Source organism: Salvelinus namaycush, unplaced genomic scaffold, assembly GCF_016432855.1.
Source record: "Salvelinus namaycush isolate Seneca unplaced genomic scaffold, SaNama_1.0 Scaffold410, whole genome shotgun sequence".
Classification (NCBI taxonomy): domain Eukaryota; kingdom Metazoa; phylum Chordata; class Actinopteri; order Salmoniformes; family Salmonidae; genus Salvelinus; species Salvelinus namaycush.
Genome location: NW_024061099.1, coordinates 19079 through 91167, shown reverse-complemented (window position 1 = coordinate 91167; position 72089 = coordinate 19079). Strand labels below are relative to the sequence as shown.

The following is a 72089-nucleotide window of genomic DNA, read 5'->3' as shown; positions in this document are numbered from 1 at the left end:
AAGTTTCATTTGTTTTTTAATGTTTTGTCGAGGTTGCTTGTAGTGTTCAGCTCTTATTTATAATGCGGCTACCCCTAATAATCCCGGACATTCCTGTTTCATAGACAACAGCCCTATAACAGGTCACTATAACAGGGGGTGCCATACTCTTTGAAATGTTCAAACACATCCCCCAGTTCAACGAGGTCCCTACACATCAATCATCATGACAGCTTCAAGGGAGCAGATGCACTATCTGGTTAGATAAACACTCACTCTAAAGCGTGAGAACGGAAGCACAGGATGCCCATATATGGGCACTCCCTAGAGCACGTGACCCATAAAAATAGGGTCATAAATCACACGTTTGACGTTTGCCGTCTACTGTATTCTCTCTGTCACTCACTACGGTACAGTGGACAGTAGACCTGGTCTGGTTCTACACATAGACGGTGATGCTGAATCATATCAAATTGTGGAGAAGCCAACTTGATGAGTTTCTCCTGACCCAGCCCAACAACCCTATCAGTGCCCTCTGACCTCTCCCCTGTCCTTAATGTTGAGGACGTGGTACCTGCTCCTACATTTCTCTCTGCTCAACATGGCTCCCGCCATGACGCTCAACAGTTTTCTGTATGTATCAAGAATGTTCCACCACCCAAAGGACATCCAGCCAACTTGACACAACTGTGGGAAGCACTGGAGTCAACATCACCCAGCATCCCTGTGGAATGCTTTCAACACCTTGTAGAGTCCATGTCCCAACGAATTGAGGCTGTTCTGAGGGAGGTGTTCCTAATGTTTTACTCAGTGTGTGTGTGTGAGAGAGAGGCAACACACCCAGACAGCACAGAGACCTCTGTCCAACAGATGTACATTATATGTTACCCTTTCTATGAGCTTATAATATAAACTACAACACAAAAGGTACTGTTTACTTGACCTTTATATATGTTACTCTTTCTATGAGCTTATAATATAAACTACAACACGAAAGGTACTGTTTACTTGACCTTTAATCATGTCAGCACATGTAACAGCAGTTTACAGCACTTTTTGTTCATTTTTCTCCCTTATCCCAGTTCAGTTAAACTATATATTTCTTTATTTCCCATGGGGCTTCACATGAGTGCCCCCTAGTGGCTGGAATACAGGTGTTTTAAGACCCTTACATATACAGTACATGATCAGGAAGATGCACTTTAAACAATGTTTTCTAATTGGCTAATTGTCTCACAGATGTGTTATAGAATTGCGACATTCTACAGTTCTACATGGTTTCTATGTTGAACTGGAATCAACATTCTATTCTGTGGTCAAGGAGACGTCTTTCCAATGGGCAAACTCTCTCCACACTACATTTTGATATGTCAGACAGAGGTGTTTGTATTTCCTGGGAAGGGAGGTCTTTATAGCAACAAAAGAGCTGTGGATTTAGTGTGTACTGGCAGTGGCAACGTCCCTGAATAATGTGGTTATAATGGAGGTGGTAGTAACAACCAATCCCACATTCCATGTGACAACCATCCTAATGCTAATTAATACTCGTTACCTTGTGGTCCTCTACTCCTGTCTATCCAGGCTGTTTCACATCCGGCTGTGATCGGGAGTCCCATAAGGCCACGCACAATTGACCCAGCGTCGTTCAGGTTTGGCCGGGGTAGGCCGTCATTGTAAATAATAATTTGTTCTTAACTGACTTGCCTAGTTAAATAAAGGTAAAAAAAACGTTTTATAATTCAATATGGTTAGAACGAGCATTTCAGAAATAGGTTTGGAATATAGATATCCCTTATTTTCAACAAACATAACTGTTCATGTACACTCCCATAATTCTAACTTTTATAAAGACTCACCTATGAAAAACAAGTTAATTCCCCTCACCATAGGCTAGGAGTAAAATGAATTAAATGAGCAAAGATTCTGTAATTAGTCTACTCCTGTCTATACAGAAGTTAATAAAATCATTCAAATTACAACACCAGAGAACATGATTTAGGACAAATCCATTTGAATTGAATCACTTTTTAACTCCCCCCTATTGATTTGAATGGAACCATCCAAACATACTTTCCCATTGTAATGTAGAAGTGCTCAGAAAGGGACCTTTTTGGAGCTGAACGCCAAAACATTAGAGAAAAGTGCTCAAAGTTGACCCCTTTTACCTCCTCCACCATATCATGACTCATTCATGTCATCCTTACTGGAAAATATAAATTGTTGAGATTGACATCAAGCGTACAAACAAGGTTGTCAAACTATTTGATAATTTCCCGATTTTTTAAAATTAATTTTTTAAAGAAATCATGTCTTGAATATAGGGTGGGTATCATGTTTTGTCTGATAATTGTACTAAAATGTGAATAATATTGACATCTCAACTTTCAAATGGAACCACAAAGATGGTTGGGGGTTCAGAAATCAGAGAATGTTGACGTGAATGGGAATATATCAAATCAAATCAAAGTTTATTTGTCACGTGCGCCGAATACAACAGACCTTACAGTGAAATGCTTACTTACAGGCTCTAACCAACAGTGCAATTTCTAAGTAAAAAAATGGTATTAGGTGAACAATAGGTAAGTAAAGAAATTAAAAACAACAGTAGAAAAGACAGTGAAAATAACAGTAGCGAGGCTATATACAGTAGAGAGGCTATATACAGTAGTGAGGCTATATACAGTAGAGAGGCTATATACAGTAGTGAGGCTATAACAGTAGAGAGGCTATATACAGTAGTGAGGCTATATACAGTAGTGAGGCTCTATACAGTAGTGAGGCTATATACAGTAGCGGGGCTTTATACAGTAGAGAGGCTATAACAGTAGAGAGGCTATATACAGTAGTGAGGCTATATACAGTAGCGGGGCTATATACAGTAGAGAGGATATATACAGTAGCGAGGCTATATACAGTAGAGAGGCTATATACAGTAGAGAGGCTATAACAGTAGAGAGGCTATATACAGTAGAGAGGCTATAACAGTAGAGAGGCTATATACAGTAGAGAGGCTATAACAGTAGAGAAGCTATATACGGACAGAATTTGACCTAGACAGACTTCTCCAATCCCTCCATGAAAAAGTCATCTCATCTCTAACCTCGTTGTCAGGCTAATTCAGTGAAATGGTGAACTAGGTTACATCTGCCCAGACATTCCTCAGATCTCCATCAGTTCTCCCTGTCTTCCTCCTCTCCCTTCTTCTACCTCTCCATGTATCCCAGCACTTCTTCAGGCTAGTTACAATAACTCACTTGCACATCTCCCACAGTCTATCTATCAGTCCCTCTATCTCTCCATCCCTTTCCACAATCGCTCTATCCTTCTCCTTCATCTGTCTATCCTTCTCCTCCATCTGTCTGCTGAACTCCCTCTGCATCTTTGTCTGTGAGATCATGATGTTCCTCTGTAACTCAGGTAGGACTATCTTCATCAGGTTTCTCTCTGCTTCAACTCTGGCCTCTCCTTCATAGTTCTCCATCATCTCCTCTATCTCCTGTTTGTGTCTCTCCTCCATCTCCCTCCTCTCATTCTCTGTCTTCTCTCTCAATCTCTCCAGCTTTCTCTCCATCTCCTCCCTCCTATCAGACTCCCTCTTCAGCTCCTTCTCCAGCTCTCGTTTCTTCTCCGCATCCCTCTCTTCTTTCACCTGTCTCTCCAGTTCACTGGTTCTTTCACTGAGTGTTCTGATATCTCCCTCATGTTCCTGGATCACTCCCTCTATCTTTATCAGAGAGTCCTGGAACTCCTTCTGAAGCCTCTCTCTCACCTCTCTCTCCTCCCTCTGTTTCCTCTCTCCTCTCTCTCTCTGGATCTTTCCCTCCATCTCTCTAACCTGGGTCTCTGCCTCCTGGTAGGTCTGACTGCTGTAGAATCTCTCTCTGTTTCCTGCCACCATCTCCTCTACCTGCTCCAGCAGCTCTGATACCTGAGTGCCATGGGCCCTGTCCTTAATGTTGAGGACGTGGTACCTGCTCCCACTTTTCTCTACAAGCTGCTGGAGGTCCTGACTTCCTGCTTGGAGAAACTCCTCAATGCTCTGCTCTTTCAGGACATCATCATGGGTGAATAGAATCACAGTGTGTTCCCAACAACCCTCCCCAAACATCTCCTATATTCTCTCCAGCACCCCTCTCTCCTCCCCCTTAGAGGGCTCCACTGGTATGACCAGGAGGAAGGCGTGGGGTCCCGGGGCAGACAGACGGACACAGAGCCCCACATCCTGTCTCATCTCCTCCAGAGAGAGTCCAGGACAGAACCAGTCTGGAGGGTCCACCAGCACCAGCCGTCTCCCACACACGTCCCCCTCTCTCCTCTTACTCCTCTGGGTCACTGCAGAGGGGCTGGCCTGGGCCCCAAACTCCTCTCTGCCCAGGATGGTGTTTCCTGCTGCACTCCTCCCAGCCCCAGTCCTCCCCAGCAGCACCAGTCTCAGCTCAGACACACTGGGAGACACTGGGGAGTCTGGACTGCTGCTCTCTCCTCCCACTGCAACACAACACACAGCACTGATCAACACACTGACTCTCTGGAGGATGTACAACAGAGTCAAATAGAATATAATCTACATCCATAACTCACTATCTGGAGGATGTACAACAGAGTCCAATATAATATAATCTACATCCATAACTCACTATCTGGAGGATGTACAACAGAGTCAAATATAATATAATCTACATCCATAACTCACTATCTGGAGGATGTACAACAGAGTCAAATATAATATAATCTACATCCATAACTCACTATCTGGAGGATGTACAACAGAGTCAAATGTAATATAATCTACATCCATAACTCACTATCTGGAGGATGTACAACAGAGTCAAATATAATATAATCTACATCCATAACTCACTATCTGGAGGATGTACAACAGAGTCAAATATAATATAATCTACATCCATAACTCACTATCTGGAGGATGTACAACAGAGTCAAATATAATATAATCTACATCCATAACTCACTATCTGGAGGATGTACAACAGAGTCAAATTTAATATAATCTACATCCATAACTCACTATCTGGAGGATGTACAACAGAGTCAAATATAATATAATCTACATCCATAACTCACTATCTGGAGGATGTACAACAGAGTCAAATATAATATAATCTACATCCATAACTCACTATCTGGAGGATGTACAACAGAGTCAAATATAATATAATCTACATCCATAACTCACTATCTGGAGGATGTACAACAGAGTCAAATTTAATATAATCTACATCCATAACTCACTATCTGGAGGATGTACAACAGAGTCAAATATAATATAATCTACATCCATAACTCACTATCTGGAGGATGTACAACAGAGTCAAATATAATATAATCTCCATCCATAACTCACTATCTGGAGGATGTACAACAGAGTCAAATATAATATAATCTACATCCATAACTCACTATCTGGAGGAAGTAACTCCATGCTGTTTCTCCTCCTCAGTGGAAGTGTGGGGTCTGTATCTGAGGTCTCTCCTCCCACTGTAACACAACATAGAGAACTGGTCAACATACTGACTCATCAGAGACACATTTAAAACAAAGTATAAACAAACTACAAATACATTACACATCAGAGTGAAATATAGATTATTGGAGAAAATAGAGAATATCAAGATTGATGACAGTTTGAGACAACATGTATAACTCACTAAGTGAAGGATGGTCCACTATAGACTAGAAACAGTAGGAGACAACAGGACAATATTGATAACTCACTAAGTGAAGGATGGTCCACTATAGACTAGAAACAGTAGGAGACAACAGGACAATAGTGATAACTCACTAGGTGAAGGATGGTCCACTATAGACTAGAAACAGTAGGAGACAACAGGACAATAGTGATAACTCACTAAGTGAAGGATGGTTCACTATAGACTAGAAACAGTAGGAGACAACAGGACAATAGTGATAACCCACTAAGTGAAGGATGGTCCACTATAGACTAGAAACAGTAGGAGACAACAGGACAATATTGATAACTCACTAAGTGAAGGATGGTCCACTATAGACTAGAAACAGTAGGAGACAACAGGACAATAGTGATAACTCACTAAGTGAAGGATGGTTCACTATAGACTAGAAACAGTAGGAGACAACAGGACAATATTGATAACTCACTAAGTGAAGGATGGTCCACTATAGACTAGAAACAGTAGGAGACAACAGGACAATATTGATAACTCACTAAGTGAAGGATGGTCCACTATAGACTAGAAACAGTAGGAGACAACAGGACAATATTGATAACTCACTAAGTGAAGGATGGTCCACTACAGACTAGAAACAGTAGGAGACAACAGGACAATATTGATAACTCACTAAGTGAAGGATGGTCCACTATAGACTAGAAACAGTAGGAGACAACAGGACAATACTGATAACTCACTAAGTGAAGGATGGTCCACTATAGACTAGAAACAGTAGGAGACAACAGGACAATATTGATAACTCACTAAGTGAAGGATGGTCCACTATAGACTAGAAACAGTAGGAGACAACAGGACAATATTGATAATTCACTAAGTGAAGGATGGTCCACTATAGACTAGAAACAGTAGGAGGCAACAGGACAATATTGATAACTCACTCAATGAAGGATGGCCCACTATAGACTAGAAACAGTAGGAGACAACAGGACAATATTGATAACTCACTAAGTGAAGGATGGCCCACTATAGACTAGAAACAGTAGGAGACAACAGGACAATATTGATAACTCACTAAGTGGAGGATCCTCCTTGCTCTGTCTCCTCCTGACTGGGAGTATGGAACCTGTATCTGACGTCTCTCCAGGTTCTACAATAATAGAACAACCATTTAGAATGGGAACATTTACCTCAGTGACACATGAAGGCACATAGACCTACTGAAGGGGAGGACTGGGTTTCTATTGAAATGTTAAGTATCACATATCTCACTCACCAGTCATCTGGGCTGAGATCTCTCTTCTCAGTCTCTCTACCTCAGTCTTCACATCACATATCTGTTGAGCTGAAATAACAAAGGAGGACTAGGATCTGAATTCTGTGTTAAAGACTTTAGACAGAAATATGATGCAGAGGGAAAGTATGTAGTGATGTAAAACAATATTCACAACTCAGTGGAGTCGACAATAACCTGAGAATTGAGGAAAGTACAGAAGACTAAATGTATTAATGGTGTGAATAATCTTACCCAGTTCAGCATTTTCATTGTTGACATCCTCCAGCTGTTTGTCTCTTTCCTTTAACTGCTTCTCTCTCTCCTCTAGTAGGTTATCTTTCTCTTCTACTTCCTGCCTCCTCTCTTTTAGTTCATTTTCTTTTCCCTCCAGTAGTCTGTCTCTCTCTTCCAGTACTCTGTCCTTCTCTCCCAGTCTGTGGTTGCTGTCCTCTAGTTGAAGGTCTTTTTCCTGCAGTAGGACTCTGAAGTTCTCTACTTGGCTGTTCTTGTCCTGCAGGTTCTTTCTCAGTGCCTCTAGCTGAATGTCTCTATCCTTTAGTTGATTGTCTTTCTCTTCCAGTTGGTTTTCTTTCTCTTCTAATAGTTTCTCCCTCTGTCCCATTATCTGGTTCTTCTCCTCCAGGAGTCTCTCTTTCTCTCTCACTTCCTGGGTCATAACATCCAGTTGTGTGTCTTTCTCCTCTAGTTGTTTCATCATCTCCTGTCTTAATATCTCTTTTAATTCTTTTTCCATCTTCAACTCTGAGAGAGAGCAATTAACATATTGAGTTGTTTGAATAAGTCATGTATTAATTCATTCAATAGTATGTCTATAAAGACATTATCATTTGATGGAGGTGGTACAATTATTAGTAATTATTTTCTCCAGTCAACAGTTATCTGAGCTGAACCAATCATCAACTGGTCTATTGACTATTTGATACATTACAAATGAATTAGTCTGAAAAACTGAATGACATCACTCATGTTCCCTGATTCAATCCTCTCTCCTCCAGACTCTCTCATACTTACCAAGCTCACCAGCTGATGCCTCCCTCTTCAGCTTGTCCTCCTGGGTCTCATGTTGTAAATACCGTAATCCTGAGTCTATGGTGTAAAACAGAGAGGTGAGTTATGTGTGGTAGACTACATCACTATATACAGAACAAACAGGACCAATCAGATTTCTCCTGTCACCAAAGCCTCCATCATGTAGGGACCGTGGGCACCAATGAGATCTGGTTAACTTCATAAATAATGTTGTTTTGTGTTACGGGATTTTTGTGTTTAATGACTAAAATATGTATACATTTGACTTAGAATTATAACTCATAAATGTTGAGTGTAATATGTTCCTTATTAGAAAGAATGGAGTTATCTTCAGACAGGCTGGAATGCTGTGTTCCTTACAGGACATTCTGTCTCTACCCAGGGAGGGGAAAGACCTTGAGTTGGTTGTAGATAGTTGAACAGGTGGCAGACAGTAATGAGAACTCAAACTGTATTGCCATTGTATCCGAGAGGAGGTTGGACATTAAAACCTATGACATCATCTTTATTATATAACCTGATGTAAAATGTATTATGATCAGTACTCTCGAGAATAAAAGCTATAGATTGATTGATTTTAAGACTGGTATCTGTCCATTTTATGCAAATAATTATCTTACAAATTCTTATTTATGGGCAGAGTGTTATAATTGAATTGGTTAATAAACAGGAATCAAAATTCCTTTAACAATTTGGTCCTTCGAGCCGGATCTCAAAATCTGCCTCTGTCGTTCCAAGAAACTGCTGAAAACCGTGCACGGGCGGATCCAGGATCCGTAAGACAAAGACCTGACCTCTGAATTGAGGGTTTATTTCAGGCCAGTGGTGAACTGGTACACGACAGAGGTGGTGACGAGATCCAATGAACATTGCTTTTCCCAGTCAGCGACAAGGTCAGTAGCCTATATTCTCGATTCTGGGGGGAATGATTTAAGTTATCCTTGATTTAATGTTCTAAAATGTTTAGAATTTATCAATAATAGGACCTTTGCTATTCCAAACAGATCCAAGGGGTTTTGTATGACCAATATACAGGTATCGATAATGGGGCAGGTCTGAAATTGACCTGAGGTAAGGTGCACTATCGTAAATAAAAATAACTTAATAGATCCGGGTGCCATAGGGGCCAGAGGGGTTATTAAGATGAGATACAAGGACAGGTGTTGACAGGTGCAGTCGTGTTGTGCAAATAGGACAGCCATTAAATTGTAAAAAAAATAATAATGATAATAGGTTTGGTTTGTTGATAGTTCAAGAGTCAAGTTGAACAGATTCATATATATATAGATAAAGATGTACTATCTCACCTTGAAGAGCCACGAACCAGCAGAGAGTCAGGGAGTCCAACAGGTAGTGTGGCTTGAAAGGCATCTTGAGTCTGTGTTGGCTGTGGTCGGCTGGTGTCTACTGAAACTGAATGATGTTGTCTCTGGGTTTATATTGCTGCAAAAAAGGAAGTGTGGGGGAATCCCTCGTCTTCACGCAAAATGATGATCAGACTTTTGGAGTTTATAAAAATGTCTATATATATTCACTATTTTAACTTTATCCTTAATTTCTAGCCTAGTTATTCATTCTAAATTAAACATGCCATATTGAGAATCTGTCTTGTTACAATTGTAAAGAGGATTTTAATGATAATATAATCAAATAATACTTCAGCAATCTAGTCAAAACATGGTAAATGCTGAGTAGAACAAGTAGAAATTCAGTGGTTAAGATTGGATAGCGTTTAAAAACGGAATTTCTCGTAGACATACAGACAGGTCCATAATTATTGGCCTTGATAAAGATTAACAATAAAATGTATGAAATCAATAATACAAACACTGTTGTATGCAAAAAAATAATGGCCACTGAGCCTTTTTCTACAATGTTTTATAGGATCTTCTTTTATGCCTGCTACGTTAGGTTATGAGAGTGAAGAACACATCGGGAGGGATCTTAGACCTGCTACGTTAGGTTATGAGAGTGAAGAACACATCGGGAGGGATCTTAGACCTGCTACGTTAGGTTATGAGAATGAAGAACACATCGGGAGGGATCTTAGACCTGCTACGTTAGGTTATGAGAGTGAAGAACACATCGGGAGGGATCTCAGACCTGCTACGTTAGGTTATGAGAGTGAAGAACACATCGGGAGGGATCTCAGACCTGCTACGTTAGGTTATGAGAATGAACAACACATCGGGAGGGATCTTAGACCTGCTACGTTAGATTATGAGAATGAAGAACACATCAGGAGGGATCTTAGACCTGCTACATTAGGTTATGAGAATGAAGAACACATCAGGATGGATCTTAGACCTGCTACATTAGGTTATGAGAATGAAGAACACATCAGGAGGGATCTTACCTTTATCAAGGGTGTCAATAATTGTGGACCTGACTTTATCCACTGCATATGCAACAACATCTCCTAGGGAATTAATACAGTACTATTATTACCCTGTCGTATCTTTTCCCTGTCAGAATCATTCTGCCACACATTTATCAAGGCTGATAGCTTCATATCACTTGTGTTTAATTTAGATTCATTTCACTTGATCGGGTGGAGTCAAGGAACCCAGAATAAGGAACTGAAAATTCCAACAAGCATTAAGAAGCCAGACAATGTTTTTTCTATTAGCAGACTGATGGAAAGAGCTCTCTATTGGCAGTGGACTGCCCGGTGAAGACCACATCTAATTTTACATTGTGGTCATTTATCAGACGCTCTTATCCAGAGCGACTTACATATAAGGCTTGTTCCCATTGGCAGTTTGAAATGACTCAAATCCACATTTTTTGCATATCCGATTCTAATCTGTTATTTTTCCTGCAGTCTGAACAGCAAAAAGCACATGGAATTGGACATTTCAAGTCACATTTCAAACCACCTTCATCGGTGGTTTTAAGTCAGATACAAATCTGATTCCTGGCCATGAGACTTGTGTCTGAAAGGTCAAATCTGATTTATTTGCCCTCAAGTGGTTTTTAGGCTGTTGTTTAGCATGTCTTGTTGCTTCCTAGCTACTCTGTTGACAGTTTGACAAGAACATGAGAGAGCTAACTAGCTTGTTAGTTGTTTACAAACAAATGAGTGAATTTGGTAGAAAAGTAAACAGCTAGCTAGTTGACTGTTTTGGCTAGCTAGTTGACTGTTGTGGCTAGCTAGTTGACTGTTGTGGCTAGCTAGCTGACTGCTGTGGCTAGCTAGTTGACTGTTGTGGCTAGCTAGCTGACTGTTGTGGCTAGCTAGTTGACTGTTGTGGCTAGCTAGTTGACTGTTGTGGCTAGCTAGCTGACTGCTGTGGCTAGCTAGTTGACTGTTGTGGCTAGCTAGCTGACTGCTGTGGCCAGCTAGTTGACTGTTGTGGCTAGCTAGTTGACTGTTGTGGCTAGCTAGTTGACTGTTGTGGCTAGCTAGTTGACTGCTGTGGCTAGCTAGTTGACTGTTGTGGCTAGCTAGTTGACTGTTGTGGCTAGCTAGCTGACTGCTGTGGCTAGCTAGCTGACTGCTGTGGCTAGCTAGCTGACTGCTGTGGCTAGCTAGTTGACTGTTGTGGCTAGCTAGTTGACTGTTGTGGCTAGCTAGCTGATTGCTGTGGCTAGCTAGCTGACTGCTGTGGCTAGCTAGTTGACTGTTGTGGCTAGCTAGTTGACTGCTGTGGCTAGCTAGTTGACTGGTGTGGCTAGCTAGTTGACTGCTGTGGCTAGCTAGTTGACTGTTGTGGCTAGCTAGTTGACTGTTGTGGCTAGCTAGCTGACTGCTGTGGCTAGCTAGTTGACTGTTGTGGCTAGCTAGCTGACTGCTGTGGCTAGCTAGTTGACTGTTGTGGCTAGCTAGCTGACTGTTGTGGATAGCTAGTTGACTGCTGTGGCTAGCTAGTTGACTAGCTAGTTGACTGCTGTGGCTAGCTAGTTGACTGCTGTGGCTAGCTAGTTGACTGTTGTGGCTAGCTAGTTGACTGCCGTGCCTAGCTAGTTGACTGCTGTGGCTAGCTAGTTGACTGTTGTGGCTAGCTAGTTGACTGTTGTGGCTAGCTAGTTGACTGTTGTGGCTAGCTAGCTGACTGCTGTGGCTAGCTAGTTGACTGCTGTGGCTAGCTAGCTGACTGCTGTGGCTAGCTAGTTGACTAGTTGACTAGCTAGCTGACTGATGTGGCTAGCTAGCTGACTGCTGTGGCTAGTTGACTGTTGTGGCTAGCTAGCTGACTGCTGTGGCTAGCTAGTTGACTAGTTGACTAGCTAGCTGATGGATGTGGCTAGCTAGCTGACTGCTGTGGCTAGTTGACTAGCTAGCTGACTGATGTGGCTAGCTAGCTGATTGCTGTGGCTAGCTAGTTGACTGCTGTGGCTAGCTAGCTGACTGCTGTGGCTGAAAAATAATTTGTTTTGAAAGTTGGATCAACTTATCCTTTGAGGCTTTAAAGGTGTTCTTACACTATGATTTTGAACATTCAAAGTATGTGGGAAACATCCCTGGCAGGCATTGTTGTCACCTTAGCTTGCTACATAACTTCTGAATGATAGGAAGCAGGAGCACCAATCAGCCTACACCACTGCACATACACCCATTGTTACTATGACAACTAGCCATGTCATCAAATGAATGCTGTCTGAACACACCCACCGTTACTATGACAACTAGCCATGTCATCAAATTAATACTGTCTGAACACACACCCATCGTTACTATGACAACTAGCCATGTCATCAAATGAATGCTGTCTGAACACATACTAATCCAATGAGGTAACTTGCTGTTTGGACAGTGAGAAAATTCCAAAACGGATTTGAAAAACATAACTGATTTGAGCATTAAGGCCTGCAGTGTGAGCAAGGTTTTGGTGCATTCAACTAGGCCTAAATTTAGCAGGGAGAACAACGACTTCCAGTAGTCCATTTTCAAAAAAGCAGAATTAGTGGCAGGAAGAAAAAAACTCTGAATTAATTAGTCTCCTTGGAATTCCCATTCATCAAAAATAGCAAGATGTTTCAAATTTCGTAAGACTTGTTTGTGGTGAGCATGTATCTCTTCTTATTATCATCTAATAACAATCCTTTTATATTTTTATTTAATTTAACCTTTATTTAACCAGGTAGACCAGTTGAGAACAAGTTCTCATTTACAACTGCGACCTGGCCAAGATAAAGCAAAGCAGTTCGACAAAAACATCAACACAGAGTTACACAATAAACAAACATACAGTCAATAACACAATAGTACAGTCATGGGTAGAATACAATGGGTTGAATAACATGAGTAGAATAACATGGGTTGAATAACATGGGTAGAATAACATGGGTTGAATAACATGGGTAGAATAACATGGGTAGAATAACATGGGTAGAATAACATGGGTAGAATAACATGGGTTGAATAACATGGGTAGAATAACATGGGTAGAATAACATGGGTAGAATAACATGGGTAGAGTAACATGGGTAGAATAACATGGGTAGAATAACATGGGTAGAATAACATGGGTTTAATAACATTTGGATCAAGTCTGAGTGCTCGTGCAAACAGCACTAACTGTTATATAGACATTATAACACTGTTATAGAGACATTATAACACTGTTATATAGACATTATAACACTGTTATATAGACATTATAACACTGTTATATAGACATTATAACACTGTTATATAGACATTATAACACTGTTATATAGACATTATAACACTGTTATATAGACATTATAACACTGTTATATAGACATTATAACACTAACTGTTATATAGACCTCATAACACTAACTGTTATATAGATCTCATAACACTAACTGTTATATAGACCTCATAACACTAACTGTTATATAGACCTCATAACACTGTTATATAGACATTATAACACTGTTATATAGACATTATAACACTGTTATATAGACAATATAACACTGTTATATAGACATTATAACACTGTTATATACACATTATAACACTGTTATATAGACATTATAACACTGTTATATAGACATTATAACACTGTTATATAGACCTCATAACACGGTTATATAGACATTATAACACTGTTATATAGACATTATAACACTGTTATATAGACATTAGAACACTGTTATATAGACATTATAACACTGTTATATAGACATTAGAACACTGTTATATAGACATTATAACACTGTTATATAGACATTATAACACTGTTATATAGACATCATAACACTGTTATATAGACATTATAACACTGTTATATTGACATTATAACACTGTTATATAGACATTATAACACTGTTATATAGACATTATAACACTGTTATATAGACATTATAACACTGTTAAATAGACATCATAACACTGTTATATAGACATCATAACTCTGTTATATAGACATTTTAACACTGTTATATAGACATTATAACACTGTTATATAGACCTCATAACACTGTTATATAGACATTATAACACTGTTATATAGACATTATAACACTGTTAAATAGACATCATAACACTGTTATATAGACATCATAACACTGTTATATAGACATTTTAACACTGTTATATAGACATTATAACACTGTTATATAGACATTATAACACTGTTATATAGACATTTTAACACTGTTATATAGACATTATAACACTGTTATATAGACCTCATAACACTGTTATATAGACATTATAACACTGTTATATAGACATTATAACACTAACTGTTATATAGACATTATAACACTGTTATATAGACATTATAACACTAACTGTGAGAATCACACTGTTCCATTCAGTGGAAACTATTGCAGCTCATACTGTAACTATCAGGCATGTTGGTCCCAGTAGTTTCCATTGGAAATGATGAGTGTGAACCTAACCTCATCTGTTTCATATGGTTGGCTGCTGCCGGCTCCCACACTAAAGGACTGTTAGCAGACGCTCTTATCCAGAGAGACTTACAGTTTAGTGTGTTCATCTGAAGATAGCTCGGTGGGACAAGTTAGACATACCGGAACCAACAAGTTCACCGCACTTTGACATTTATACGTTGGCGTGCTTCTGCCTGGTTTGTTAGGCCTATATAGTTACAGCTTAGTCATTTAGCAGACATTTTTATCCAGAGGGACTTACAGGAGCAGATTAGGGTGAAGTGCTTTGCTCAATGGCATATTGAAAGATTTTTCACCTTGTCTTCTCGGGGATTCGAACCAGAGACCTTTACACTCACTGGCCTAACACTCTTAATCGCTAGGCCGCCCATAGTGACAAGAGGAAGTTCAGAGTAGAAATGATGTGTGTTGAATGGCTGCAGACCAGAGGCAGCAGGCCTTTTCAGTTAACCTACTAATATCACTATCCTGGGCACTGCCTCTGTTTGAGCAAAACACATTTTTTTGTGACCATCAGTATGACTTTGAAACCAAACTGAAGTGCATTTTGTGGTGTGGTATTAGTGATGGTGAGGCTGATCTGTGGTGTCAATTCCCGGTTCAAGAGGCGACCGGGTGCAAGATGGCCCCCGCGAGCAAGATGAAACATCATTGCACTAGCAAACACTTGAGTGGAGAGAGAAGAACTGTGGTAAATCGAGCAGAGGATGGTGCCGCGAGCAGCAGGCCAGCGTGGTGCGCGCAAATTAAACTTGAGAGATTTTGAGTGTGACTTTTAGCGAATGTTCATATTTTGTGGTAGCCAGGCTCAGCAAGAGAAGATTCTGAAAATGGAAAAGCTTAATGGATTAAAGAATTAAAAGCCATGTCCCTGTTGTTTATGCAAGGTTGAGGGGAGTCATCACTGGTGTCCCTATATCTATGTCCACAGATGATATTAAAGAACATGTGAAGGGAGGCAGAGTGACTGAAACCAAAAGGTTGATCAGCAGGAAAGAGGGTCGAAGAAGTGAAAGCCTATCAGTGCTGCTGAGGTTTGAGAAGGTTTTGCCTGGAAAAGTACAGATAGGATTCCTTCATTTCAATGTTAGAGAACTTCCATAGCTGCTCCTGTAGTAAGTGAACCTACTGTCAGACTGATGGAGCTTCCATGGCTGCTCCTGTAGTAAGTGAACCTACTGTCAGACTGATGGTGCTTCCATGGCTGCTCCTGTAGTAAGAGGACCTACTGTCAGACTGATGGAGCTTCCATGGCTGCTCATGTAGTAAGAGAACCTACAGTCTCCCCAATTTCGTGGTGTCCAATTGGTAGTTACAGTCTTGTCTCATCGCTGCAACTCCCGTACGGACTCGGGAGAGGTGACGTCATGCACTTAAACAATTGTTTGCGGACCACCATGATATCATAGAAGAAGAAGCAGAAGAAGAAGAAGAAGTGAGAGAAGAAACCTCATCAGCCCCTCGAAAGTGAGGCAGCTTGCATTTCTGAATGCAAACCTCTCATAAAAGCAAAATATGGTCAGCATTACTGTGTGCTGCTGGTTATAACATGGCAATAAAGAAGAGAGAGAAAAGAGGGACCAGTTTAATGTTTTAGTGGGATGCTGGTTATAACATGGTAATAAAGAAGAGAGAGAAAAGAGGGACCAGTTTAATGTTTTAGTGGGATGCTGGTTATAACATGGTAATAAAGAAGAGAGAGAAAAGAGGGACCAGTTTAATGTTTTAGTGGGATGCTGGTTATAACATGGTAATAAAGAAGAGAGAGAAAAGAGGGACCAGTTTAATGTTTTAAGTGGGATGCTGGTTATAACATGGTAATAAAGAAGAGAGAGAAAAGAGGGACCAGTTTAATGTTTTAGTGGGATGCTGGTTATAACATGGTAATAAAGACGAGAGAGAAAAGAGGGACCAGTTTAATGTTTTAAGTGGGATGCTGGTTATAACATGGTAATAAAGAAGAGAGAGAAAAGAGGGACCAGTTTAATGTTTTAGTGGGATGCTGGTTATAACATGGTAATAAAGAAGAGAGAGAAAAGAGGGACCAGTTTAATGTTTTAGTGGGATGCTGGTTATAACATGGTAATAAAGAAGAGAGAGAAAAGAGGGACCAGTTTAATGTTTTAAGTGGGATGCTGGTTATAACATGGTAATAAAGAAGAGAGAGAAAAGAGGGACCAGTTTAATGTTTTAAGTGGGATGCTGGTTATAACATGGCAATAAAGAAGAGAGAGAAAAGAGGGACGAGTTTAATGTTTAAGTGGGATGCTGGTTATAACATGGTAATAAAGAAGAGAGAGAAAAGAGGGACCAGTTTAATGTTTTAGTGGGATGCTGGTTATAACATGGTAATAAAGAAGAGAGAGAAAAGAGGGACCAGTTTAATGTTTAAGTGGGATGCTGGTTATAACATGGTAATAAAGAAGAGAGAGAAAAGAGGGACCAGTTTAATGTTTTAAGTGGGATGCTGGTTATAACATGGTAATAAAGAAGAGAGAGAAAAGAGGGACCAGTTTAATGTTTTAAGTGGGATGCTGGTTATAACATGGCAATAAAGAAGACAGAGAAAAGAGGGACCAGTTTAATGTTTTAGTGGGATGCTGGTTATAACATGGCAATAAAGAAGAGAGAGAAAAGAGGGACCAGTTTAATGTTTTAGTGGGATGCTGGTTATAACATGGTAATAAAGAAGAGAGAGAAAAGAGGGACCAGTTTAATGTTTAAGTGGGATGCTGGTTATAACATGGCAATAAAGAAGAGAGAAAAGAGGGACCAGTTTAATGTTTTAGTGTGATGCTGGTTATAACATGGTAATAAAGAAGAGAGAGAAAAGAGGGACCAGTTTAATGTTTTAGTGGGATGCTGGTTATAACATGGTAATAAAGAAGAGAGAGAAAAGAGGGACCAGTTTAATGTTTTAAGTGGGATGCTGGTTATAACATGGTAATAAAGAAGAGAGAGAAAAGAGGGACCAGTTTAATGTTTTAGTGGGATGCTGGTTATAACATGGTAATAAAGAAGAGAGAGAAAAGAGGGACCAGTTTAATGTTTTAGTGGGATGCTGGTTATAACATGGTAATAAAGAAGAGAGAGAAAAGAGGGACCAGTTTAATGTTTAAGTGGGATGCTGGTTATAACATGGTAATAAAGAAGAGAGAGAAAAGAGGGACCAGTTTAATGTTTAAGTGGGATGCTGGTTATAACATGGTAATAAAGAAGAGAGAGAAAAGAGGGACCAGTTTAATGTTTTAGTGGGATGCTGGTTATAACATGGTAATAAAGAAGAGAGAGAAAAGAGGGACCAGTTTAATGTTTAAGTGGGATGCTGGTTATAACATGGTAATAAAGAAGAGAGAGAAAAGAGGGACCAGTTTAATGTTTTAGTGGGATGCTGGTTATAACATGGTAATAAAGAAGAGAGAGAAAAGAGGGACCAGTTTAATGTTTAAGTGGGATGCTGGTTATAACATGGTAGTAAAGAAGAGAGAGAAAAGAGGGACCAGTTTAATGTTTTAGTGGGATGCTGGTTATAACATGGTAATAAAGGAGAGAGAGAAAAGAGGGACCAGTTTAATGTTTTAGTGGGATGCTGGTTATAACATGGTAATAAAGAAGAGAGAGAAAAGAGGGACCAGTTTAATGTTTTAGTGGGATGCTGGTTATAACATGGTAATAAAGAAGAGAGAGAAAAGAGGGACCAGTTTAATGTTTTAGTGGGATGCTGGTTATAACATGGCAATAAAGAAGACAGAGAAAAGAGGGACCAGTTTAATGTTTTAGTGGGATGCTGGTTATAACATGGTAATAAAGAAGAGAGAGAAAAGAGGGACCAGTTTAATGTTTTAGTGGGATGCTGGTTATAACATGGTAATAAAGAAGAGAGAGAAAAGAGGGACCAATTTAATGTTTTAGTGGGATGCTGGTTATAACATGGTAATAAAGAAGAGAGAGAAAAGAGGGACCAGTTTAATGTTTTAAGTGGGATGCTGGTTATAACATGGTAATAAAGAAGAGAGAGAAAAGAGGGACCAGTTTAATGTTTTAGTGGGATGCTGGTTATAACATGGTAATAAAGAAGAGAGAGAAAAGAGGGACCAGTTTAATGTTTTAGTGGGATGCTGGTTATAACATGGTAATAAAGAAGAGAGAGAAAAGAGGGACCAGTTTTATGTTTTAGTGGGATGCTGGTTATAACATGGCAATAAAGAAGAGAGAGAAAAGAGGGACAAGTTTAATGTTTTATGTGGGATGCTGGTTATAACATGGCAATAAAGAAGAGAGAGAAAAGAGGGACAAGTTTTATGTTTTAGTGGGATGCTGGTTATAACATGGCAATAAAGAAGAGAGAGAAAAGAGGGACCAGTTTTATGTTTTAGTGGGATGCTGGTTATAACATGGCAATAAAGAAGAGAGAGAAAAGAGGGACAAGTTTAATGTTTTATGTGGGATGCTGCAGTTTTGCACATTGTTATTTATTTTTCTTTGATATGGTGCAATATTCTATTATTATGTTGTTCAGATTGTATTCGTTTTGAATTGTTACATTTATATGCACTTTGTTTATATACATTAAAACGTTATAGTTTAAATGCACATGTTTAATAGCATGGGTGTGGTAGAATGCATTTTTAAATACATTGTGGTTAAGGTAGAGAATGATTTCATTTAATAATTGAATTAGAATTGTTTTAACACCAATCATAGTCAAACTATCGCAAACAGTTTGACTTGAAAAAAAACAAAACATATTTTTATTAAAGAGCCGTTTGGGGGCCACAAAGAGCCGGACTGTCCACAACAACAGCCCCCTAAATCATATGTCTGACTTTCTGATTTGTAAATTCACCGCAGTTCCCAACATTGACCAGCAGGTGGTAATGATACTCTCTTCTCAGACAGTAAATGACCACCAGTCATCTTCATTTATTTTGTTAGAAGGGGATGGAAAAGCATTGAGACTATTTGTCATGGAAGCAATTTCACTCATTAACTCATGTGAATGGGTCCAAAGAGATAAGAGAAGCTAATATTGATAGGCACTGTTAAATATTTACAGCTCAGGATAATATGACTATATTTAAAGAACATCACTACCATCTGCTGGCTGGATCGGTCTTCTGATTTGAATTGAAACAGTTTTTAGATCTTTAGAGATGTTTAACTAAAATATGATGATAGAAGACAGCACCATGCTGTATGATAGCATAAACCCTCTAATGTTGCTCACTAGTTAACAAAGTCACAAACCCTGCCCATTGTTACATTTTACCAGACGCTCTGTAGTGAGTCATTCATTTTCATACTTTTTTAGTAATCGAAACCACAACTCTGGCATTGCAAGCACTATGCTCTACCAACGGAGCTACATTCTTAAAATCTGATTTTAACCCTAAACCACACTGCTAACCTTATGCCTAACCTTAAACTTAAATTAAGATCAGAAATGTACATTTTTGTTTTCATGACATTTTACGATAGGCCTGTAGACAATTTAGACCTGTTTACGTGCTGCTGTGCGTTTTGTTGCCAACCTTACTTTGCTACCTGACAACTTTACGGTTTTTACTTTTTAACTACCGTTTCTAATTTTAGTTTTTCCCTCACTCAACTTTTTTTCATTCAACTTTTTCACTCCGGACGTTTTATCTGGACGTGGTTCGTCAGGACCTCCACCAGCCGAAGCTAAGTGGTAACATTAACATGATGCCTTGTAATTGCAGTCGCTGTACTCATAATATACAGGAGAACGATCGCCTTACGGCGAGGATAGCTGTGCTGCAAGCCCAGCTTCAGACGCAATCGTTAGGCAAGGGTCATTTCAGTGTAGGAAAGGATGAAACAGCGTCTGTGCCGCTAGAAAGTACAGATAGTAACGTTAGTATAAATCCCCCCGCACAGTCCCCGCAGCCGGACAACTTTCTCATGGCTTCTGGAGGGAAATGCTGTAGGAATGCTCAACTGGTGTCGCTCATTCAGCCGACAGAAACTTTCAACCGGTTCTCCCCATTAAGCAGCGAGTCGGAGTCAGAGGCCGAGCCTTCTCTTGTCTCTCCTCCTCCCGTTAAGGGGTCTGAGACGCAGATGGCACCCACCATTAGCTCTGACAAATTGAAAACCCTAGTCATTGGCGACTCCTTTACCCGCAGTATTAGACTTAAAACGAATCATCCAGCGATCATACCCTGTTTACCAGGGGGCAGGGCTACCGAAGTTAAGGCTAATCTGAAGATGGTGCTGGCTAAAGCTAAAACTGGCAAGTGTAGAGAGTATAGAGATATTGTTATCCACGTCGGTACCAACGATGTTAGCATGAAACCGTCAGAGGTCACCAAGCGCAACATAGCTTCAGGGTGTAAATCAGCTAGAATGATGTATCGGCATCGAGTAATTGTCTCTGGCCCCCTCCCAGTTAGGGGGAGTGATGAGCTCTACAGCAGTCTCACAACTCAATCGCTGGTTGAAAACTGTTTTCTGCCCCTCCCAAAAGATAGAATTTGTAGATAATTGGCCCTCTTTCTGGGCCTCACCCACAGACAGGACCAAGCCTGGCCTGTTGAGGAGTGACGGACTCCATCCTAGCTGGAGGGGTGCTCTCATCTTATCTACGAACATAGACAGGGCTCTAACTCCCCTAGCTCCACAATGAAATAGGGTGCAGGCCAGGCAGCAGGCTGTTAGCCAGCCTGCCAGCTTATTGGGTTCTGTCACTAGCACAGTCAGTGTAGTCAGCTCAGCTATCGCCATTGAGACCGTGTCTGTGCCTCGACCTAGGTTGGGCAAAACCAAACATGGCGGTGTTCGCCTTAGCAATCTCACCAGAATAAAGACCTCCTCCATTCCTGCCATTATTGAAAGAGATCGTGATACCTCACACCTCAAAATAGGGCAACTTAATGTTAGATCCCTCACTTCAAAGGCAGTTATAGTCAATGAACTAATCACTAATCTTGATGTGATTGGCCTGACTGAAACATGGCTTAAGCCTGATGAATTTACTGTGCTAAATGAGGCCTCACCTCCTGGTTACACTAGTGACTATATCCCCCGTGCATCCCGCAAAGGCGGAGGTGTTGCTAACATTTACGTTAACAAATTTCAATTTACAAAAAAAAAACTCGACGTTTTCGTCTTTTGAGCTTCTAGTCATGAAATCTATGCAGCCTACCCAATCACTTTTTATAGCTACTGTTTACAGGCCACCTGGGCCATATACAGCGTTCCTCACTGAGTTCCCTGAATTCCTATTGTACCTTGTAGTCAAAGCAGATAATATTCAAATTTTTGGTGACTTTAATATTCACATGGAAAAGTCCACAGACCCACTCCAAAAGGCTTTCGGAGCCATCATCGACTCAGTGGGTTTTGTCCAACATGTCTCCGGACCTACTCACTGCCACAGTCATAGTTTGGAACTAGTTTTGTCCCATTGAATAAATGTTGTGGGTCTTAATGTTTTTCCTCATAATTCTGGACTATCTGACCACCATTTTATTACGTTTGCAATCGCAACAAATAATCTGCTCAGACCCCAACCAAGGAGCATCAAAAGTCGTGCAATAAATTCTCAGACAACCCAAAGATTCCTTGATGCCCTTCCAGACTCTCTCTGCCTACCCAAGGACGTCAGAGGACAAAAATCAGTTAACTACCAGACTGAGGAACTCAATTTAACCTTGAGCAATACCCTAGATGCAGTCGCACTCCTAAAAACATTTGTTATAAGAAACTAGCACCCTGGTATACAGAAAATACCCAAGCTCTGAAGCAAGCTTCCAGAAAATTGGAACGGAAATGGCGCCACACCAAACTGGAAGTCTTCCGACTAGCTTGGAAAGACAGTACCGTGCAGTATCGAACAGTCCTCACTGCTGCTCGATCATCCTATTTTTCCAACTTAATTGAGGAAAATAAGAACAAACCTAAATTTATTTTTGATACTGTCGCAAAGCTAACTAAAAAGCAACATTCACCAAGAGATAATGGCTTTCACTTCAGCAGTAATAAATGCATGAACTTCTTTGAGGAAAAGATCATGATCATTAGAAAGCAAATTACGGACACCTCTTTAAATCTGCGTGTTCCTCCACAGCTCAGTTGTCCTGAGTCTGCACAACTCTGCAAGGACCCAGGATCAAGGGAGACACTCAAGTATTTTAGTACTATTTCTCTTGACACAATGATGAAAATAATCATGGCCTCTAAACCTTCAAGCTGCATACTGGACCTTATTCCAACTGAACTACTGAAAGAGCTGCTTCCTGTGCTTGGCCCTCCTATGTTGAACATAACTAATGGCTCTTTAGCCACCGGATGTGTACCAAACTCACTAAAAGTGGCAGTAATAAAGCCTCTCTTGAAAAAGCCAAGCCTTGACCCAGAAAATAAAAAAAACTAAATCAGCCTATATCGAATCTTCCATTCCTCTCAATTAAAAAAAAAAAAAGTTCCTGAAGACAAACAATGTATACGAAATGCTTCAGTCTGGTTTTAGACCCCATCATAGCACTGAGACTGCACTTGTGAAGGTGGTAAATGACTTTTTAATGGCATCAGACCGAGGCTCTGCATCTGTCCTCGTCCTCCTAGACCTTAGTGCTGCATTTGATACCATCCATCACCACATTCTTTTGGAGAGATTTTAAACCCAAATTGGTCTACACGGACAAGTTCTGGCCTGGTTTAGATCTTATCTTTCGGAAAGATATCAGTTTGTCTCTATGAATGGTTTGTCCTCTGACAAATCAACTGTAATTGTTGGTGTTCCTCAAGGTTCCGTTTTAGGACCACTATTGTTTTCACTACATATTTTACCTCTTGGGGATGTCTTTCGAAAACATAATGTTAACTTTCACTGCTATGCGGATGACACACAGATGTACATTTCAATGAAACATGGTGAAGCCCCAAAATTGCCCTCGCTAGAAGCCTGTGTTTCAGACATAAGGAAGTGGATGGCTGCAAACGGTCTACTTTTAAACTCGGACAAAACAGAGATGCTTGTTCTAGGTCCCAAGAAACAAAGAGATCTTCTGTTGAAGATCGTCGTCGTCGTCTCAAATAAAACTGAAGGACCTCGGCGTTACTCTGGACCCTGATCTCTCTTTTGACGAACATATCAAGACTGTTTCAAGGACAGCTTTTTCCATCTACGTAACATTGCAAAAATCAGAAACGTCCAAAAATCATACAGAATTTTTTTCCCATGCTTTTTTTACTTCTAGGTTAGACTACTGCAATGCTCTACTTTCCGGCTACCCGGATAAAGCACTAAATACATTTCAGTTGGTGCTAAACACGGCTGCTAGAATCCTGACTAGAACCAAAATATTTGAGCATATTACTCCAGTGCTAGCCTCCCTACACTGGCTTCCTGTTAAGGAAAGGGCTGATTTCAAGGTTTTACTGCTAACCTACAAAGCATTACATGGGCTTGCTCCTACCTATCTTTCCGATTTGGTCCTGCCGTACATACCTACACGTACGCTACGGTCACAAGACGCAGGCCTCCTAATTGTCCCTAGAATTTCTAAGCAAACAGCTGGAGGCAGGGCTTTCTCCTATAGAGCTCCATTTTTATGGAATGGTCTGCCTACCCATGTGAGAGACGCAGACTCGGTCTCAACCTTGAAGTCTTTACTGAAGACTCATTTCTTCAGTAGGTCATATGATTGAGTGTAGTCTAGCCCAGGAGTGTGAAGGTGAACGGAAAGGCTCTGGAGCAATGAACCACCCTTGCTGTCTCTGCCTGGCCGGTTCCCCTCTCTCCACTGGGATTCTCTGCCTCTAACCCTATTACAGGGGCTGAGTCACTGGCTTACTGGTGCTCTTCCATGCCGTCCCTAGGAGGGGTGCGTCACTTGAGTGGGTTGAGTCGCTGACGTGGTCTTCCTGTCTGGGTTGGCGCCCCCCCCTTGGGTTGTGCCGTGGCGGAGATCTTTGTGGGCTATACTCGGCCTTGTCTCAGGATGATAAGTTGATGGTTGAAGATATCCCTCTAGTGGTGTGGGGGCTGTGCTTTGGCAAAGTGGGTGGGGTTATATCCTGCCTGTTTGTCCCTGTCCGGGGGTTTCATCGGATGAGGCCACAGTGTCTCCTGACCCCTCCTGTCTCAGCCTCCAGTATTTATGCTGCAGCAGTTTATGTGTCGGGGGGCTAGGGTCAGTCTGTTATATCTGGAGTATTTCTCCTGTCTATTCCGGTGTCCTGTGTGATTTTAAGTATACCCTCTCTAATTCTCTCTTTCTCTCTCTCGGAGGACCTGAGCCCTAGGACCATGCCTCAGGACTACCTGGCATGACGACTCCTTGCTGGCCCCAGTCCACCTGGCCTTGCTGCAGCTCCAGTTTCAACTGTTCTGCCTGCGGCTATGGAACTCTGACCTGTTCACCGGACGTGCTACCTGTCCCAGGTACCATGCTGACCATGCTTGTCATTTATGAACATCTTGGCCATGTTCTGTTATATTTTCCACCCGGCACAGCCAGAAGAGGACTGGCCACCCCTCATAGCCTGGTTCCTTTCTAGGTTTCTTCCTAGGTTTTGGCCTTTCATGGGAGTTTTTCCTAGCCACTGTGCTTCTACACCTGCATTGCTTGCTGTTTGGGGTTTTAGGGTGGGTTTCTGCAGCACTTTGATATATCAGCTGATGTAAGAAGGGCTATATAACTAAATTTGATTTGATTCGAGACTCTTTGACTGGGTTTTCTATTAACCAGATAGGCTAGGGGACTTTGTGACTGGGTTTTCTATTAACCAGAGAGGCTGGGGGGAGGAGTTTACTCCAAGTGCCTGTGCAAAGGTGAAGGTGAAATTTGTCTCAGTATAGGACTGAGGTGTAGCTAGTTCTGTAAAAACGTGTAGATATGCACATATAGTGACTATTAGAGTGGTTATGGATTTAAATCAACTATTTTGAATGTGAAGTGGAGGACGTGAAGACCAGTAAAGGTAAGAGGAGATGTCAGTATATTTCACTTTCCAAACTAGACACAACAGTCCTGTTTTAAAACAATGAGGACTGGAGAAAGAGGAAGTGATGTTTGTATCTGTGTGATTGAGCAAAAGAGAGAATTTGATGAATGGTAATGATGTAAATATGAATGTTTTCTCTTTTTATTGCAGTTAAAATGGCAGAGTCCAGAGTTCATAGTAAGTCACCAAGCTATAATTAATGATTAACTTTTCTTTCATGTATCTGGGAGAACAGAACTAAACCAACTATTGAAAATGAAGTGTGTTTGTGGTTTTATTTGTCTTTATGTGTAAATGTGTGTCTGGATGAAATGTGTTTGTAACATGAGGAGTTGTAGCTGAGTTTGTGTCTGTGAGAAACAGCTCTACTGCTCCACAGTGACCTCTCCGTCCAAACATCTCTTTATTAAATAACCCATTTAATCCAGTCGGACACAAAACGGAGGAAAATCAACCTTTTGTACTTTACTGGCTCTAGAGAAGTTAAAGTTGTACATATCAACAAATAAGTTGGGTCCCCGAGTGGTTCAGCGGTCTAAGGTTTGTTTAGTGTCTCTTGCACAATGGTAGACCTGGTTAGTATGAATGTTGAGGCTTGGACACTGGGGTAGACCTGTTTTATATGAGTATGCCCATGGATTTCCCTGGTTTATAATGGGGTGTAGGGATACACAAGGTTCATACAGGTAATGGGTCTGGATGGACGTCTATTGTCCATTCAAATCCTTTCTGGCAACAACGTTTGTGGTAGAAACAAGAGATTAGGGCTGGGACACATGTGTTATACCACTGTAATATTAGTTTATCTATGAAATGATTAGTGTATACAGGTCAGAGGTCACAGGACTAAAACATGCCGATAACAGGGTTGGGGTGTGTAGTGAATAGCTGGATATAGGTTACTGTTGGTGACTTGGGGAATACAGGCCTAAGGAAAGTGGGTAACAGAGCTGAGATTGGAAAGTAACAGGGATGAGGTGTATTGGCAAAGGAACTGGGGTCTTGAGTAACACACAGGTCATTTAGGGCCAGGATATGCCTGTATCTGTACTTGATTGTATAGATTTGAGGGTATTGGCATGTGGGTGTTAGGGTTAGGGCATGGGGGTAATAGGGCTGGGGTGTGTGGGTCATTGAGTTTAGGTGTGTGGGTAAGTGGGCTGAGGTATATAGATATTGAGGGTATTGTCATGTGGGTGTTAGGGTCAGGGCATGGGGGTAACAGGGCTGGGGTGTGTGGGTCATTGAGTTTAGGTGTCTGGGTAAGGGGACTGAGGTATATAGATATTGAGGTTGAGGAATAGGGATAAATATCTGTTCATGTTATTATAGGCAGAACACTCTGTCACAATTGTGACCAAGAATAAAACATACTTTTAAATAAATAAATAATCAAAATGGATGACATGTTAGGCTTACTAGTGGCATAAGATTAGCATAGTGGCATGTCTGGGAAAGATGTGGGAACAAATGGGATAATATCATTCTAGATTGTAGCATCACATTCTTCTATGACATATATACTCTCCTTCAAATGAATCTGTCTGTCTGGGATTGTGGGGGTTGTATTTTAGAATTGACATGGTCCTGGTTGTTGTATGTCTATTGTAGTTTTTAATTCAGCTGTGTTTATAAATGTACTGAGAGGATTTGTGTTCCTGACACAGATGATGTCATTAAACATGAGATGTTCTCTCTTTCTGAACAGATCAGTTTAAACTCACCTCAGAAGACTATGTGTTTTCTGATGTTGGTGAAGAGGTCACCCTCCCCTGTCACCTCTCACCTGACACCAGTGCTGTTGCCACGACGATCAGGTGGTTTAAAGAGACAGAGTGTATTTACCTGTATCAGAATGGCCAGGTGACAGAGAGGAGTGGCTATGAGGGCAGAGTGAGTCTGATCACCCAGGAGCTGGAGAGAGGCAACGTGTCTCTGAGGCTGACAGACTTCAGGAGGCCAGATAGAGTAGTCTACATATGTCAGGTCATCCATGGAGAACAGAAGGAGGAGGCTGCAGTGGGTTTATGGGAGAGAGAAGGTAAGTGTTCTAGAACTCCAGTAATGTTGCTAAACACCTAAACAACAACAATAACAACCAGTCTCTTTCCCTGTACAGAACACTTGTACTTTCTCATGTAGGTAGGAGTTCATAGTAGGAGTTACAGATGAATAGACTAGATTCATTCTGAATATCAACTAGTTACAATGCATATTACCATCACTCTGAGCTTTGAGCTGGTCCTAAAGCATTAGAACCATTCCAACATTACTGTCACGTCCCTTGATTGTCATTAGTAATGAATGTGATGAAAACTCATACCCCTCTGATGTATATCACACCCCTATGGTATTTGAGAGGATAATGTGACAGATGGTGATTTGAAGGTAATGATAATAACTAATACATTCTGTTTTACATGATCATTATTCATGACTCTCCATCTTGGATAATGGATGATCAGATGACCGTGAGTAATTACTTATTTGTCAGTTTTGTTTATTGACAACTAATAACACAAGACAAAGTGTTTATCTGATACTATAAGAAGTACAGGCCTTGTAAACAGCAGTGTGTCTTCTTCAAGGCTACAAATTTAATCAGTTTCTTTACATTTATCAATACTCTCCCCAAATGTTCTCAAGGTAGGTTGGATTAAGATGTATAGATGTTATTCAAATTATCCAGAATTTTCAAGTCATAGTCCTCCCACAATATATCTGCTATAGTATCGTATCTTTACTATCATTAAATTAAGACTTTTAGTTTTAGATTCTCTGTAATTATTATTACGCGATTAAACTGATTAATCATGTAACTGTAATTAACTAGGAAGTCGGGGCACCAAGGAAAATATTCAGATTACAAAATTATAATTTTCAGATATTTTAATTTGATCAATTATTCTTAATTAATGAATTATTTATTTTACCTCACGTTAGTCTCATTCCAAACGTCGTAAATTGTTGGTTATCTGCACGAACCGAGTCTTCACTATGAGTCATCCATACAACAAGTGTCTTAAATCATTTATTTATTAACTAGTAATTCACAGAAATGCATAAACAAACAAACAAAGTAAATATGGTTACAAGAAATGATAGGAGAATGTGCCCTTGTGGGCTAAACCGGTATCGCGGCTTGTTAGACAAAAGGGGAGTGGAGGTCAGCTGAGAAGTCACTACAGAGTTGATAATTATAACAATTTAAATGCTAATCCTTTGCACATGAACGCTCACTCATTCGGGAACAATTGCAATCAATATATATATTTACGCTCAGTGTGTCGTCTTGATCGCTGTTAAAAAGTTTTTTTCTTTTGTAGAATTGTCCGTCTCTCTCTCTCTGTCGTGGTTAGAATGGATAGTTCAGAGTGACATTCATTCATGTCGTTGTAGAATAGATGTTTTGGCGGTTGTCGGTCTTCGCGTTCAATGATACCGAATTCCTAGCTGCAGACTAGTAATTAATATCAAAGACTTGTTCTTATTCTGTCAGTATCGATAGTCTAAGAGTTTAACCACGTGGTATGGTTAAAAGATTCAGCAATCGTCAAAACCTTTGTCCTTTCGTGATTGAGAGAAAACATGGTCTGTAACCTTTGTCCTCTCGTAATGGAGAAAAACATGGTCTGTTGAGAATTTCTCAAAGTTTTTTTTTTTTTCGGGAGTTGCAGAAAAGGGCCTGTCCCAGGATGCCCGACCCTAACTGGGCTCATGGGCAGTCCTCTGATTTAGTTAAACTCAAAATAAACTTTTGTGGCCATTAGGAAATCATCTCCTCCCGGAATTTACGACCTCTCTGACCACAGCAGTCTAGTTGTAGGAGGCAGGGAGAGGGGGATGGGGCTTGCTGTACCCAAAGAGGGCAACGTCATGACAGATGTATAGATGTTCTTCAAATTATCCAGAATTTTCATATCATAGATCTCCCACAAAATATCTGCCATAGAGGTCAACATTTCACATAGCCCTCCCACAATATATCTGCTATAGAGCTCAACATTTCAGAGGGGTTGAGTTAAATGCTGAAGACACATTTCAGTTGAATACATTCAGTTGGACAACTCAATAGGTATCCTTTTTTCCTTTCCCTTTCACATAACCCTCCCACAATATATCTGCCATAGAGGTCAACATTTCACAAAGTCCTCCAACAATATACAGTTGAAGTCGGAAGCTTAAATACACTTATGTAGGAGTCATTAAAACTCGTTTTTCAACCACTCCACAAATTTCTTGTTAACAAACTATAGTTTTGGCAAGTTGGTTAGGACATCTACTTTGTGCATGATTCAAGTAATGTTTCCAACAATTGTTTACAGACAGATTATTTCACTTGTAATTCACTGTATCACAATTCCAGTGGGTCATAAGTTTAAATACACTAAGTTGACTGTGCCTTTAAACAGCTTGGGAAAGTCCAGAAAATAATGTCATGGCTTTAGAAGCTTCTGATTGGCTAATTGACATCATTTAAGTCAATTGGAGGTGTACCCGTGGATGGATTTCAAGGCCTACTGTCAAACTCAGTGCCTCTTTGCTTGACATCATGGGAAAATCAAAAGAAATCAGCCAAGACCTCAGAGAAAAAATTGTAGACATCCACAAGTCTTGTTCATCCTTGGGAGCAATTTCCAAACTCCTGAAGGTACCACGTTCATCTGTACAAACAGTAGTACGCAAGTATAAACACCATGGGACCACTCAGCCGTCATACCGCTCAGGAAGGAGACGCGTTCTGTCTCCTAGAGATGAATGTACTTTGGTGCGAAAAGTGCATATCAATCCCAGAACAACAGCAAAGGACCTTGTGAAGATGCTGGAGGAAAGAGGTACAAAATTATCTATATCCACAGTAAAACGAGTCCTAAATCGACATAACCTGAAAGGCTGCTCAGCAAGGAAGAAGCCAGTGCTCCAAAACTGCCATTAAAAACCAGACTACGGTTTGCAACTGCACATGGGGACAAAGATCATACTTTTTGGAGAAATGTCCTCTGGTCTGATGAAACAAAAATAGAACTGTTTAGCCTTGATGACCATCGTTATGTTTGGAGGAAAAAGGGGGAGCCATGCAAGCCAAAGAACACCATCCCAACCGTGAAGCACGGGGGTGGCAACATCATGTTGTGGGGGTGCTTTGATGCAGGAAGGTCTGGTGCACTCACAGAATAGATGGCATCATAAGGCAGGAAAATTATGTGGATATATTGAAGCAACATCTCAAGACATCAGTCAGAAAATTAAAGCTTGGTCGCAAATAGGTCTTCCAAATGGACAGTGACCCGAAGCATACTTCCAAAGTTGTGGCATAATGGCTTAAGGACAACAAAGTCAAGGTATTGGAGTGGCCATCACAAAGCCCTGACCTCAAGCCTACAGAAAATTTGTGGGCAGAACTGAAACAGTGTGTGCGAGCAAGGAGGCCTACAAACCTGACTCAGTTACACCAGCTCTGTAAGGAGGAATGGGCCACAATTCGCCAAACTTATTGTGGGAAGACTACCCGAAACATTTGACCCAAGTTAAACAATTTAAAGGCAATGCTACCAAATACTAATTGAGTGTATGTAAACTTCTGACACACTGGGAATGTGATGAAAGAAATAAAAGCTGAAATAAATCATTCTCTCTACTATTATTCTGACATTTCACATTCTTAAAATAAAGTGGTCAACCTAACTGACCTAAAACAGGGAATTTTTACCAGGATTAAATGTCAGGAATTGTGAAAAACTGAGTTTAAATGTATTTGGCTAAGGTGAATGAAAACTTCCGACTTCAACTGTATCTGCCATAGAGGTCAACATTTCACATTTCACAACATTACACTCCAAAATGAAATGAGAATCATCTTGAATTTAGCTTGATGTCTTATTATGTAGCATTCAGTCATTCTCAGACTGCTCACATAGTAGTGCTGCTTACATCCCTTTCCCAAGATGTACATTAGTAATGAATGTGATGAACAGTCATTCCAATATGATGTATGGTATTTCATTAAATTATGTAATGAGACAGAAATTCCTTGAACAATAATAACTAATGCATTCTGTTTTACATGATCATTATTCATAACTCTCCTTCTGGGATAATGGGTGATCAGGAGCAAGCCTGGGTGAGTAATTACTTATTTGTCTGTTTTGTTTACTGACAACCAATTACACAAGACAAAGAACAGACCAGAGTGTTAATCTGATACTATAAAAACTACAAGCCTTGTGAACAGCAGTGTGTCTTCATCAAGGCTACAAATTAAAGCAGTTTCTTTACATTTATCAATACTCTCCCCAAATGTTCTCAAGGTAGGTTGGATTATGATGTATAGATGTTCTTCAAATTATCCAGAATTTTCATACCATATCCCTCCCACAATATATCTGCCATAGAGGTCAACATTTCACACACCAAAATGAACATGGAATCATCTTGAATTCAGCTTAATTTCCTAGTATGAAGAATTTTGTCATTCTCAGACTGCTCACATAGTAGTGCTGCTTACATCCCTTTCCCTAGATGTACATTAGTAATGAATGTGATGAACAGTCATTCCAATATGATGTATGGTATTTCATTAAATTATGTAATGAGACAGAAAATCAATGAACAATAATAACTAATGCATTCTGTTTTACATGATCATTATTCATGACTCTCCATCTTGGATACTGGATGATCAGCATTACGTGAGTAATTATTTGTCTTTTTTGTTTATTGACAACCAATAACGCAAGAGAAAGAACAGACCAGAGTGTTAATCTGATACTTTAAAAACTACAGGCCTTGTGAACAGCAGTGTGTCTTCATCAAGGCTACAAATTAAATCAGTTTCTTTACATTTATCAATACTCTCCCCAAATGTTCTCAAGGTAGGTTGGATTATGATGCATAGATGTTCTTCAAATTATCTAGAATTTTCATAACATGGATCTCCCACAATATATCTGCCATAGAGGTCAACATTTCAAATAGCCATCCCATGAAATGTCTGCTATAGTCCTCAACATTTCAGAGGGGTTGAGTTAAACGGGGAAGACACATCTCAGTTGAATACATTCAGTTGGACAACTGACTAGGTATCCCCCCTTTCCTTTCCCTTTCACATAGTCCTCCCACAATATATCTGCCATAGAGGTCAATATTTCACATAGTACTCCCACAATATATCTGCTGTAGAGGTCAACATTTCACATTCCAAGATGAACATGGAATCAGCATGAATTCAGTTTGATGTCCTATTATGAAACATTCTGTGATGTTTAGACTGTTCCAATAGTAGCACTGCTTACATCCCTTTCCCTAGATGTACAGTCGTGGCCAAATGTTTTGAGAATGACACAAATATTCATTTCCACAAAGTTTGCTGCTTTTCAGTGTCTTTAGATATTTTTGTCAGATGTTACTATGGAATAAAGTATAATTACAAGCATTTCATAAGTGTCAAAGGCTTTTATTCACAATTACATGAAGTTGATGCAAAGAGTCAATATTTGCAGTGTTGACCCTTCTTTTTCAAGACAATTTACTTCTGGGCCACATCCTGACTGATGGCAGCCCATTCTTGCATAATCAATGCTTGGAGTTTGTCAGAATTTGTGGGTTTTTGTTTGTGCACCCGCCTCTTGAGGTTTGAACACAAGTTCTCAATGGAATTAAAGTCCGGGGAGGTTCCTGGCCATGGACCCAAAATGTCAATGTTTTGTTCCCCGAGCCACTTAGTTATCACTTTTGCCTTATGTCAAGGTGCTCCATCATGCTGGAAAATGCATTTCCTGGAAAACTGTTCCTGGATGGTTGGGAGAAGTTGCTCTCGGAGGATGTGTTGGTACCATTCTTTATTCATGGCTGTGTTCTTAGGCAAAATTGTGAGTGAGCCCACTCCCTTGGCTGAGAAGCAACCCCACACATGAATGGTCTCAGGATGCTTTACTGTTGGCATGACACAGGACTGATGGTAGCGCTCACCTTGTCTTCTCCGGACAAACTTTTTTCTGGATGCCCCAAACAATCAGAAAGGGACTCCATCACAGAAAATGACTTTACCCCAGTCCTCAGCAGTCCAATCCTTGTACCTTTTGCAGAATATCAGTCTGTCCCTGATATTTTTCCTGGAGAGAAGTGGCATCTTTGCTGCCCTTCTTGACACCAGGCCATCCTCCAAAAGTCTTCGCCTCACTGTGCGTGCAGATGCATTCACACCTGCCTGCTGCCATTCCTGAGCAAGCTCTGTACTGGTGGTGCCCCGATCCCGCAGCTGAATCAACTTTAGGAGACGGTCCTGGCGCTTGCTGGACTTTCTTGGGGACCCTGAAGCCTTCTTCAAAACAATTGAACCGCTCTCCTTGAAGTTTTGATGATCCGATAAATGGTTGATTTAGGTGCAATCTTACCGGCAGCAATATCCTTGCCTGTGAAGCCCTTTTTGTGCAACGCAATGATGACGGCACATGTTTCCTTGCAGGTAACCATGGTTGACAGAGGAAGAACAATGATTCCAACCACCACCCTCTTTTTGAAGCTTCCAGTCTGCTATTTGAACTCAATCAGCATGACAGAGTGATCTCCAGCCTTGTCCTCGTCAACACTCACACCTGTGTTAACCTTTCTCGCCCAGGGGTTCCGCTAGCGGAACACCCATAACATTCCGCTGAAAAGGCAGTTTTACAGCGAAAACACAACATATATTTATGTTAGATCACCACCAAATCCAAAAAACACACACAGCCATTTTTCCCAGCCAAAGATAGAGTCACAAAAGCAGAAATAGAGATAAAATTAATCACTAACCTTTGATAATCTTCATCAGATGACACTCATAGGACATCATGTTACACAATACATTTATGTTTTGTTCGATAATGTGCATATTTATATCCACAAATCTCGGTTTACATTGGCGCCATGTTCAGAAATGCCTCCAAAATATCCGGAGTAATTACAGAGAGCCACGTCAAATAACAGAAATACTCATCATAAACTTTGATGAAAGATACATGTTTTACATACAATTAAAGATACACTTGTTCTTAATGAAACCGCTGTGTCAGATTTATTTTTAACTTTAGGAAAAAGCATACCATGCAATAATCTGAGACGGCGCTCAGACATACACAACATTTCTCCGCCATGTTGGAATCAACAGAAATACGAAATTACATCATAAATATTCCCTTACCTTTGATGATCTTTCATCAGAATGCAGTGCCAGGAATCCTAGTTCCACAATAAATCGTTGTTTTGTTCGATAATGTCCATTACTAGTGTCCATTTAACTAATTTTGCTAGCCCGTTTAGTTCACGTGTCCAAACGCTGGCGCCGGTCCAAGCGAACTCGGACGAAAACTTCAAAAAGTTATATTCCAGGTCGAATAAACTGGTCAAATGAAGTAGAGAATCAATCTTCAGGATGTTGTTATCATATATATCCAATAACGTTCCAACCAGAGCATACGTTTTTGTCTACAGAGTAATGGAACACATGGCCATACCATGACTAGCGCGCGTGACCATAATTCAAACAGTTTTAGAAACTTCAGAGTGTTTTCTATCCAATAGTAATAATAATACGCATATATTAGCATCTGGGACAGAGTAGGAGGCAGTTCACTATGGGCACCAATTCATCCAAAAGTGAAAATGCTGCCCCCTATCCCTAAAAAGTTTTAACGAGAGAATCACTGACATGATGTCAGCTGGTCCTTTTGTGCTAGGGCTGAAATGCTGTGGAAATGTTTTTTAGGGATTCAGTTAATTTGCATGGCAAAGACTTTTGGCCACGACTGTACATTAGTAACTAATGTGATGAACAGTCATATCAATATGATGTATGGTATTTGGTTGAATAATATAATGCCAACTGAAATTAGATTGAATGTAGCTGTAATAACTCACACATAGTGTTATACGTTATCAATATTAATTCTTCTCCATCTTGAAAATGGATGATCAGAAGCAATACCATAAACCTCCCACAATATATCTGCCATATAGCTCAACATTTCACACACCACAATTAGGCCTTGTGAACAGCAGTGTGTCTTCTTCAAGTCTACAAATTAAATCAGTTTCTTTACATTAATCAATACTCTCCCCAAATGTTCTCATAGTAGGTTGGATTATGATGTCAGATGTCCTTCAGATTCTACTGAATGTATATTCCATAGAACCCTGCCTCCTGACACAATATCCTGTATCTGCCATAGAGCCCAATGCTGGTTATCACTAACAATGAACATAATCATTTGATCAGAGATAGGACAATAACAAAACAACATTATTTATGAAGTTAACCAGATCTCATTGGTGCCCACAGTCCCTACATGAGGGAGGCTTGAGTGACAGGAGAAATCTGATTGGTCCTGTTTGTTCTGTATATACTGATGTAGTCTAACACACAGAACTCACCTCTCTGTTTGACACCATAGCCTCAGGATCCCGGTATTTACAACGTGAGACCCAGGAGAACAAGCTGAAGAGGGTGGCATCAGCTGGTGAGCTTGGTAAGTATGAGAGAGTCTGGAGGAGAGAGGATTGAATCAGGGAACATGAGTGATGTCATTCAGTTTTTCAGACTAATTCATTTGAAATGTATCAAATAGTAAATAGACCAGTTGATGATTGGTTCAGCTCAGATAACTGTTGACTGGAGGAAATAATTACTAATAATTGTACCACCTCCATCAAATGATAATGTCTTTATAGACATACTATTGAATGAATTAATAAATACTTATTCAAACAATGCTAGAACGCGCCAAAGGATCTCGCTAGCTCGTGCCTGGCCCTGCCCACCTCCTTCCTTGTTCCGCCCACTATGACTCATTTGATCACATTGGAAACGACACGCCGTGTTCTATGGAACGCCGTTTGGGTCTTTGCGTGTCCAAAAGATACACTTCAATAAGCTTCTTGACCAATCAGGACTTGAATGACTCTACGTCACATAATAATTTAACACGTTCAAATAATGTTATTTGACGTGTATCTTTTTGACACGCAACGACCCAAACGGCGTTCCATAGTGCACCTCAATACATGTCAGACATGCTTTTTGTCACACCCTGGCCTTAGTTATCTTTGTTTTCTTTATTATTTTGGTTAGGTCAGGGTGTGACATGGGGGATTTATGTGTCTTGGCTTGTCTAGGGGGTTTTGTATGTTTATGGGGCGTTGTCTAGTCTAGGTGTATGTATGTCTATGGTTTCCTAGATTGGTTCTCAATTAGAGGCAGCTGTTTATCGTTGTCTCTGATTGGGAACCATATTTAGGCAGCCATAATCTTTAGGGATTTCGTGGGTTATTGTCTATGTCTAGTTGCCTGTGTCTGCACTTTGTATGATAGCTTCACGTTCGTTTTGTTATATTGTATAGTTTGTTTAGTGTTCATCTTCATAAATAAATAGAAGATGTATTCATATCACGCTGCGCCTTGGTCCTCCTGTCTTCCTCCATACGACGAACGTGACGCTTTTAAGTTATGTACCCAGTATGTCCCTCAGGTCCTCTGGCCTTTTAACTATCCTGAAGTCTAGGACCAAGAGGCATGGAGCCTTTAGTTATTATACCCCCAGCCTCTGGAATAGCCTGCAGAGAACCTGAGGAGGTCTGAAACTGTGAACATATTTAAAAGGGATCTTAAAACACACCTTTTTAGCTTTGCTTTTCCTTAACGTGCTTTTTTAGTCTTTTAGTTTAAAATTGTTATTAATTTGTTTTTGTTTAAATATTTCAGTTTTTATTTTCAGGCAATTGATATGTTATTAACTTGAGGTATGAAATAAGGTATAAGGTATGAAATTAAGTATAAAATAATTGGAATGTTAATGACATCTCCATGGGTCCACCTTGGGGGGTCAGAGGTCATACCTGTATGCATTTTGGGGAATAATGATGAGACAGAATGGGCAGCATTGGGATGTCCATAGGCTGGCTGGATGAAGTTGGGGCAACCCTGTGGGCCCACTTCATCCAGCCAGCTCCCTGTTCCAGCTATAGAGAGAAATAGTAATGATTTGTTGGACATCCCAATGCTGCCCATTCTGTCTCATCAGGCCCGCAACCCCCTGGGTTGCCCCAGCCCGTGCAGGGAGCTGGCTGAATGTAGTGGCGCCCCCTGGTGGCCCTCATTGGGCCATCTCCCCTCTACTCCTTGGGGCAGGGAGCTGGATGGATGAAGTGGCTACGGGCGTGGTTCGGACTACCTGTCCGGGGATTGGCTCCGGCTCCCTGGGTTGGCCCCAGCCCTCTCTGGGTGAATTTAGTAGCACCTCCTGGTGGCCACGGGCAGGGGCCGGGCCCCCTCCTTGGGCTTGTCCATCCCTCTCTGGCCGTCTCCCCACTCTCTTCCTGGTGAAGAGAGCAGGGTGGATGTAGTTGTGCCGCCTAGGAGGTCGAGGGCAGGGGGTCGGCCCCTCTCTCCGGGAGACTCTGTCACCCTCCCTGGGTCGGCCACAGCCCTCTCTGGCCCTCTCCCCCATCTCACTGGGGAAGAGAGGTGGCTGGATGTACTGGCACCCCCTGTTGGCCGTGGGTGGGGGTCTGCCCCCCTCTCCGGGTGTTGGCCTCCTCTCCCTGGGTAGGCCCCATCCCTCTCTGGCCCTCTGTAGGGAGCTAGGTGGTTGTAGTGGTGCCCTCTGGTGGCCCTGGGCGGGGGTCGGCCCCCCTCCCTGGGTCGGCCTCAGATCTCTGGCCCTCTCCCCCCATATCCCTGGTGCAGGGAGCTGGCTGGATGTACTGTGCCCCCTGGTGGCCGTCGGCGGAAGTAGGCTCCCCTCTCCGGGGGTCGGGCCCCCCTCCCTGGGTCAGCCTCAGCTCTCTCCGGCCCCTCCCCCCATATCCCTGGGGAAGTGAGCTGGCTGGATTGCCCAGGGGCCGGTCCACCCAGTCTCTGGAGCGAGACTCTAGACAGAGTCTGAGTAGAGCATTAATATCCCCTGTAAAGGCACACTGGACAGGTGTAATGAAGGCATGTAAAAATGACCATAACAAGCATTCTAATCACCTGTGAATGCACACTGGACAGGTGTAACAGGGGGAACATACACGGCTGTGACTATAACCGAAGATAATTCTCCTGGGAGGTAATACGGTCGGCATTTCATTGTGAGGTATTTATTCTAAGTCGGGAGAACAAAAGGACTTGAGTTCCATTATGATATCACAATCACACCATGTGTAGTTAATCATGAAACTGTTAAAGGAATTTTGATTCCTGTTTATTAACCAATTCAATTAAAACACTCTGCCCATAAATAAGAATTTGTAAGATAATTATCTGCATAAAATGGACAGATACCAGTCTTAAAATCAATCAATCAATAGCGTTTATTCTCGAGAGTACTGATCATAATACATTTTACATCAGGTTAGATAATAAAGATGATGTCATAGGATTTAATGTCCAACCTCCTCTCGGATACAATGGCAATACAGTTCACAGCCTCATTACTGTCTGCCACCTGTTCAACTATCTACAACCAACCCAAGGTCTTTCCCCTCCCTGGGTAGAGACATCATTCTAGCCTGTCTGAAGATAAACCCATTCTTTCTAACAAGGAACACATTCAACATTTATGAGTTATAATTCTAAGTCAAAATGTATACATATTTTAGTCATTAAACACAAAAATCCCGTAACATATGACTAAATATTATACCTTTAATCGTACTTCTAGTTTTATTAGAAACATTTAAAAGCACAATTCTATTTTTATTAGAAATATTTCTTGTTTTCCAAATACAACCTAAATCAACCGCAACATATTACACTACATCAATATATGTATTGTATATTATATATATGTATTGTATATTGTATATATTGTATATATATATACATCAGAATCATAAAAAGCATCAACACAAGATGAGAACAAATATTTATAATGTCTCAAAGTAGCCGGATCCATCCTCGGTCTTGGAACCAGTATTCATCCTCCCACTGGTCAGAACTTGGAATCGGTTCATATCCTTATCAATATTGTCCTTGATTTCTCCAGAGTCCTGGAAATGAGACCTTTCACACCCAGAATCAAACAGCATTCACCCGGAATTAAAACACTCATACAGGTGAAATTGGCCCATGACACAGTGATTATGACAATTTTCCATTCCCCAAACATCCTGTCACATCCATTTTTTAAGAGAATTATCACTCCAAAGTTTTCTGCCAATTCGTGAGCTAAGGTGGTTTAAACCAATCAGGGCCTAGGTCACTGATCCGTCTGGAGCCGTGTCATCAGGGATAAATGTGCAACATTCTGCTCCAAATAAGACGCACACGCCACCCTTTTCTGCCGAGAACATATCCAATACTATCCTATGTAAATACTATTGTCAAAAGATCCGGACGGATCACTCCTCCTCTCTCTCCTACCTGGTTCGAGGTCCTCATTTTAGATAAGGGTGAAAAGCATGTCTGAATAAATACTATCGGTCCAATTGGTAGGCATCTCATCCCTCCACATAACAACCAGACATCCACTCTGGGCCTTTTTATCTTACTGAAATCGCCGGGAGTCAACCATCCAGTCAGGTCTTACTTCCTCTTCATCCCATCCGTTTTTAATGTGCCAGGCCCTCTAATAATAGTGTCCTTCTGTAACTGTGAAAGGAGGAATGGAGGTAATGGGCACATGGGGATAAAGGTTATGCAGATCAAAGCAACTGTCATTGTCTGGCTTCCCTGCCTTCATGAACAGCTTTATCATACAGGCCATTCCCCTGAGTATATCAATTCCATCAAATGGAAAGGAGATGGTGGTCAGCTGTGGTTTGGCAGTAGCACAGACATTTTAACCAAAGTTGGAATCCCCAAACCCAGTCTCCACCTCTATCACTTCTCTAAGGTAATTGTCTGAACTATTCGTACAGGTCCTTTAACCTGGATGTTTATACTAGGAATGTCCGTGGCGTTAGGGAGATGAATTGAACTCTGGCTAACCATAGTCTTCTTACCAGCTCTAACCTCTGCCACCTGGAATGGTACCATAGTATCAGTTGAAAACTGGTCGAAACCAACATACCATAACCCGAAATCCTGGGACTTTACCGTTTTAATGTTAATTCATACCTTTATACAATACTTCCTCTGCTCGGGAACACAGTCAGAAACTCCAACCCTTACTATACTCCATCTGCTCCTAATATTGGATGTATGGCTTTACATAGCTCTCTCTCTCTGTGTGTGAGCTATGACCTGTGTCCATGAACCACACGGAGACCTACACAGCCTAAATTCTATAATGACTTTTAGTCCTAGACTGCCCAGGAGTCAGAGACCCCTTTTGGTCTACATAAAACTCCATTGACACATCCTTCCTAACCTCCACTCTAACTTCCTGTCTATCCAGATCAAGGGATCTCTTATGCTTGATTAATACAAAATTCTCATCATCGAAACCATCTTCTGCATACTCAGGTGGGGTGTGGTGTATTAGGAATATGACTCCCACAATATGACAGCTCAGACCAATCAGCGCCCCTGTAAAGCCCCACCCTCTCCCAGAGAACATATCAACCGCCAGAGGCCAAGCCACACCTTCACTTCTATAAACGCTCACAGCGGGGAAAGGTCGGGTATTAGGGATTCTTCAGTAAGAGTTGGCCCCCAGTACCCTGTTGGTTCTGGTTCTGCTCCTACCCCTGTGATTGTTCGACAGTGTCAGTGTGTCCCACCCTCCTACAAGTGTGAAATGCCCCCCCCGGTAGCTCTTTCAGCTATTCTCACTACAGTCACAAGGAGTGCTTGGTCTGGCCCCTCCCAATGGGGCTGCATTCCACCTATTCTCCTCAGGTGATTGGACCCAGATCCAGTCCCTTGGCCCAATCATGTCGGTAATCCCCTCCTGTAGTTCTCCTGTAGAGCATAAAATCTTGGACATACAGGTTTGGTTAACAAACAGTTTTTTAATGTGTTCTGCTAGAACCTCTGTCATTCTATCTGTTCTATTTGATTAGCTAGAATGTCATCCATTATTATCCTAGGAACCCAACTCTAGGAAGAATATCTTGACCTAATTTTTTTGTTATCATACTCGTGTCCGCCAAGTAAGTTGGGAACGCTATATATATATATAAAACATTTTTTTGTTTATTATTATTATCTGATAGGCCACATCCTATCCTAGACCTTCCCCCCTTTTATACTTGGCTCCGCACTTGTATCAATCCTGGATCAACATAACAATTCTCTGTTAAGTGTTTTATTTACTTTAAAAGTTATCAGTGCTTTCCCTTAGTTCCTGAAACCAACAAAGTTTTTCATTCCCTCTGTCTCCCCTCAGTAACCGTGACCCAGTCTGTGCCACTCCTATCTCTCTGCTCTGCTCTGCTCGCACCCACCCTTCTAAGTTCTGTGTAATGGTACGGCTTATCTCGGGACGCATTCCACTGATTATACTGGGCCTTGAGTCCCTTCACTGCCTGTAGCTTGGTCTCAAACATTAACTAAGTGTCTCTCTGTTATCTGAACCCATGGAATTACAAACCAAACAAAAAAATGTCTATGGTGGCAATTTCTAAAGTCCTTACATAGGTTAAATAAGGTTATCTCGATCCTGTCAATAATCCTGAATCACCACAGATTTGCATTTGCATTTTGCCAGACGCTCTTATCCAGAGCGACTTACAGTAGAGTGCAAACATTTTATTACATTTTACATACTGAGACAAGGATATCCCTACCGGCCAAACCCTCCCTAACCCGGACGACGCTATGCCAATTGTGCGTCGCCCAACGGATCTCCCGGTTGCGGCCAGCTGCGACAGAGCCTGGGCGCGAACCCAGAGACTCTGGTGGCGCAGCTAGCACTGCGATGCAGTGCCCTAGGCCACTGCGCCACCCGGGAGGTCGCCACTTTATACTATTCACACTATGAACAAATGAGGCCAAAACGAATGCTAACTATATCATACGCTTTCTGCACTAATGAGATATCTCCTTCAGGAGCCCACTGTATTTTATCTAAACAATAACATGAACCTCCATAAGTTGTCCAATGGCGCCCTCTAGTGACTTTTCATCCTCCACCAACATTTTTACATTTACATTTTAGTAATTTAGCAGACGCTCTTATCCAGAGCGACTTACAGTAGAGTGCATACATTTTATTACATTTTTACATACTGAGACAAGGATATCCCTACCGGCCAAGCCCTCCCTAAACCGGACGACGCTATGCCAATTGTGCGTCGCCCAACGGATCTCCCGGTTGCGGCCGGCTGCGACAGAGCCTGGGCGCGAACCCAGAGACTCTGGTGGCGCAGCTAGCACTGCGATGCAGTGCCCTAGACCACTGCGCCACCCGGGAGACCAACACCCACAATCTCAACCTTGTACCACCTCAGAAGCCATCAGCCATACCACCACTTCAAATAAGTGTAATTTATTATATTATACAAAATAAAGAACCCTTTATCAAAAAAATGTACGTATTTATGAAAACTCAGAAAACAAAACTTCAAATATTCCATATGCGAGTGTATCCCTTTAAGATATTTACACATGGAATTCCCCTCAAACCCAACGTTTACTACAAGCAAAACCTCCTTTAATTATGATAATACCCTCAAATCATTCGTTTTAAATTTCCTCGATGTTTCATATAACTCATTCAGTCTTTCTCCAAATTGTCTCCCCAAAATACTTTATACCCTGCCATTACACTCACACAACTGTGATTAAACGTGTACTGTCCCTTTAAAATAAAACACTTCCAGCCAGCCATACCAGTTTGCGGGCCGTTCATTGTTCCCCATAATCAAAAAAAAAATAATGTTTAGAATACGTTTACTTCTTGTTCGAATTCCCTGGTGTTCCCTAACCAAAAACCAATCACTTTTAGCCACTTTTGAAAAGTGACTCAAAGCACGCCTTTTCCCTCTAAATGACACAACCAATTTTCTCTGTCATAATTTGATACGGCCACACCCAGTGGGGAAAGTACAAATTGTATCCCGTTCCTCCTATAATACCCAATGCTAAATTCAACGTTGTGGTTAAATATACGGATTTGCCAATCATTATCAAATGTTGAATATACAGGTTTAGTAATTTTATCAAATAGATTAGTATAGTTCAAATCAGGATATGCGTTTACATATACATTCACACTGTTGCTTTCTTTAATTAAAAAACTCCTCTACTATAGTATTTATTACTAAATGGAATTAACAATCCCCAATATAAGAATTCTTATCAAATATGTATTCAAATTAATCACAGTCACAACATCATTGCCTGGTTGCAAAAGTGCATCGTGAGTTATGTCAACAACTAGCGCTCAACCCGTGTTCAGAACGCAGCAACTTTCAACGAACTGTAAATCGTTGTTGACTAACTGCAACAGGCAATAGTACGGGTTCGATAAACCAAACCCAATTTATCACAAAGGTTGGATCTTGAATAGAATTTACGACATCAATCAACATCTCTCAATCAAAATTATACTGCCAGAAGTACAGAAAATAGTGTACCTGAACAATGGCCAAATCCATTCGAGTAAGGTAATCGTGTATCCCACCTAATGACGTTGTTTTACGTCGTTACACAACAAATCATCCTGTCTCTAGCAACGTACTCTGAAAATTAGTAGCCAATACAATACCAAAACTAACTCTCTTATTCCTGCCTCTAGGCAAAACATCTACTTACTCCAACTGAGTTTTGCATCAAAACTATCGTTAAAGTAAAATCAACTTCTCAACTGTCTCAATTCCAAAATGTAAACGTACCATATACTTCGCTAAATTCAAATCGCATGTCAGTCATCCATAATAATTATAACATTCCGATGGGCACAACTTTATCGTTATTCTTTAGAATTCATCCGGTTTAGGTAACTGACACTTCTACGATTCAGTAATATAAATACGACTCACGTCTCCATACATTATTCACGCAGATCATTGAGTCAACACAACGTATCACATCGAAAGCGCATCGCCATCATTTAGAATTAGATTAGTCTTTCATTTGAACCTAAACTAGTTATTAAAACGTTTCAGTTTATATCCGATACTAACGACCGTATTGTCTCAGGCAAAACATACAAATGGTTTAATTTAATTTATTTAATTATTAATTAAAGACCCAGATTTTAGTCAGAGCCTTTACCGTGAATCGAAGTCCGGTCTCAAGCTTGGAAGGCAGCCATTTAACCCCTGAACCACCATCACTTTTGGAACAAAGGAGCCAATAACCCCATTATTACAACTTTCTGTAGTCGCAAACTCCGGCGCTGAGGCAATTCCCAGAAAATAGTCCTACATTTATAGATCCAATCGCGCTTGACTTTCCCCTTAGTTGAATTATAATTTCGGGGGTTTCTGTTTACAATCGCGGCGCTGATGTCCTTTTTTTTTTTTTTACAATATCTACATGGAGCCTCGCATTCCCTGGCGAAATGTCCGTTTTTATTACAATTGTAACATCTTTGTCCCCCCTTTCTCCCTTCTTCTGACGTTGCATTTTTGTCTAACTTCGTCTTGTTCTCCCTGTCTTTCTTAGGTCCTTTCCCCTTTAGGCCTCCTTCATGCCTGTTCAGAATTACCCCGATAATTACGGTCAGATGTTTTGACTCAACCTGTTCTCTCTGTTTACAGTCTCGGTGATTGTGGCCTATTTTATTGCAGTATTTACACGGAGCCTCACAATCTGTAATGAAATTACCCGTTTTACAGTTAAAGCATCTATCTCCCCCTTTCTTCTGACGGTCTCTGTCCACTTTTGTCCTTCCCGCGGCTCCAGCAGGCTCCACATATGGTGTTGGTGGTTGTGCGGGCAGCACCTGCTGCCTTCTCCTCACCACCACTATTTCATCATCAGGATTATCTCTCCACGCTCGATCGGCCAGAGAGGGATGCAATTTAGGCTTATGGGGAGCCTCCTGAGGAGCCGTGGGAATCCTAGTTTTCTGTTCCCGACAACCTACAAATTTTTTATTTTCTCCCTCAGCTCTCTTCCTCGCCTCGGCTAACCATACCCTTGCTGTATCAAGCCCCTCTGCCCGTTGTTTATCTACCTTGTCTCCACAAACCCTATTTGTTTCTTTAATCATTGATTCCAGTTTTTCTTTATTTAAACGTCCGTCAAATTCGTATTTTTTCCTCCATTTTAAACAGAATTCAATGTTCCTTTTGTCTTTCTGTTTCATATAACGATAATCTCCCGTCCATTCCGGGACCTCCTCGGAGGATTTACTACCCATGTTTAATAAATCTTGTCGCTCCTAGTAGCTATGGTATTTATCACTATCTGTATGTGTTGTTCTTACCGTTAGTTTTTACCTAATTACTTTGGTTGTTTTCCCGTTTGGAAACTTTATCTATAGCGTTGCATTTGTTGGACATTAAATCTTACCCGTACAAATATAAGCTATTTCCCCGGGGGCGTAAAGTCCCAGTTAATAACCTATTATTTTGTGTCAGAGGACTTTTAAAGTTAATATCTCGTATCTTACTCCGCTATATTAGGTTTCCCTCTCTCGTGGAACCTCTTGTCTATAGATTCGGCTCAGATTTATAGATCTTAGTTTCCCTCTCCACCTTTTTTGATACTTCTTTCAGTATTGAATAAGTGCAGTCATCTTGCCCGAACAGAACCACCCTTCCTTCTCACAAAGCCTATTTAGGTATGTCTTTTGAATTAATGGCTGTCCTATTTGCACAACACGACTGCACCCGTCAACACCTGTTTCAGTATCTCGGCTTAGTCTCGGGACTTGCCTCTCATGACTAAGATTAGTTTAAATTATGGCAGTGCACCTTGCCCCAGGTCTTTTGCGGACCTGTCTCTGTGTATCGGTCATACAAAACCCCTTGGATCTGTTTGGAATAGCAAAGGTCCTATTATTGATAAATTCTAAACATTTTAGAACATTAAATCAAGGATAACTTAAATCATTCCCCCCAGAATCGAGAATATAGGCTACTGACCTTGTCGCTGACTGGGAAAAGCAATGTTCATTGGATTCTCGTCACCACCTCTGTCGTGTACCAGTTCACCACTGGCCTGAAATAAACCCCCAAGTCAGAGGTCAGGTCTTTGTCTTACGGATCCTGGATCCGCCCGTGCACGGTTTTCAGCAGTTTCTTGGAACGACAGAGGCAGATCTTGAGATCCGACTCGAAAGACCAAATTGTTAAAGGAATTTTGATTCCTGTTTATTAACCAATTCAATTAAAACACTCTGCCCATAAATAAGAATTTGTAAGATAATTATCTGCATAAAATGGACAGATACCAGTCTTAAAATCAATCAATCAATAGCGTTTATTCTCGAGAGTACTGATCATAATACATTTTACATCAGGTTATATAATAAAGATGATGTCATAGGTTTTAATGTCCATCCTCCTCTCGGATACAATGGCAATACAGTTTGAGTTGTCATTACTGTCTGCCACCTGTTCAACTATCTACAACCAACTCAAGGTCTTTCCCCTCCCTGGGTAGAGACATCATTCTAGCCTGTCTGAAGATAAACCCATTCTTTCTAAACAAGGAACACATAACATTCAACATTTATGAGTTATAATTCTAAGTCAAAATGTATACATGTTTTAGTCATTAAACACAAAAATCCCGTAACAGAAACATACACCCCCGCCCTTCTTCTTCCCGGCTGAATGTAATAACACACTAAAATGTCTGGGCTAACAATGTAAGAAATAACACTGCAAAGTTTCCTCGGGGCTAGAAGCACGGCTGCCCTCTCTATCGGTGCCATTTTATATATTGACTACGTCCGTCCTAGCTCGCTCATTAACGTCTTAATCGAAATTACGGATTGCCTCTTATCCGCTTGTCGTCCCCTTATGCCATAGTTTGTACATCTCCAGTGTCAGTAGAAACCATATTTGTTAAAGCAAGTCAGCCATATCAGCTATGTTTTATAAAGGCAGTAAATGAGGCTGAATGAACTGTTTCACTGAATGGGGCTCAATGAGAAATAGTTAATGACAAATCACCAGTAACCTTCTAAGACGACATGGTAATATTGTCTAGATAGAGAACTGTCACGGTCGTTGTATGGAGGAGACCAAAGCACAGCGTGGTAAGCGTGCATTCTTAATTTATTAATGAAGAACAACACTGAACAAAACAACAAAACGAAACGTGAAGCTAATACGGATAATGCAGACAGGCAACTAAACATAGAATAAGAACCCACAAAATACCCAAGGGAATATGGCTACCTAAATATGGTCCCCCAATCAGAGACAACGATAAACAGCTGCCTCTGATTGAGAACCAATTCAGGCCACCATAGACATATAAACACCTAGACTTTCAAAAAACCCTAGACATACAAAAAACCCTAGACATACAAAAACTAACAAACCACCCTCGTCACCAAAATAATAAAGAAAACAAAGATATAACTAAGGTCAGGGCGTGACAAGAACGGCAGATCAGCTGTTAACAAACATGGCTAGTGGTAATTCAGACAATTAACTTGAAAAATAAAAGGTTGAAATCAAATGCAACTTTAAATATCTACTTGTAAAACATAAGATCTAGCATCACTTGTATATTTTTGTACTCAAAATAAAAAACGAAATCTATAATTTTACATTGAATTCAGTGTCAGAAAAGCCACCTATTGTAGTGAATTGCTGCTATACTGCACATCTACAGCTGGGTCAGAACATACTGGTTTGGGTTTGAGGATGAACAGGGTAAAACACTGTTGCCAGGGGCTACCACATGACACAGCATTGGGCAGAATGTCACAGTAGAAACTTGTTGAAAATTGTCATACTGAGACTAAATTTAAAGATAATTGAACAAAAAAAGTATATGGTTTCTGGTGCCTTTTTTGAAAAGTAAAGTCTTGATTAGTGCTGACATGGATACTGTCTGTAAGTGCCCAGATTGTAATGGTTTTAAATAAGATACTGTGGATTTGATAAACAGAGGGGTTGTCTTCCCTCTGGAAAGGACACTGTGACTATTACAGAAACTAAGCAATACTGCCATCCAGAGGACTAGGGAGGTATTTGACAGTGAACCGGAAATAGCAAAGCCAAATCGTAGACATTGGGTATAAAATACAATCTTTCATAGTGCATTTCAAAACAACCTTAACATTTGTCAGTTAACACTAGACTACATCTCTTACCAAAAATATACACAACAAATTAAAACCCCCAAAAATATGTCTAAATGCTATTTTTTGAATGTCGTGTGTTTGATGGAGATCGTTAATCCCATTTTTTTTTAAATTTAGAAATCCAAACGATAAAAAAAACAAAAAACATCACTGAATATCGTTAGAGCCGATGTGGACATATTTGTATGAAAGACAGAACATACAGAGCTCCATGTACGTGTAAATATATGAAATATGAATGTATATGATGAAATATCAGGTACCTTGATGATTTATATTGACCTGATTGAGATATATTCCTTTGTTATAAGTGTACCTTCGTTTTTTAGCTTCCCCTCTTGTCCATTCATTGTACTGTGGTCGGTGTGTTAGTGACAGGATAAAGACAGGAAGTTGGGCCTTCGGGGGAGGGGGAGTCCAAGCTAGACGCGGGAGTGCTATAGTCTTTTGACCTGTCACGCCCTGACCTTACAGAGCCTGTTTATTTCTCTATTTGGTCAGGGTGTGATTTGGGTGGGCATTCTATGTTCTCTATTTCTTTGGTTTTGGCCGAGTGTGGTTCCCAATCAGAGGCAGCTGTCTATCGTTGTCTCTAATTGGGAATCATACTTAGACAGCCTGTTTTGCCACCCTAGTTTGTGTTTTTGCATAGTAGCTGTGTAGCCCTGCAGAACTTTACGTTCATTTTTGAACTTTTGGTTCATTCAAAAAAAATTACGATGAACACTTTCCGCGCTTTGGTCTCATTCCGACGACGGACATAACAGAACATCCAAGCACCAAAGGACCAAGCAGCGTGGCCAGGAGGAGCAGGGATCCTGGGCCCGGGAGAGAAGTGAGTGGAGGACCTCATGGACATGGGAGGAGGTTATGGCAGGCGACAAGACCCTGCCATGGAAACAGGCGGAAGCAGCAAGGGAGGAACAGCGATGAGACCAGGAGTCACGGCAATGACAGAAGCCCGAGAGGCAACTCCAAATAAAATGGGGGGGGCACACGGGGAGATTGGGTTGAGACCTGAGCCAATTCCCCGTGCTTACCGTGGGAGCGAGTGACCGGTCAAGCACCGTGTTATGCGGTGATGCGCACTGTGTCTCCAGTGCGCATTCACAGCCCGTTGCGCTCTGTGCTAGCTCCCTGCATTTGCCGTGCTAGGTTGGGCATTCAGCCAGGACGGATTGTGCCGGCTCAGCGGTCCTGGTCTCCGGTGCTTCTCTTCGGCCCAGGATATCCTGCGCTGGCTCTGCGCACTGTCTTCGAAGCGCCTTCACAGCCCAGTGCATCCTGTGCCAGCGCCCCGCATTTGCCGGGCGAAAATAAGCATCCAGCCAGGACGGGTTGTGCCAGCTCTACGCTCGAGACCTCCAGTGCGTCTCCACGGCCCAGTGTATCCGGTGCCTGCTCCACGCACTAGGCTTCCAGTGCATCTCCCCAGTCCGGTGAGACCTGTTCTGGCTCCACGTACGAAGCCTCCAGTGATGATCCATGGCCCGGAGCCTGTAGTGATAATCCATGGCACGAAGCCTCCAGTGATGATCCATGGCCGGAGCCTGTAGTGGAGATCCATGGCAAGGAGCCTGCAGCGATGGTCCCCAGTCCAGAGCCTCCAGCGACAATCCGCAGTCCAGAGCCTCCAGCGACGATCTGCAGTCCCGAGCCTCCAGCGGTGGTTCCCAGTTCAGATGATCCACGGTCCGGTTCCACGGAAGCGGAGGGATCAGCGTGCGGAGTGGGGGCTACGTCCCGAACCGGAGCCGCCACCACCACTACCCAGACCCTCTCCTATAGAGTCATGTTTTGCGGCCGGAGTCCGCACCTTTGGGGGGGGGTACTGTCACGCCAAGACCTTAGAGAGACTTTTTACTTCTCTATTTGGTTAGGTCAGGGTGTGATTTGGGTGGTCATTCTATTTTCTCTATTTCTTTGGTTTTGGCCGAGTGTGGTTCCCAATCAGAGGCAGCTGTCTATCGTTGTCTCTGATTGTGAATCATACTTAGGCAGCCTGTTTTGCCACCCTAGTTTGTGGGATGTTGTTTTTGCATAGTAGCTGTATAGCCCTGCAGAACTTTATGTTCGGTTTTTTCCCTTTGTTGTTTTGGTGTTCATTCAATTAAAATTACGATGAACACTTTCCATGCTGCGCTTTGGTCTCATTCCGATGACGGACGTAACATGACCAGACAAACAAACAGGTCATATTATGTATTTTTCACGTCAAGTAATCTATACTTTAAGTTGATTGGATATTTTTTTTTTGTTAGATATAAGAAGAATAAACCTTTTTGTTGCACCATATCTCTGGATCTCAATGAATGTTTTGGCCGTTTGGGAACTACGAATGTGGACTGTATGCGTCCGAAACAACCCCGCTTCAGGCTTGGGAAGTGGTTCTGGTCAAGAGGAAAGGAAGACACTACAATCATCATTAATATGGAAGAAATCTTCAGATTGTTTTGGCTGGGAAGCATGCAGACGCCTCAACTCAGCCTCCCATAAACTCAGCCTTTACCCCCAGCCCTGTACCCTGCACACCCTAACCCAAATACAGCCTTTACCCCCAGCCCTGTCCCCTACACACCCTAACCCAAATACAGCCTTTACCCCCAGCCCTGTCCCCTGCACACCCTAACCCAAACTCAGCCTTTACCCCCAGCCCTGTCCCCTGCACACCCTAACCCAAACTCAGCCTTTACCCCCAGCCCTGTCCCCTGCACACCCTAACTCAAACTCAGCCTTTACACCCAGCCCTGTCCATTGCACACCCTAACCCAAACTCAGCCTTTACCCCCAGCCCTGTCCCCTGCACACCCTAACCCAAACTCAGCCTTTACCCCCAGCCCTGTACCCTGCACACCCTAACTCAAACTCAGCCTTTACCCCCAGCCCTGTCCCCTGCATACCCTAACCCAAACTCAGTCTTTACCCCCAGCCCTGTATCCTGCACACCCTAACCCAAACTCAGCCTTTACCCCCAGCCCTGTCCCCTGCACACCCTAACCCAAACTCAGCCTTTACCCCCAGCCCTGTCCATTGCACACCCTAACCCAAACTCAGCCTTTACCCCCAGCCCTGTCCCCTGCACACCCTAACTCAAACTCAGCCTTTACCCCCAGCCCTGTCCCCTGCATACCCTAACCCAAACTCAGTCTTTACCCCCAGCCCTGTATCCTGCACACCCTAACCCAAACTCAGCCTTTACCCCCAGCCCTGTCCCCTGCACACCCTAACCCAAAGTAATGACTGTAAATTACAACCAGTCAGCTACATTTATTTTGTTAGGAGGGGATGGAAAAGCATTGAGACTATTTGTCATGGAAGCAATTTCATCGGTCTTCTGATTTGAATTGAAACAGTTTTAGAACTTTAGAGATGATTAACTAAAATATGATGATAGAAGACAGCACCATGCTGTATGATAGCATAAACCCTCTAATGTTGGTCACTAGTTAACAAAGCCACAAACCCTGCCCATTTTTACATTTTACCAGACGCTCTGTAGTGAGTCATTCATTTTCATACTTTTTTAGTAATTGAAACCACAACTCTGGCATAACCCTAAACCACACTGCTAACCTTATGCCTGACCTTAAACTTAAATTAAGATCAGAAATGTACATTTTTGTTTTCATGACATTTTACGATAGGCCTATAGACAATTTAGACTTTGTGACTGGGTTTTCTAATAACCAGAGAGGCTGGGGGGAGGAGTTTACTCCATGTGCCTGTGTAAAGGTGAAGGTGAAAGTTGTGTCTCAGTATAGGCCTGAGGTGTAGATTGTTCTGTAAAAACATGTTGATATGCACATATAGTGACTATTAGAGTGGTTATGGATTTAAATCAACTATTTTGAATGTGAAGTGGAGGACGTGAAGACCAGTAAAGGTAAGAGGAGATGTCAGTATATTTCACTTTCCAAACTAGACACAACAGTCCTGTTTTAAAACAATGAGGACTGGAGAAAGAGGAAGTGATGTTTGTATCTGTGTGATTGAGCAAGAGAGAGAATTTGATGAATGGTAATGATGTAAATATGAATGTTTTCTCTTTTTATTGCAGTTAAAATGGCAGAGTCCAGAGTTCATAGTAAGTCACCATTCTATAATTAATGATGAACTTTTCTTTCATGTATCTGGGAGAACAGAACTAAACCAACTATTGTTACAGATGATTTTACCATTATCCATTAACCTTTACTGATGTTTAAATCAGAGATTTTTACTGTAAAACATCATATTTTGTTATTTCAGGGGGAATTGGCCGTGTATAGACTCATAAAGTGAATTAGTATAATAATTGAAGTGATATTTAATGTTATTAGGTTTGTTTAGTGTCTCTTGCACAATGGTAGACCTGGTTAGTATGAATGTTGAGGCTTGGACACTGGGGTAGACCTGGTTAGTATGAATGTTGAGGCTTGGACACTGGGGTAGACCTGGTTAGTATGAATGTTGAGGCTTGGACACTGGGGTAGACCTGGTTAGTATGAATGTTGAGGCTTGGACACTGGGGTAGACCTGGTTAGTATGAATGTTGAGGCTTGGACACTGGGGTAGACCTGTTTTATATGAGTATGCCCATGGATTTCCCTGGTTTATAATGTGGTGTAGGGATACACAAGGTTCATACAGGTAATGGGGCTGGATGGACGTCTATTGTCCAATCAAATCCTTTCTGGCAACAACGTTTGTGGTAGAAACAAGTGATTGTGGCTGGGTCACATGTGTTATACCACTGTAATATTAGTTTATCTATGAAATGATTAGTGTATACAGGTCAGAGGTCACAGGACTAAAACATGCTGATAACAGGGTTGGGGTGTGCAGTGAATAGCTGGATATAGGTTACTGTTGGTGACTTGGGGAATACAGGCCTAAGGAAAGTGGGTAACAGGGCTGAGATAGGAAAGTAACAGGGATGAGGTGTATTGGCAAAGGACCTGCAAAACTGATGACATGTTAGGCTAACTAGTGGCATAAGATTTGCATAGTGGCATGTCTGGGAAAGATGTGGGAACAAATGGGATAATATCATTCTAGATTGTAGTATCACATTCTTCTATGACATATATACTTTCCTTCAAATGAATCTGTCTGTCTGGGATTGTGGGGGTTGTATTTTAGAATTGACATGGTCCTGGTTGTTGTATGTCTATTGTAGTTTTTAATTCAGCTGTGTTTATAAATGTACTGAGAGGATTTGTGTTCCTGACACAGATGATGTCATTAAACATGAAATGTTCTCTCTTTCTGAACAGATCAGTTTAAACTCACCTCAGAAGACAAGGTGTGGGCTAATATAAGTGAATATGTCACCCTCCCCTTTCACCTCCCACCTGACACCAGTGCAGTTGCCACGACGATCAGGTGGTTTAAAGAGACAGAGTGTATTTACCTGTATAAGAATGGCCAGGTGACAGAGAGGAGTGACTATGAGGGCAGACTGAGTCTGATCACCCAGGAGCTGGAGAGAGGCAACGTGTCTCTGAGGCTGAGAGACTTCAGGAGGTCAGATAGAGGAGTCTACATATGTCAGGTCATCCATGGAGTACAGAAGGAGGAGGCTGCAGCGTTTTTATGGGACAGAAGATGTAAGTGTTCTTGAACTCCAGTAATGTTTCTTAACACCTAAACAACAACAATAACAACCAGTCTCTTTCCCTGTACAGAACACTTGTACTTTCTCATGTAGGTAGGAGTTCATAGTAGGAGTTACAGATGAATAGACTAGATTCATTCTGAATATCAACTATTTACAATGCATATTACCATCACTCTGAGCTTTGAGCTGGTCCTAAAGCATTAGAACCATTCCAACATTACTGTCACGTCCCTTGATTGTCATTAGTAATGAAATGTGATGAACAGTCATACCCCTCTGATGTATATCACATCACTATGGTATATGAGAGGATAATGTGACAGATGGTGATTTGAAGGTAATGATAATAACTAATGCATTCTGTTTTACATGATCATTATTCATGTCTCTCCCTCTTGGATAATGGATGATCAGCATTTGTTGAGTAATTACATATTTGTCTGTTTTGTTTGACAACCAATAACACAAGACAAAGAACAGACCAGAGTGTTAATCTGATACTATAAAAACTACAGGCCTTGTGAACAGCAGTGTGTCTTCTTCAAGGCTACATATTAAATCAGTTTCTTTACATTTATCAATACTCTCCCCAAATGTTCTCAAGGTAGGTTGGATTAAGATGTATAGATGTTCTTCAAATTATCCAGAATTTTCATATCATAGTCCTCCCACAATATATCTGCCATAGAGGTCAACATTTCACACTCCAAAATGAACATGGAATCATCTTGAATTCAGTTTGATGTCCTAGTATGAATCATTCTGTGATGCTTAGACTGTTCCAATAGTAGCACTGCTTACATCTCTTTCCCTAGATGTACATTAGTAATGAATGTGATGAACAGTCATATCAATATGATGTATGGTATTTGATTGAATAATGTAATGTGACTGAAATTGGATTGAATGTAACTGTAATAACTCATACATTTTGTTATACATTATCAATATTCATTCCTCTCCATCTTGGATAATGGATGATCAGGAGCATTACCATAAACCCCCCACAATATATCTGCCATAGAGGTCAACATTTCACACACCAAAATTAAAATAGAATCAGCTTGATGTCTTATTATGAAGCATTCAGTCTAACGGTTTTGACTTCAGGTTATTGTTTGTAGGGGTGCCAGGTAGGTTGCACCGACCAGAGAAAATATGGATTTCTCCTTTTGGTTTGGGAGGGAATGAGTCCTGTCTACTCTCTTTTCAGACAGTAAATCATCACCAGTCAGCTACATTTATTTTGTTAGGAGGGGATGGAAAAGCATTGAGACAATTTGTCATGGAAGCAATTTCACTCATTTACTCAAAGTCAGGATGGACATACATTTTTCATAAACCCTTAAAACATTGGAAATAAGTTCAAACAACAGTATTCTTTGCATGGGTTGTATTACCAACATAAATGATCACACACATAATAATATAACAAATAATGAGCTCTGATTCCTCCAGAAAAGTCCCGTACTTCAGGCCTAAAAGAGTCCAGCCCGGTAAATGAGGTCAGTGAACTCAAGTGACCTTAGTAAGGCAATGTTTGTCCATTTATAAAGTGTAGTGTGAACCCAGTCTCAATCATACAATCAAAATATCAACTCTTCTACCACACAACTATAAAGTATATCACATCTCAATAAGTCTTAAATCATCACGGTATACATCACTCTAAAACTAATGAAATACTGTACGCAAAATAGTTGTTGTCAATCGGTCAGTCAGACGATCCAATCCGCCAACAGATCTCCAGCGGAGAACAACTGAGATGTTTAGTCCAAAGGAAGCAATGAGTGGATCCGATCCTGGTTAAAACCTGTTTAGGCCAGGGGTGCCGCTAGCGGCACTCCTCCCACATTCCATTGAAAAGGCAGAGCGGCAAATTCAAAAATCTTTTTTGAAATATTTAACTTTCACACATTAACAAGTCCAATACAGCATTTGAAAGATAAACATCTTGTCAATCCATCCAACATGTCCGATTTTTTAAATGTTTTACAGAGAAAACACCACATATATTTATGTTAGGTCACCACCAAATAAAAAAAGACAGACAGACATTTTTCACAGCACAAGTAGGCTGCAGGTAGCATGCACAAGCCAACCTAACTAACCTAGAACCAACCTAAATAACCTAGAAAAAACTACCTCAGATGACAGTCCTATAACATGTTACACAATAAATCTATGTTTTGTTCAAAAAAATTGCATATTTTAGCTATAAATCAGTTTTACATTACTGCTACCATCATAGCTACAGTCAGAAATCGCACGGGAGTAGCCAGAGTAAATACAGACACCAACTACCTAATTACACATCATAAAACATTTCAGACAAATATATGGTGGATAGCTAATGAAAGACAAATATCTTGTGAATACAGACAATATTTCCGATTGTTGAAGTGTTTTACAGCGAAAACACCACATATATTTATGTTAGTTCACCACCAAATACAAAAGACAGACAGACATTTTTCACAGCAACGGTAGCATGCAAGTAGCTAACCTAACTAACCTAGAACCAACCTAGAACCAACCTAAATAACCTAGAAAAAACTCCCTCAGATGACAGTCCTATAACATGTTACACAATAAATCTATGTTTTGTTCGAAAAATGTGCATATTTTAGCTATAAATCAGTTTTACATTACTGCTACCATCATAGCCACCATCACAGCTACAGTCAGAAATCAGACACCAACGTCAACTACTAATTACACATCATAAAACATTTCAGAACAATATATGGTGGATAGCTAATGAAAGACAAATATCTTGTGAATATAGCCAATATTTCCGATTTTTGAAGTGTTTTACAGCGAAAACACAATATATCGTCATATTAGCTTACTACAATAGCTAACATCACAACAGCATTGGCTCAAGGCAAACGGTAGCATAGCACAGTTCGACAGATATATATGAAATAGCATCCCAAATTGGGTCCTTATCTTTTTGGATCTTCCATCAGAATGTTCTCCAAGGGGTCCTTTGTTCAGAACCGACTTTATTTGGATCCATAACGAACGATTTCCCTCAGAATTAGCAAGCACACTGGCCGTGCGTTGCTAACCTCTCGTTCTTGAACCAATTCTTGCGACGCATCACGTCTAAAGTCCAGAATAAATTTCAATAATATAATTAAACTATATTGAAAAAACATACTTTAGGATGATATTGTGACATGTATCAAAGAAAATCGAAGCCAGAGATCATATTCACCTTTAAAATGGTTCTTCCATGAGCCGAGTACAGTTCCTACTTCGCGCCCAGGAAATAAAAGAAAGTGCGCACGTCTCAGTCCAAGAGGTTGTGTTCAGTCCCTGATCGAGATAATCAACTGATTTCTTCTCTCACTTCCGCATGACACCCAGGCGAAGGCGTATGACGTGTTTCTACAGTCATAAGTGACATGCCCTTTTATAGACAAGCTCTTGAAGAGAGAGTTCGCTTTTGGAAATCTCACTTCCGGTTAGGAAATGGTCTGTAAAAGGAGTTCTGTTTCACTTAGAGAAATAATTCAAACGTTTTTAGAAACTAGAGACTGTTTTCTATCCAATAGTAATAATAATATGCATATTGTACGAGCAAGAATTGAGTACGAGGCCGTTTAAAAATCATACGATTTTCCCCAAAAGTGAAAATAGCACCCCCTGGTCCCCAACAGGTTTTAAACTTGCGACTAGGCTACAAAGCACACTTTTAAATACAACAAAACAAACGGAGTAAAGACGATTCAGAACTGAGGGTTGAACACATGTGGTGGCATTTTCCTGTATTACCAAATGAGGAGAGTTACAAACCACACACCAGTCAGAGTTATACTTAAACTTCCTCTTTAATAATATGAGCTTTACAATAGCCTTTTGACTTTCAACAATTCACTATCTATAATGAATTTTGAAAGTCACTACACAAAAATACAAAGATCTTTTATAGCCAAGATACACCCCTCTCAACTTACATGACGAACCACAGATCTTAGGAACTCTTCACAAAGGGACTTTTACTTGAGAAAGGAGTATCCTTTAGCCAGATTGCATTCGCTATAAATTATTGCTCAGTTTGGTCTCTAAAACGAGGTTCTAATCTCGTTCCTGGTACTTCATAGTACGAAAAACATTACCTCATCCAAGGCATAACTCAATTGTCAACTCTAGATACTCCCATCTCAAGTAAACCCCCTCTTGACCCCACTCCTGGACAAGCTCACTGAGGGGAGTGAGCCTCTAGGTCATACACTACCCCAGGATAAGCGCACAGACATTGTGGAGACAATTAATTGGTTCCCCATTAATCACGCCATCACTTCACATGGTTTAAGAATAGGTAAAGACACATTCACATATGAAGACAATGTTCCATTCTGTCCTCTTCCCTTTCTGATATTCTGCATAGCACCAGGGACATGTGAAAGACAAGCCTGACCTCTCCCCTCTCTGGGCCCCAAGTGACTGAGCCCTAGCTGAGGGAAAAGTGCAACTGCCAACACTATAGTCCAAAAGGATACATTCTAATGACAAGTTTCTCACATAAGCATATTATATAAATAAAACATCTTATTTATCTATTTTACCCAACAAATTCTGATTCATCCTCATTCGCGTCTCCATCACAACCCCACTTTTGAGCAGCTGATGCTGGCTATTTAATATGTAATTAAAGGGGAAGCGCCCTATTGGAAGGAGAAGCACTGAGACGGTTCAGACAAATTCAGGGCGTCACAAGACATTCTCAGACTGCTCACATAGTAGTGCTGCTTACATCCCTTTCCCTAGATGTACATTAGTAATGAATGTGATGAACAGTCATTCCAATATGATGTATGGTATTTCATTAAATTATGTAATGAGACAGAAATTCAATGAACAATAATAACTAATGCATTCTGTTTTACATGATCAACATTCATGACTCTCCATCTTGGATAATGGATGATCAGCAAAAAGTGAGTAATTACTTATTTGTCTGTTTTGTTTACTGACAACCAATAACACAAGACAAAGAACAGACCAGAGTGTTAATCTGATACTATAAAAACTACAGGCCTTGTGAACAGCAGTGTGTCTTCTTCAAGGCTACAAATTAAATCAGTTTCTTTACATTTATCAATACTCTCCCCAAATGTTCTCAAGGTAGGTTAGATTAAGATGTATAGATGTTCTTCAAATTATACAGAATTTTCTTATCATAGATCTCCCTCAAAATATATGCCATAGAGGTCAACATTTCACACTCCAAAATTAAAATAGAATCAAATTGAATTCAGTTTGATTTCTTATTATGAAGCATTCAGTCATTCTCAGACTGCTCACATAGTAGTGCTGTTTACATCCCTTTCCCTAGATGTACATTTGTAATGAATGTGATGAACAGTCATTCCAATATGATGTATGGTATTTCATTAAATTATGTAATGAGACAGAAATTCAATGAACAATAATAACTAATGCATTCTGTTTTACATGATCATTATTCATGACTCTCCATCTTGGATAATGGATGATCAGAACCAGATGAGTAATTACTTATTTGTCTGTTTAGTTTATTGACAACCAATAACACAAGACAAAGAACAGACCAAAGTGTTAATCTGATACTATAAAAACTACAGGCCTTGTAAACAGCAGTGTGTCTTCTTCAAGGCTACAAATTAAATCAGTTTCTTTACATTTATCAATACTCTCCCCAAATGTTCTCAAGGTAGGTTGGATTATGATGTCAGATGTTCTTCAGATTCTACTGAATGTATATTCCATAGAACCCTGCCTCCTGACACAATATCCTGTATCTGCCATAGAGCCCAAAGCTGGTTATCACTAACAATGAACATAATCATTTGATCAGAGATAGGACAATAACTAAACAACATTATTTATGAAGTTAACCAGATCTCATTGGTGCCCACAGTCCCTACATGCGGGAGGCTTGAGTGACAGGAGAAATGTGATTGGTCCTGTTTGTTCTGTATATAGTGATGTAGTCTACCACACAGAACTCACCTCTCTGTTTTACACAATAGGATCAGGTTTGTACTATTTACAACATGAGACTCGGAAGGGTAAGGTGAAGAGGGAGGCATCAGCTGGTGAGCTTGGTAAGTATGAGAGAGTCTGGAGGAGAGAGGATTGAATCAGAGAACATGAGTGATGTCATTCAGTTTTTCAGACTAATTCATTTGTAATGTATCAAATAGTCAATAGACCAGTTGATGATTGGTTCAGCTCAGATAACTGTTGACGAGGAAATAATTACTAATAATTGTACCACCTCCATCAAATGATAATGTCTTTATAGGCATACTATTGAATGAATTAATACATTACTTATTCAAACAACCTATTAAATATGTTAATTGCTCTCTCAGAGTTGAAGATGGAAAAAGAATTAAAAGAGATATTAAGACAGAAGATGATGAAACAACTAGATGATATGACCCAGGAAGTGAGAGAGAAAGAGAGACTCCTGGAGGAGAAGAACCAGATAATGGGACAGAGGGAGAAACTATTAGAAGAGAAAGAAAACCAACTGGAAGAGAAAGACAAGCAACTAAAGGATAGAGACATTCAACTAGAGGCACTGAGAAAGAACCTGCAGGACAAGAACAGCCAAGTAGAGAACTTCAGAGTCCTACTGCAGGAAAAAGACCTTCAACTAGAGGACAGCAACCACAGACTGGGAGAGAAGGACAGACTACTGGAAGTGAGAGAGAAACTACTGGAGGGAAAAGAAAATGAACTAAAAGAGAGGAGGCAGGAAGTAGAAGAGAAAGATAACCTACTAGAGGAGAGAGAGAAGCAGTTAAAGGAAAGAGACAAACAGCTGGAGGATGTCAACAATGAAAATGCTGAACTGGGTAAGATTATTCACACCATTAATACATTTAGTCTTCTGTACTTTCCTCAATTCTCAGGTTATTGTCGACTCTCCACTGAGTTGTGAATATTGTTTTACATCACTTCATACTTTCCCTCTGCATCATATTTCTGTCTAAAGTCTTTAACACAGAATTCAGATCCTAGTCCTCCTTTGTTATTTCAGCTCAACAGATATGTGATGTGAAGACTGAGGTAGAGAGACTGAGAAGAGAGATCTCAGGCCAGATGACTGGTGAGTGAGATATGTGATACTTAACATTTCAATAGAAACCCAGAACTCCCCTTCAGTAGGTCTATGTGCCTTCATGTGTCACTGAGGTAAATGTTCCCATTCTAAATGGTTGTTCTATTATTTTAGAACCTGGAGAGACGTCAGATACAGGTTCCATACTCCCAGTCAGGAGGAGACACAGCATGGAGGATCCTCCAGACAGTGAGTTATCACTATTGTCCTGTTGTCTCCTACTGTTTCTAGTCTATAGTGGACCATCCTTCACTTAGTGAGTTATCAGAATTGTCCTGTTGTCTCCTACTGTTTCTAGTCTATAGTGGACCATCCTTCACTTAGTGAGTTATCAGTATTGTCCTGTTGTCTCCTACTGTTTCTAGTCTATAGTGGACCATCCTTCACTTAGTGAGTTATCAATATTGTCCTGTTGTCTCCTACTGTTTCTAGTCTATAGTGGACCATCCTTCACTTAGTGAGTTATCAGTATTGTCCTGTTGTCTCCTACTGTTTCTAGTCTATAGTGGACCATCCCTCACTTCGTGAGTTATCAATATTGTCCTGTTGTCTCCTACTGTTTCTAGTCTATAGTGGACCATCCTTCACTTAGTGAGTTATCAGAATTGTCCTGTTGTCTCCTACTGTTTCTAGTCTATAGTGGACCATCCTTCACTTAGTGAGTTATCAGTATTGTCCTGTTGTCTCCTACTGTTTCTAGTCTATAGTGGACCATCCTTCACTTAGTGAGTTATCAATATTGTCCTGTTGTCTCCTACTGTTTCTAGTCTATAGTGGACCATCCTTCACTTAGTGAGTTATCAATATTGTCCTGTTGTCTCCTACTGTTTCTAGTCTATAGTGGATCATCCTTCACTTAGTGAGTTATCACTATTGTCCTGTTGTCTCCTACTGTTTCTAGTCTATAGTGGACCATCCTTCACTTAGTGAGTTATCACTATTGTCCTGTTGTCTCCTACTGTTTCTAGTCTATAGTGGATCATCCTTCACTTAGTGAGTTATCACTATTGTCCTGTTGTCTCCTACTGTTTCTAGTCTATAGTGGACCATCCTTCACTTAGTGAGTTATCACTATTGTCCTGTTGTCTCCTACTGTTTCTAGTCTATAGTGGACCATCCTTCACTTAGTGAGTTATCAATATTGTCCTGTTGTCTCCTACTGTTTCTAGTCTATAGTGGACCATTCTTCACTTAGTGAGTTATCAATATTGTCCTGTTGTCTCCTACTGTTTCTAGTCTATAGTGGATCATCCTTCACTTAGTGAGTTATCACTATTGTCCTGTTGTCTCCTACTGTTTCTAGTCTATAGTGGACCATCCTTCACTTAGTGAGTTATCAATATTGTCCTGTTGTCTCCTACTGTTTCTAGTCTATAGTGGACCATCCTTCACTTAGTGAGTTATCACTATTGTCCTGTTGTCTCCTACTGTTTCTAGTCTATAGTGGACCAACCTTCACTAAGTGAGTTATCACTATTGTCCTGTTGTCTCCTACTGTTTCTTGTCTATAGTGGACCATCCTTCACTTAGTGAGTTATCACTATTGTCCTGTTGTCTCCTACTGTTTCTAGTCTATAGTGGACCATCCTTCACTTTGTGAGTTATCAATATTGTCCTGTTGTCTCCTACTGTTTCTAGTCTATAGTGGACCATCCTTCACTTTGTGAGTTATCAATATTGTCCTGTTGTCTCCTACTGTTTCTAGTCTATAGTGGACCATCCTTCACTTAGTGAGTTATCACTATTGTCCTGTTGTCTCCTACTGTTTCTAGTCTATAGTGGACCATCCTTCACTAAGTGAGTTATCACTATTGTCCTGTTGTCTCCTACTGTTTCTTGTCTATAGTGGACCATCCTTCACTTAGTGAGTTATCACTATTGTCCTGTTGTCTCCTACTGTTTCTAGTCTATAGTGGACCATCCTTCACTTTGTGAGTTATCAATATTGTCCTGTTGTCTCCTACTGTTTCTAGTCTATAGTGGACCATCCTTCACTTAGTGAGTTATACATGTTGTCCTGTTGTCTCCTACTGTTTCTAGTCTATAGTGGACCATCCTTCACTTTGTGAGTTATCAATATTGTCCTGTTGTCTCCTACTGTTTCTAGTCTATAGTGGACCATCCTTCACTTTGTGAGTTATCAATATTGTCCTGTTGTCTCCTACTGTTTCTAGTCTATAGTGGACCATCCTTCACTTTGTGAGTTATCAATATTGTCCTGTTGTCTCCTACTGTTTCTAGTCTATAGTGGACCATCCTTCACTTTGTGAGTTATCAATATTGTCCTGTTGTCTCCTACTGTTTCTAGTCTATAGTGGACCATCCTTCACTTAGTGAGTTATCAATATTGTCCTGTTGTCTCCTACTGTTTCTAGTCTATAGTGGACCATCCTTCACTTAGTGAGTTATCAATATTGTCCTGTTGTCTCCTACTGTGTCTAGTCTATAGTGGACCATCCTTCACTTTGTGAGTTATCAATATTGTCCTGTTGTCTCCTACTGTTTCTAGTCTATAGTGGACCATCCTTCACTTAGTAAGTTATATATGTTGTCTCGAACTGTCATCAATCTTGATATTCTCTATTTTCTCCAATAATCTATATTTCACTCTGATGTGTAATGTATTTGTAGTTTGTTTATACTATGTTTTAAATGTGTCTCTGATGAGTCAGTATGTTGACCAGTTCTCTATGTTGTGTTACAGTGGGAGGAGAGACCTCAGATACAGACCCCACACTTCCACTGAGGAGGACAAACAGCATGGGGTTACTTCCTCCATCTAGTGAGTTATGGATGTAGATTATATTATATTTGACACTGTTGTACATCCTCCAGATAGTGAGTTATGGATGTAGATTATATTATATTTGACTCTGTTGTACATCCTCCAGATAGTGAGTTATGGATGTAGATTATATTATATTTGACTCTGTTGTACATCCTCCAGATAGTGAGTTATGGATGTAGATTATATTATATTTGATTCTGTTGTACATCCTCCAGATAGTGAGTTATGGATGTAGATTATATTATATTTGACTCTGTTGTACATCCTCCAGATAGTGAGTTATGGATGTAGATTATATTATATTTGACTCTGTTGTACATCCTCCAGATAGTGAGTTATGGATGTAGATTCTATTATATTTGACTCTGTTGTACATCCTCCAGATAGTGAGTTATGGATGTAGATTATATTATATTTGACTCTGTTGTACATCCTCCAGATAGTGAGTTATGGATGTAGATTATATTATATTTGACTCTGTTGTACATCCTCCAGATAGTGAGTTATGGATGTAGATTATATTATATTTGACTCTGTTGTACATCCTCCAGATAGTGAGTTATGGATGTAGATTATATTATATTTGACTCTGTTGTACATCCTCCAGAGAGTCAGAGTGTTGATCAGTGCTGTGTGTTGTGTTGCAGTGGGAGGAGAGAGCAGCAGTCCAGACTCCCCAGGTTCTCCCAGTGTGTCTGAGCTGAGACTGGTGCTGCTGGGGAGGACTGGGGCTGGGAGGAGTGCAGCAGGAAACACCATCCTGGGCAGAGAGGAGTTTGGGGCCCAGGCCAGCCCCTCTGCAGTGACCCAGAGGTGTAAGAGGAGAGAGGGGGACGTGTGTGGGAGACGGCTGGTGCTGGTGGACACTCCAGACTGGTTCTGTCCTGGACTCTCTCTGGAGGAGATAAGACAGGATGTGGGGCTCTGTGTCCGTCTGTCTGCCCCAGGACCCCACGCCTTCCTCCTGGTCATACCAGTGGAGCCTTCTAAGGGGGAGGAGAGAGGGGTGCTGGAGAGAACAGAGGATATGTTTGGGGAGGGTTGTTGGGAACACACTGTGATTCTATTCACTCATGATGATGTCCTGAAAGAGCAGAGCATTGAGGAGTTTCTCCAAGCAGGAAGTCAGGACCTCCAGCAGCTTGTAGAGAAAAGTGGGAACAGGTACCACGTCCTCAACATTAAGGACAGGGCCCATGGCACTCAGGTATCAGAGCTGCTGGAGCAGGTAGAGGAGATGGTGGCAGGAAACAGAGAGAGATTCTACAGCAGTCAGACCTACCAGGAGGCAGAGGACCAGGTTAGAGAGATGGAGGGAAAGATCCAGAGAGAGAGAGGAGAGAGGAAACAGAGGGAGGAGAGAGACTTGAGAGAGAGGCTTCAGAAGGAGTTGCAGGATTCTATGAAGGAGAAAGATGGAGAAATCCAGAAACTCAAGAGAAATATCAGAATTCTCAGAGAACGAATAACAGAACTGGAGAGACAGGTGAAAGAAGAGAGGGATGAGGAGAAGAAAATAGAGCTGGAGAAGGAGCTGAAGAGGGAGTCTGATAGGAGGGAGGAGATGGAGAGAAAGATGGAGAGATTTAGAGAGAAGACAGAGAATGAGAGGAGGGAGATGGAGGAGAGACACAGACAGGAGATAGAGGAGATGATGGAGAACTATGAAGGAGAGGCCAGAGTTGAAGCAGAGAGAAACCTGATGAAGATAGTCCTACCTGAGTTACAGAGGAACATCATGATCTCACAGACAAAGATGCTGAGAGAGTTCAGCAGACAGATGAAAGAGAAGAATAGACAGATGGAGGAGAAAGGTGGAGAGGTGGAGAGACTGAGACAGAACTTGAAAGAGGTCAGTGAAGCTCATTCAGTGTTGGAGGGGAGACTGCTGCAAGAGGGGAGAGGTCAGAGGGCACTGATAGGGTTGTTGGGCTGGGTCAGGAGAAACTCATCAAGTTGGCTTCTCCACAATCTGACATGATTCACCATCACCGTCTATGTGTAGAACCAGACCAGGTCTACTGTCCACTGTACCGTGGTGAGTGACCATGGATCATGGTGATCATGGGGAAAACAGGTCAGAATAATGTCTGGTCCAGTCTACAGTGTCTAGAGAAGGAGGGGAGGGAGGTCTGTAAAGATCTTGATGAGACGTTTAGAATGGAGAGGGTTGTGGGGGGTCAGGAGGTCAGTGGGCGGAGTCAGAGACTGAGAACTCTAAAGATCTGAGTGAGACTTTTACTCAGTGTTTGAGGAGGTCTACTATTGAACAGAGAGAACCATGCTGTATCTGAGTGAGACTTTTACTCAGTGTTTGAGGAGGTCTACTATTGAACAGAGAGAACCATGCTGTATCTGAGTGAGACTTTTACTCAGTGTTTGAGGAGGTCTACTATTGAACAGAGAGAACCATGCTGTATCTGAGTGAGACTTTTACTCAGTGTTTGAGGAGGTCTACTATTGAACAGAGAGAACCATGCTGTATCTGAGTGAGACTTTTACTCAGTGTTTGAGGAGGTCTACTATTGAACAGAGAGAACCATTCTGTATCTGAGTGAGACTTTTACTCAGTGTTTGAGGAGGTCTACTATTGAACAGAGAGAACCATGCTGTATCTGAGTGAGACTTTTACTCAGTGTTTGAGGAGGTCTACTATTGAACAGAGAGAACCATGCTGTATCTGAGTGAGACTTTTACTCAGTGTTTGAGGAGGTCTACTATTGAACAGAGAGAACCATGCTGTATCTGAGTGAGACTTTTACTCAGTGTTTGAGGAGGTCTACTATTGAACAGAGAGAACCATGCTGTATCTGAGTGAGACTTTTACTCAGTGTTTGAGGAGGTCTACTATTGAACAGAGAGAACCATGCTGTATCTGAGTGAGACTTTTACTCAGTGTTTGAGGAGGTCTACTATTGAACAGAGAGAACCATGCTGTATCTGAGTGAGACTTTTACTCAGTGTTTGAGGAGGTCTACTATTGAACAGAGAGAACCATGCTGTATCTGAGTGAGACTTTTACTCAGTGTTTGAGGAGGTCTACTATTGAACAGAGAGAACCATGCTGTATTTACCATACACTACTTCCTGTTCTTAATCAATCAAATTGTTTCATGTTGAAACTTTAAATATACACTGAGTGGACAAAACATTAAGAACACCTTCCTAATATTGAGTTACAATCCATCCCAATTGAACTCTGATACCACATGACACTGATATTGTTGAAATAAAGAAATGGAACTTTGTAAGACATCAGTGTTTGGACATTGTTTGTCTTGGATGATTCTCTATAGTACAGAGCTGAGCTGTCAACACTGAGCTGTCAACACATCTGTCACCACTGAGCTGTCAACACTGAGCTGTCTACAATGAGCTGTCTACACTGAGCTGTCAACACTGAGCTGTCACCACTGAGCTGTCAACACTGAGCTATCAACACTGAGCTGTCAACACTGAGCTGTCACCACTGAGCTGTCAACACTGAGCTATCAACACTGAGCTATCAACAGTGAGCTGTCAACACTGAGCTGTCAACACTGAGCTGTCACCACTGAGCTGTCAACACTGAGCTATCAACACTGAGCTGTCAACACTGAGCTGTCACCACTGAGCTGTCAACACTGAGCTATCAACACTGAGCTATCAACAGTGAGCTGTCAACACTGAGCTGTCAACACTGAGCTGTCAACACTGAGCTGGTCTCTCTCTTTACCTGATACTAACTACTACTACTACCACTACTACCGCTACTACTACCGCTACTACTACTACTACCGCTACTACTACTGCTACTGCTGCTACTACTACTACTGCTACTACTACTACTACCGCTACTACTACTACTACCGCTACTACTACTACTACCGCTACTATTACTACTACTACTACCGCTACTATTACTACTACTACTACCGCTACTACTACTACTGCTACTACTACTACTACCGCTACTACTACTACTACTACTACTACTGCTGCTACTAGTACTACTACTACTACTACTACTACTACTACTACTACTACTACTACTACTACTACTGCTGCTACTACTAGTACTAAAACTTCTGGACAGCAGTTTGAGAAGACCAGATGAAGTGATGGAGCATCAGTCTGAAGGCAGATGTCCATATGACTGATAGGTGAGTAATTAAATAGACATACAGTAACCTTCTCTGACCACCAGATGTCTCTGTTACACCACCAGAGGATCAGGAGGAACCACGAGGACTATAGGAGTAGCAGTTGTCCATTCAACTCCTGACTCCGATACTTGATTCCAACTCTTTAGATTTGATATCCAAACAGACACACAGAGAAATATCAGTATTATGTTGCTTGTTTTACTATACAGAAAGTGTTTTGTTGCTTTGTATCACACATGGTATATGTTACTTCTACAATATAGTATTAAATCAGTATTACTAAATACCATATCAGTGGTTCTGTTGTTCAGTAGTAAGCTCACTTTGGATTACATTTTCTGTCCCCAAAAATACCTTGATACTCACAATATAGTGTGAATAACGTAACTTTTCATTTACGATGTATGTAAGATGTCCCCTTTTAAATGTTCTGGTTATTTAGTGGAGCTTTGTCCTTTGAGAGGGCTGTTTATACATTAGAAACTGTATTTATTTAATTCACATATTGACGTCATAAGTCAATGGTGCCACCTAACAATGATTTTAAAAGGCAGGATAATGATGATTTAAATAGTTTACCTTTCCACATCTGTCTACACTTGTAAGATATCCAGACACAAAGCATGTCTGACTACCTCAGGAGGTGTTCAGGAAAATCACAATCACATCATAATGTGTCTTTTAATCATTTAGCCCAGTGGTTCCCAAACTTTGTATCGTCCCGTACCCCTTCAAACACTCAACCTCCAGGGGTCTGCACTGCTATGCTCTCTACTCCACCATGCACCTTCCCTACCCTGCACACACACACACACACACACACACAACTCCTGAATACTCCAAACACAGCTAAAACACAACTCCTGAAATCTCCAAACACACACACCACTAAAACATAAGTGATGGAGATGAGGGAGGTGAAGGAGAAGGAGAAAATGAGTTAGAAGGTGTTCAAGGTGAGGGGTGATGAGAAGGAAAGGTTGCTGATGGAGGAGGTGAGTGGAGAGGAGAGGAGGCTGGCGAGAGGTGAGGCGATAGGATTGCCTGTAAATAGACAGAAACAACCACACATAAAGTTTATAACTATCAAGTAGTTCAAATGTAGTCCGATACAAACATCAAATATATTATTATTAAGTGTTGTCATGCTAGTGACCTGTACATCCTCCACAGACAACCACAACACATACAGTGTTGTGGACTCCCTAATGTCATGGTCCTCCAATGACCCATTAATGGTGCTCTTCAGGGTTGTGAAGCCCGCTGCTGCATGGAGGGTAAAAACCTCACTCCAGGCATCATCCTCCCCCACAAACTCAAACAACATCTATATAACAAAAGACCAACATTAACAATTGTAATTCAGCCTGAAATGTACATTAATAGTAGTGAGTTTATCAACAAGTAAATTAATGATTTACCTGAATGGATTCAGAGAGCAGGAATCTCCTAATCCGCTCCATCCTGGTATTTGATCTTAAAGGGCCCTCCATCAGGCTGCTCTGGATATGAGACCCCCCTCTGTCTTCTCTCCTCTATTGACTACAATATGCATTACTGTCAGTGTTAAGTTATGAATATATTTATACCACAGCATTGTTGAATTCTAGAATGGGAATTAAAACCAGTTCAGAAAGAAAACAGCACGTAGAAATACGGTTAACCATTTATTTAGTAATGAATAATGCCTTGGTGATATAGGCTCTGCTCATTCAGGGTAGCTCACTGCCCAAGCAAAGTGAAAGGGACCAAGGTCTCATACCTTTTAAAGGGTTAATAAATGGTGTTATGATAAACTGTAAGGTCTCCTCTTCTAGGAGACCTCTGTGTATGTATTAACACCTGTTCCGAGTGTTGTGCCCTTCAGACACTATCAGAAGGTAGAAACCAGTCTACGTTCATACTCCTCCTGTCTGGACCCCACCTGGATATCTGAGGTTCTGACAATACGACTGGTTGTCTGAGAACACAAGGCTGCAGCAGGCCTGATGATAACAGACACCTGTCAGAAGATGCTTGGACTCGTTCACCTTGTTATGACCCGATACTTGTGAAGAAAGGTCAAGTTTCAGTCAAACCCACTTCTGAGATTTTAACTGCTGATAAGATGGTTGCTGCTGTCAAGGGGAGGTTAGATTTATTAAAATGTTGTTGCCAGGGAAAGTCACGCGAGGAGGACTGGGAGAGGCTATATGAGTTACAGGATGTCTTAGACATTTTGCAGAACCTGGGGAGAGCGATCATATACTGTCCTCTGTACCAACTTCTGCCTACAATTGTATTACTAACGGAGAATTGTAATACTTAAACAAAGAGTCTGTGTTTCCTTTCCATTACTAATGTATGTTTGATAATTATATAGACCTGATCATCTGTTGAAGAAATTGACCAACAAAAGCATCAATATAAAATAGCCTACAGCAGTGAGTGTGGTAAGCTATACCAAAGCCCCCAGCAGGAACACAGAACCTAACAGGTGGAGTCTGGGGTGGTGCTGGGAGCAAGAAGACAGTGCATAGTAGCAGTAGCAGCAAGCAGCAGCAGGATTCCTGCAGATAAATGTGTGCTTTAGTATTATTGTCTTTGGTAACTGTAGTATTAGCAGGATAAACGCCTCCTTTCTGTACATTACCTTGGTAAAATGAACTCCACAAAGGGATTCGGCTCCACCTTGTCCTGCTGCGTCGTCCATTATCTCCAAGGTAATGTACAGAACGTCTGCGTTTATCTCTTACATAATATACAGAGAGAGACAGCTGAGTGACAGAGAGACAGAGCTGATGGATGTTAGGCTCAGCGATCAGACAAACCCTCATAGTTATCAGCCTGCTTCTCCCCGGTTGCCGCCTTTGGATTCCAGCATTATTCCGTCTCCTGAACGACTGAAATCTGACATGTGCAAACGTTATAAAAGTTACAATAATGACACTCAGCCTAATCGACGGCGCCCAGACTCTCACACCCCACGGTAGCTGCTGCTATCGTTAGCAAGCTAACGTTAGTTTGTTCAGTCCAGTCCAACAACGCTTCATGTTCAAGTGATATTTCAAGAAAAAGTCAACATCATAACACAACATAATAGCAATAGAAAGGCCTAGTTTACTGGAACGGACATACTGTAAAGTAACAAATGATAACATAGCTAGCTAGATAGGCTAATAATAGACAGGCCTAGTTTACTGGAACGGACATACTGTAAAATAACAAACGATAACATAGCTAGCTAGATAGGCTAATAATAGACAGGCCTAGTTTACTGGAACGGACATACTGTAAAATAACAAACGATAACATAGCTAGCTAGATAGACTAATAATAGACAGGCCTAGTTTACTGGAACGGACAAACTGTAAAATAACAAACGATAACATAGCTAGCTAGATAGGCTAATAATAGACAGGCCTAGTTTACTGGAACGGGCATACTGTAAAATAACACACGATAACATAGCTAGCTAGATAGACTAATAACAGAAAGGCCTAGTTTACTGGGACGGACAAACTGTAAAATAACACACGATAACATAGCTAGCTAGATAGGC

At 41.0% G+C, this 72089-nt stretch overlaps 3 protein-coding genes across 7 annotated transcripts in view; 1 reads left to right on the top strand and 2 right to left on the bottom strand.

Moving 5' to 3' along the window:
- The window catches only part of LOC120041180 (trichohyalin-like), a 102810-nt gene extending 94647 nt beyond the window's left edge, over positions 1-8163 (bottom strand). Inside the window, exons 1-3 of the mRNA XM_038986116.1 lie at positions 7954-8163; positions 7174-7683; positions 6922-6990 (exon numbers count right to left, since the gene is read on the bottom strand). Of these exons, the coding sequence (XP_038842044.1) occupies positions 6922-6990; positions 7174-7675 (571 nt within the window). The 5' untranslated portion in view covers positions 7676-7683; positions 7954-8163. The remainder of the gene's footprint in view (positions 1-6921; positions 6991-7173; positions 7684-7953) is intronic.
- Positions 3045-6733, bottom strand: LOC120041182 (rab effector MyRIP-like). Of its 4 annotated transcripts, none has more exons than XM_038986122.1 (2): positions 6721-6733; positions 3045-4467 (listed from the first exon to the last, which is right to left on the bottom strand). In XM_038986122.1, the coding sequence occupies exon 2, from the start codon at positions 4085-4087 to the stop codon at positions 3230-3232; it is 858 nt and encodes a 285-aa protein (XP_038842050.1). In that variant the 5' UTR covers positions 4088-4467; positions 6721-6733; the 3' UTR covers positions 3045-3229. The 4 variants fall into 4 exon arrangements, with proteins under 4 accessions (XP_038842050.1, XP_038842046.1, XP_038842049.1 ...); XM_038986118.1 differs by lacking the exon at positions 6721-6733 and adding an exon at positions 5401-5507; XM_038986121.1 differs by lacking the exon at positions 6721-6733 and adding an exon at positions 4841-4850.
- A 17430-nt stretch (positions 8164-25593) lies between the features above and the next one.
- Positions 25594-66558, top strand: LOC120041178 (scaffold attachment factor B2-like). Of its 2 annotated transcripts, XM_038986112.1 has the most exons (16): positions 25594-25752; positions 25927-25953; positions 27485-27817; positions 28242-28247; positions 31886-31897; positions 32460-32465; positions 36204-36278; positions 52951-52977; positions 54149-54481; positions 59436-59441; positions 60516-60590; positions 60861-61349; positions 61535-61603; positions 61730-61804; positions 64320-64397; positions 65051-66558. In XM_038986112.1, exons 2-16 carry the CDS (start codon positions 25932-25934, stop codon positions 66382-66384), a joined length of 2940 nt encoding a protein of 979 aa, XP_038842040.1. In that variant the 5' UTR covers positions 25594-25752; positions 25927-25931; the 3' UTR covers positions 66385-66558. The 2 variants fall into 2 exon arrangements, with proteins under 2 accessions (XP_038842040.1, XP_038842041.1); XM_038986113.1 differs by lacking the exons at positions 25594-25752; positions 25927-25953; positions 27485-27817; ... (2 more) ...; positions 32460-32465; positions 36204-36278 and adding an exon at positions 52661-52776.
- The last annotated feature ends 5531 nt before the right edge of the window (positions 66559-72089 follow it).

Excerpts from the sequence above, each read along its gene's own strand:
- LOC120041182 (XM_038986122.1), bottom strand. The coding sequence starts at position 4,087 with ATGTTTGGGGAGGGTTGTTGGGAACACACTGTGATTCTATTCACCCAT.
- LOC120041178 (XM_038986112.1), top strand. The coding sequence starts at position 25,932 with ATGGCAGAGTCCAGAGTTCATA. Across the intron at positions 61,805-64,319 it reads CATGGAGGATCCTCCAGACA|TGGGAGGAGAGACCTCAGAT; the intron begins GTGAGTTATCAC and ends GTTGTGTTACAG. Across the intron at positions 64,398-65,050 it reads GGGGTTACTTCCTCCATCTA|TGGGAGGAGAGAGCAGCAGT; the intron begins GTGAGTTATGGA and ends GTTGTGTTGCAG.